Source organism: Lemur catta, chromosome 5, assembly GCF_020740605.2.
Source record: "Lemur catta isolate mLemCat1 chromosome 5, mLemCat1.pri, whole genome shotgun sequence".
NCBI lineage: Eukaryota > Metazoa > Chordata > Mammalia > Primates > Lemuridae > Lemur > Lemur catta.
Window position 1 is genome coordinate 30229477 of NC_059132.1, and position 71136 is coordinate 30300612.

The 71136-nt window shown below is 54.2% G+C and overlaps 1 protein-coding gene across 1 annotated transcript; it reads right to left on the reverse strand.

Annotated features, from left to right (window-relative positions):
• Positions 1-1148: 1148 nt before the first annotated feature.
• On the reverse strand, positions 1149-43751 carry NDST1 (N-deacetylase and N-sulfotransferase 1). The gene is given in 16 exon segments (XM_045551379.1): positions 1149-6351; positions 7265-7367; positions 9400-9509; positions 10175-10345; positions 12509-12683; positions 14773-14896; positions 16071-16167; positions 17121-17303; positions 17810-17938; positions 19763-19915; positions 19917-19949; positions 20655-20809; positions 21927-22014; positions 25634-26128; positions 32437-33333; positions 43569-43751. Coding segments are annotated over 15 exon segments (2649 nt in total). The 5' UTR covers positions 32950-33333; positions 43569-43751; the 3' UTR covers positions 1149-6231.
• Positions 43752-71136: the final 27385 nt, after the last annotated feature.

The following is a 71136-nucleotide window of genomic DNA, read 5'->3' on the forward strand; positions in this document are numbered from 1 at the left end:
TTTTAAAATTCAAAACCCTCGGATGCAGTCGGACCCCTCAGCTGGCACAGGTGTCCCTTCTGTATCACACCTTCTAGATCCCTTCCTGCTAATGCAGCGTCCAGCCGTGTTCGTCCTGCTGGTGGTCACGTGACCTGCACAGCGCTTCCAGCTGACAAACTCCAAAGAGGTCTCTGCAGGCACCACCCTTGTGCCACTGGGGTTGGCATTTTGGTATGTTCACTGTGACCACTCAGTCCACTCTCCTGGGTCCTGGGAACCAGGACCACCCAGCTGTGCCCCCAGCGGCCCCTTCTCTGCCAGTCAAGCTGTCTGTGCACATTTCTGTGGACCTTCTCAGGCTCACACTTGGTGGCCTGATCCGGTGTTCCCAGATTTTATTGAGCGTAAGGGAGTCTCTTAAAATACACAGTGCTGTGTCCTACTCCCAGGGCTTCTCAGTGAGTACATTTGGGGAGTGCCTGGGAATGTGCATCCTTGAAAGCCTCCGGAGGGATGCTGGGGGAGCAGATCCTGACACGTGCACTGAGAGTCATTTGTTGTGCCCAAGGTTTTCTTGGACAGTGGGACTTTCTGCATTAATTAGAACCCATAGGAACCATCGATCTGAGCCTGGGTTTCCCAAAGCAGGCTGCCTCACCTGCCGGGGAGCTTGTTTAAAATGCAGATGCTTGGGCCCTACCCCACATCTGCTAGAGTTGAATCCCTGGAAGTGGGCCTGGGAATCTGCATTTTGGGCAAGTTCTCCAGGTGAGGTCACTGAATCCAACTCCCTCCACACCCCTAAAAGATGAGGAAAACTGAGGATCAGAAAGTAAAAGTAACCTGCCCCCCATCCCAATGTACATTAGTGGCAGAAATGGTGCTTGCCCTGACTCCCCTCAGTCCAGTGCTCCGTCCCTAGCACTTCTGAACAATCCAGCTGCCCTGGGATATGTCTCTGCTATATCTGGAAAAGCTTCAATTTGTAACCCAGTGAAAATGATCTGATTTGACCAAGTCACTGTGTGTGTGTGTATGTGTGTGTGCACGCACGTGGGGGATTGGGGGGTACAGGTTTTGGCCATGCATGCAAACACTCCTCTCTCCACCCTCCCCTGCAGGCCTTGCAAAAAAGGTCAGACAGACAGACAGACAGGACCAATGTGTACAAACAGAACCCCACTTTATTAGCAGTTAGTTCGAGATTGTACATTAATGGAGGAAGGTTCCCACCTTTAACACAACCCAAAACGGCTGGTTCGAGAGCCCTCACAGGCGAGCTGGGTAGCACCCCCTCTCCACCCCTTTGCCCACCCCCCACAAGGGAAGGAAACCTCTGCCTGCTCCCCTAGCGTGCCCCCCACCCTCTCCAGTCAGCCCTCTCCTCTCCCCAGGAAATGACATGAATTTCATGCACAAATTACAAAAGGAGCCCTCTTGCTGATAATAAAAGCTAGCACAGTCATAGAAAACCCGCTTCTCCCTCATTAGGGCCAGAAAGAGGAAGAAGAGCAGGTGGGATGAACTTAGGACAAAACACTGCCAGAGTCTCCCCCAAGCCCTTGGCATTGACCCCACATAAAGCCAATGCCTGTCCCTCGGGGGAACTAACAATCTCTGGCCGTCTGAGCCAGTGAGAGTATCGGCTCAGAGATGGCAAACCAGGGACCCAGCATTGTCTTGAGGGCCTGGGGTGGGGGGCAGGTCTGGGCCCCCATCCTCATTTCAACTAGGGCAGAGCTGCTTGCTTCCTTCCTGCACGTGTGAAAACCCCAGCTGCAGCTGTACCCCACCTGCTCATTCCACAGATGGGGAGCAGAGGCTCTGGGAGGAAGATGGCCAGGCTGCTACTAAATGCACCCAGCGGGGAGAGCTCACAGCTCCTGCCTCCCGCCTAGTGCTCTCCTCACACCGCGACTGGGGGAGGCCCTTCCCTGGTGCACCCCAGAGGCCCAGCTCTGCTCCAGTGCACAGACCACAGGCCTCCGGGAAGTGAGAACACTGGGACCATAAAACAGAGAGAGACAGAGAGAGATGCTGTGTTGGTGCCCTGTGGCCCATCCCCAGGGTCAAAGGGGGCAGCAGAGGCACTCTCAAGCCAGAGACATCTCCTTCCCAGCAGGTCCCAAGGCTGCCTGGCCCAGCCTCCTTCCAGAGAGCCCTCCATCCCTCCCTCCCAGACCCAGCCTGAAGCTGCCTTCTCCAGGGAGCCTCCCTGGCCCTCCCCTGGGCTCCTGGAGCTCTGACTGGCTCCTCTGCTGCTTTGGCACTTGGTACAGGTGACAGTGGAGGCGCATCTTAGGCAGGAGCGAAGCTGTCAAGTCAGCGCAAAAGGCAAAAACCCATGTAGCCTGAATTACCCTTGAAAACACAGGGGACAGAGGAAGTGGTCATATGACACTATGAGGGAACAATCCCACAAATCTGGAATGGGGGACTTCAACAGGACAGCAGGCCTGCTGGTCTCAAAAACGATGTCATTTAAAAACTCAATATGGGCAGAGGGAAGACTTTTCACCATTCAAGGAGATTTAAAAACCACAGGTAGAAAATTGCAATGTCTGCACCTTGACTGGAGCCTGATTCCAAAACCAGGTAAAAGCTATTTGGGGGACAATCGGGGACAATTGAATATAGACTGGAGAGCAGTTATTGTTAGGAAGTGACTTGTTGTCTTGACTGCGATGGTGGGCCAATATGTGGGAAAACGCCTAACTCTTAGGAGATGCAGGCTGAAGCATTTAGGGGTAAAGTCCCACGACCTTTGCAACATACTTTTAAACTAGGCCAGAAAAAAATATATATATGTACAGAATGAGAGAGAAACAAATGTGACAAAATGTTAATAATTTTAAATCTAGATGCTGGGTAGCCGGAGTTGATAGTAAAATGTCTGGTAAAACACTTTTGTACTCGCTCTTCCCATTAACGAGCCTGTGGGCACAACTTGTGTTGGGACCACCAACCTCTGCGGGCCAGTCCAGCCATCCAGCTTCCTTAGCTGGGCCCAGAAGCACCGACTGCTTGTATACAGGGGCTCGGAAAAGGCCCATCTTTAAGCTTCACATTCGTCCTCTGAGTGGCAAGATACTCACATCATGGAAGGTTCTAGAACCCAACAACTGAGGCGGCTGTAAGTGACACCTCCCACCTGCACCCTCCCAAGGCAAAGGCTTGTGGAGGGGGCTGCAGAGTGGATGGTGCAGTGATCTGCACAAGTTAAGCCAGTTCTCTAATTTTTTGGCCAATGCTTACAGTGAATTAGTGGACATTGAAGACCGCCCACACTGCCCCACTCACCTCTGGTCTTCTCTTCCCGGGAGGGGGCGTCTGTGTGCCCAGTAGCTGAGAGCCCCCAGGGCAGCTTATCCGCCCCCCACCCAATACCTGCAGGTCCCGGCTGTGTCTGGGCCTCGTGGGTCCTCAAGAAAGATATGTTAGTGGGAAGGGAAGTAGCAGCAGCAGTGCCCTAGACAGACGGATTTGGGACACGTGGCAAGTCCGGTCCCCAGGCTCCCTGAAGGGCCTGGGCACAAATATCTCCTCTGCTCTCGCAGGATCCCAAACCTGCCCGCTCCTTCCTGAGGCCAGAGCACAGGGAAGAGCAGCTGCCTGCCAAGGAGGGCCAGCCAGACTCTGCATTCCAAGCTCCAAGAGAAGGAAGTAGCCCCCGGGCCCAGAGGGTGGATTTCAAAATGTGGGAGCCACAAGGTCTTCACGGATCACAGAGCCCGATCCCCTCGCTGACAGGTAAGAAGTAAAGCTGTTAAGTCAGCGCAAAAGGCAAAACCCGCGCAGCCTGAACTACCCAGGGTTTGAACTACGGAAGTCGCCGCCCCTCTCCGGGAGTCTGGCTCCACGGTGCGGGCAAGAGTGTACAAGTAGATGTGCCACGCCGTCTTCGGACACCCGCTCCTCGTCCCTGCTGGGCCAACAACGCCCAGGGCTCCCAGGCTTGCAGGCCCCACTGAGAAGCGTGAGGGGACGCTGCTCTCTACACAATGAAACCACAGCGGCTGGTCCCCTGAGTGTCCAACTTTCTTCTCCAGCCCCATGGAGAACTCGAGAAAAGGGCATCGGTTCAGAACGCACCGACCGGGGCGCATGGGCTGGGGCAGGACCTCCAGGCCGGGAGAAGACGGCAACGCACATGCACACCTGGGGGTGGGGAGGCTCGAAGGCACCCTGGCTGGGAAGGAGTGGTTTGTCCCCATTTTCTGGAATGACCACGGTTGTGACTGAGGGAGGGACAGGAACCCGGCACAGAGCAGGGTCCCCAGAAGGGCTCAGAGGCAGTGTGGCATTGGAAGGAGAGCACTAGACTCGGAATCAGGGGCCTTGGGTTCAAGGCTCGGCCCTGCTCCCAGCCAGCTCCGTTTCACCCGCCAAGCAGGCCAGCTCCCCTTGCCGGGCCCGCGTCATACCCGTCGAAGGGCCCTTCCAGCCCAAGATGCTAGAGTCTTCTGAGCAAGACAGGCTCTCCAGAAAGCACTTCCCGGGTGTCAATTCAAAGCTGAACCGGCAGTTGGAGGGGGCCGGGGCTAGAGAAGCACCCCAGCCTCAGTCACTTCACATTGTTAAGGGGGGAGAGGAGCAGACCCCGATCAGAAATCAGCCCAGAAATCCCACTGTCTACAGGGGCCGGGAGGCGGTGCTGTGGGTGCCGGCGGGCACCCCAACGCCCAGAGCAGCTCCCAGCCTAGCACCATGTGAGGGAGAGGGGACGGGCCAGCTTCGGCCCCAGCTCTCCCACCCCAGCCCTGGCTGTTTCCTTTGGCCAAAATTTCCCCAGAGTCACCGGGCTTCAGGAAGCCAGATTTCCTGGAGAGAGCAGGTCTCACCACCTCTGCTCACCCAGGGTGGCCCCAGGACAGCCGCGGCACTGGGGGGAGCAAAGAGAGATCTCTCCGAGAGCACCTTCGCTCTGTCTCCTCGAGGCCCAGACACAGACAGACACGCCCTCCCTCCCTTCCACCTCATTCTCTGGCACTAAGATAGGACACCCCCTGAGACTGGGGCTTACCACCATTTTGTACGACTGAATTAAAAACAAACCCAACCAAAAAAAATATAATATATATATATACACATTATATATATATATATATATATATATATATATATATAAAAAACACAGTGCGACCCCAGCACCCAGGGTATAAACTCTGGCACCAAGAAAAAAAAAAAACAAAATATTAAAATACTTTAGCTTCTTAGTATTTGGGAGGTTAAGGGGGTCTCTGGAAACCCTCAGCCACAGGAAGCTGGGGCAGAGCAGCGGCCGGCGTCTCACCAGCTCTGCCCGCGTCTGCCAGGAGCCGAGGCTGGGGGTGTGGGGGCGCGTCTGTACAGGGGAACACGCATCCTGGCAGACTCCTGCACCGCCTCGGTCTTTTGCCACAGGAAATACCACGCACGTCATGCCCCAGGGTGAAGCAGGGGTCCAGCTGAGGCCTGGGTCTCTGGGCCCAAATGGCACGCCAGTGCCCCGGGGCCCTGCAGGAGGCCTTGGGGACTGGGTGGATACTGTAGGAACCAGACAGTCTTTCCCCAAAACGGGAAGGTGAGATGCGAAGGTGCGAACCGGACGAGGAGGTTCATAGTTCTCTCGAGGTGGCCACCCTCACATCCAGCCCAGGGACTGACTCTGGGTACCCAGCCGACCCCTTTGAAGAGCCTGGCTCGAAACAAGTCAGGGAAGCGTCCAGTCTCTCTCCCTGGTTTGGCAAAAGGACCGGCTGGGCGCTTCTCCCTTATTGTCAGAGGACAGGGAAAATATGGCAGCTAATACTGAGGGGACGCCCTGCGGGAGCAGGGAGTGACGGGATGAAGGAGAGGGGAGGGTTGGGAGAACACAGTGAGGAACAGAAAAGAGAGTTTGTGGACTCCCCTACCAGGCAGTGGCCGTCCACCAACAGGAAGTGGCCATCCACCAACAGGAAGTGGCCATCCACCAACAGGAAGTGGCCGTCCACCAACAGGCAGTGGCCTCCCCAGGAAAGGCTGTGAACAGAATGGACCTCCGGTGGCTGGGAGGTCCTGTGGGCCACAGACCCAGCAGTGGGTGCTCTGAGGCGCTTGTGGACCTGCCTGGGCTCTTCTCCCGGCCCCACGTGGGCTGCAGCAGAGTATTGCTCCTAAGTGCTTGGCCGGCCCGGCCCGCTCCCCACTCCGCAGGTCAGTCTGGCTCAGCGTGCGGCGGGACGTCCCTGCCATCACAAACATTCAGTCTGGCTGTGGTGGCCACGGCTACCTGGTGTTCTGGAGGTCCTCCCGCAGCCAGGTGGGCAGTGTCTGGCCCATCTTGTACAGCAGCTTGGAAAGCTCGATGTTATGGTCCCGGTAATAGTCCTTCAGGAAGGCTCGGGACTGTAACGGGAAGGAAAGCTCAGATCGCGGTGACGTGCTGACTCAAGAGTGACCCCCTCTTCAAAACCACCACTCTGCTGGCACCATCCCATACACCTCTTAATTATTCCCAATTGTCTTCTAAATGGTAGCTTCCAACAGAAAACTCCTGTGTAGCAGGAGCACCAAAATATAGCCCACAAGGTCAAAATTCTTGTGACAGGGAGAAAAGAGAGAGAATTAATCAAAACCAGAGGCAAACAGGAAAAGGGAAACACCACAAGATTCAGTCTGTGACCTTGCCCCTTGTTTCTGCACATGCTGTTCTGTCCTCAAGAATGGCCTATCCTCCCATTCCATGGTCCTAATCCTATGGGCTGAACCCCATCCTTCCAGGGCCAACTCCGGAGACTGCCACCCCTCCTCTGAGAAGCCTTCTTTACCTCGCCCAGCTGCAAGTGACATCCCCTTGCTCTCAATTCCCAGAGCACTCGTGTGCCCCTCTTACTGCTCGAAGCACTCTCTGCCTTGTATTCTATTGTACTCAGTGGCACGTGTGACTCCTCTCCTAGACTAGGAGTTCCCTGAAGGCAGAGACCATGTCTGACATCCTCACGACCCCCTTCTATGATCAGCCCACTGCGCTCCAGCCTGGGAGGCAGAGTGAGACCCCACTGACTCAAACTGTACAAAAGCAGTACATGTAACCAAAATATGTGTACCACCGTAATGTTCTGAAATTAAAAAAAAAAAAAACCCCACAGCACTCAGCCCTTAGTAGAAGATAATAAATACTTGTTTGACTAACTCAGTTCTGACCCATGTCCCGGCCCATATTTCCTCCTCTTAAGGATACTGTCCAAGAAAAGGCTCCTCCCATTCAGAGACCCCTCCCATGCATGCAGCTGCCACGGGCAGTATGTCCACCACTTACATCCAAGTCCATCTCTGGGTATTTCCGGCCCTTGCTTTTGCCCAGACACTTGGTTTTTCCTCCTTCGAGCAGTTGGCACCAAAATCCTTTCTTTGGATCAAACCTGCGGGGCGGGGGGAAGCCTCTGGATGAGAGCTGGCCCAGCCCATCCTCTTCCCACCTTATGGCAATGCTCACGCACCCCAGGAATGGCAGAGCCCAGCTCAGGGAATCTACTCCCCTGCGCACACGCTTGAACCCGTGCTGATCGGGTGGGCTCCTATTTGCCGTCTGTCAGCCCACACTCTTCCCTGGGCAACACCAAACACGCCTGCCCTTCTTCCCAGCAAAGGGCATCTCACATACTCTGAGCCTTCTCTGGGCTGTGCAGCCTTCTCTGACAGGAAATGAACACTTTCCTATCCTTCATTGTTCTGGGAAATCTTTTCCGAGCATTCTCTAATTCAGTGGTATGTAACTTTTTTTTTTTTTTTTTTTTTTACCCAAGAAGCCTTCTTTACCCCTCCCAGCTTCAAGTGACAACAGGGAAGAAAAAAGCTCAGTAAAGATTCTTTTGCTTTTTAATAAACTGCATCTTTATCAAGAAATGCAATATCTGTCTTTTTTTTATTTTTATTTTTTTATTTTTCTGGAGACAGAGTCTCATTCTGTACCCTGGGCTAGAGTGCCGTAGCATCAGCCTAGCTCACAGCAACCTCAAACTCCTGGGCTTAAGCGATCCTACTGCCTCAGCCTCCCGAGTAGCTGGGACTACAGGCGTGTGCCACCACACCAGGCTAATTTTTTTATTTTTAGTAGAGACAGTCTTGCTCTGGCTCAGACTAGTCTCGAACTCCTGAGCTCAAGTGATCCTCCTGCCTCAGCCTCCCAGAGTGCTAGGATTACAGGCGTGAGCCACTGCGCCCGGCCAAGAAATACAGTATCAGCAGCTGCACTTAAGCACGCCTATCACTTGAGAGTTTCGTTTTTTGGAGTAACTTTCAGAAATGACAGGGCAAGACTGCCTTCTGTATCCAACATCATGCTCCCTCCAAAGGCATTTTGGGGATATGAGATCTGAAGCTGTCATGGAGGGGAGGCATATTGGTATCAGAATCCAGCCCAGGTCAGGAGGCATTAGGACACTCCTGAGCATGAGGACATCAGGAAAACAGAATTCACAATCTGGCAGGTGAAAGAGAGGGACTTCTGAATGGGTCACAGGATAGGCATAGATGATGATGACGATGACGATGACAATGACAAAGACAATAGCAGCCACCATTTATTGAGCCCTTAGGACATGCCAGGCACGGAGCTAAGAGCTTCACATGCATGCTTTCATTCAATTCAGTGACCCTCCGGAGATAAGAATTATCATCTTATCCTCAACTTACTTACAGATGATGACAGCGAAGCTGGAAAGGCTAAGGAAATGGACCTGGGACCCTAACGCAGGCGTCCCTGACACCACAGCCCACGCCCTTGGCAGGTGCCCCTTTCTGCCTCAAGGGGCAGGGCTGATTTCCCTCCCTTTTCCACCTTCACCTTCCACGACAGTGAGAAAGGAAGGCTCTCACTGCAAGGCTTTCCCAAGAATGGAGTCAGGGATGGTGACTCCATTCCTCCTTCTCTTGAGGCCCCTCATCCAGCCTGACTTGTGACAGTTCTGGAAGGCAGCGTCTCCTGGCCCTGAGCCCCTGCAGTGCAGACGGGCGCTTATGCATCATGGGAGGGCATTTTCAGTGCACTTGTACCAGGTTCTGAGTGAAGGAGATTATCAGCCACAACAATTACATGTGTAGTTTTCTTTTCCTGAAATTGTATTTTAAGTCAAAATCTAATGCTAAGAATGCCTGTGGGAATTGGGGCTGCTCACTGCTGGTCTAACTTATTTAGATAAAACACTCTAAAAACGTTCAGCCCAGACTGAAGAGAACACCCCAGGATGGGCTGAATAGAGTAGGACAGATTAATTACTTGCTTTTGTCTTAAGTTGATACCTTTATTAGTATGACTTCAGTCATATTAATAAAATTTCATACTTGCTGACTAACGAACCTGTGTCTTTCCCATAATTACTCAAGCCTTTGGCTTTCTGGCCCAGGTGACTGATCAAGGAAATTGCCCTGCTGAAAGGCCAAGACAACACTCACGCCAAAGTTTTGTGGTAGTCAATGGTGTTGGTCACCCCAAGAAACTTCTGCACCGTGTCCATCACTTTGGCAGGTTCTGTTCGCAGCAGTTTGCCATCCAAGACCAGAATCTGGGAAGAAGGAAAGAGAGAAAGGTGATCTGGACCTGCTTCCACTCTAGCGGCAAACAGGGACAGCAGGCATGGCAGCAGGCACGGGCCTGCTTACAAACTTGGGACCCTGCCCTCTCTAGAATCTGGTTCTTCCTCTGCAGTTGGATAACAGGTATCTCCGAGCCTCAGTCCTCTGTGGTCTAACTCCCTGCCAGCTTCCCCTGCCCGATGTCATCCTCTCTTAGAATTTAAGCTACAACCAAAACCCTGCCTGGCCCTCATAGCCATGCATCTCTCTTCCAGCCTCTCTCCGAGCTTCCGACCCACGTGTCTCCTGCTCAGATGCTCCAAGTGTTTCCCTAAAAGGCCTCCTGTGATCTAGCCCCTGCCTGCCCCTCCAACCAGGTTCTCCTTCCCAGCCTCTTCGCTCCCAGCTGCCTACCCCAGGGATTTCTGGTCCCCTTAGGGCTCCAGAGCCTATGGTGATGGGACATGGGCTTGGGGAGTTCTCACGTAACAACCTGGGGATAAACAGGGCTAAAACCTTTTTAGAGACCCAAAGGTCTAACTCTCCAGTGAGGGCGTTTGTGGCCCCGGGACTGGTGAGAGAGGCCCTGGGCTTTCTGCTAGCTAAGCAAGCCAGCACTGTGATTGCCTCCCAAGGGTCAGGGACAGGCAGCTACCTGGTTGGCGTGAAAGGCGCTGAGCCAGCGCTCGATGTGGGTGGCGTACCAGCCGGGGACCAAGCAGCGGTTCTGGAGGGTGCGCAGCTTTGATGACGCATCTGGGCCAGCCGTGATCACCTCATGGAAGGTGTACTTCAGGGCCACTGGGTCATCATGGGCTCGCTGGTGCTGCAGGCAAGGGGAGAAGGTCGGCATGTCACAGGGAAGGCACAAAGGAAGTGGCCTTTGTGGGATACCATGAGGTGGACAGATCCTGGGCTGGAACCAGGAGCTCTGGGTTCAAATCCTGGCTCTGCCTCTCTGCCGTCCGGCCTCAGGGAAGCCACTGGGCCCAGAGGCCCCGTTTCCCCATCTCTGCAAGACGGGAGTTGGACTAAACCAGGGCTTATAACAAAGATCGGTCATTTGTACCCCATCTCTGTCTTTCCTGCCACATCCACAAACCACTTGTATGTGCCAATGTCAACATAATTCTCTTTATACTGACTCACTTTTCTTTTTCACAAAAATTTATTTCAAAAGAAAACTCAATATCACCTCCATAAACAGAAAACTAGGCTCAGTTATCACATATAGAACACAACCATCCATAAATGCAGAAAAACAAAGCATTGTTCTCAAACTCCAGCCAGATACAAATGTCTGCTACAGCCCCGGAACCCAAAGCTTATACTCTCTTTATTGAAAACAGAGCTTAGCAGTGTTAGAAAGGACAAAAGAGCCACTTGAACCAAACTGAGCATTTTTCCTTTCTGAAATCAGAAGGATTGGGAAAGAACTGTAAACAGGAAGCTGCTAAATCTGAACCACCTAAACTAATGCCACGGATCATGAGAATCTGCAGAATTCTTGAAGTCCAGAGTTGGGGCAAGACCCTCACCAGGAAAACTCCTCCACCAAGGATCCCACACAGCCCAGGGCAGCGGCAATAATGGTGCACAGCAGCCTCCTCTTCATTCTGACCTCCTTCTGAGACAGCCCACCACCATCCTTCCAGCATCTTCCTAGACCCTCCTGGTGGGAACTAGTCTCTTCTCCTTATCTCCCTCACCCCTCTCGACTGTGTACAGAAGAAAGAATAGGGTCTTAGATTTAGAAGACCTGGATTCACCATGCCACTGCGTGAAACTTGCTGAATGCTGGTTTTCTCATCTGCAAGGGGACACACAAACCCCTCCAGCAGATAGCTCTCAGCTCATCGCCAGGAGGTGGGGCACATGGCATGGCAGAAGAGAGAAATGCCCTGTGAGTGTTTCTGAGGTTTTTTTTCCCCTAAAGAAAAGGCCCACAGGAAAGGGCTCAGGGCATAAACAGAAGCCCTGGGGTGTAAGAGGGAGCGAGGGCTTCCCCATCAGGCTCCAGGAGTGACAGGAGGGGGAGAGAGTCCTGTGGGACCAGGAGCAAAGAGCTTCTGCACCTGCCTCCTGCCAGCACTGCAGGGGACACGGTGACGCCCCAGACAGGAGCAGCCACTGAAGGACCCAAGTGAGAGGCCCAAAATGGGGCAGGAAGCTACCAGAAGTGGCCCAGCCTGAAGGGGCCTTCCTAACCAGGACAGTGGGCACCTCCCAGGTGACCGTGGGCTAAAGCCCAGGTGCCCCCAACGCCAGGAAGATGCCCAGTCTGCTGGGTTGATGAGGATGGTCAGGACTTTGGCCTTGGACAACAGGGCGGCTGCCTGCTAGGGCGCCACTTCTGAATCAAAGTGCTCAGCAGTGTGGCATAGTCCCAGGAAGACTGACAGCCAGGGGAGGGACTTGCTCCCACCCCTACAAAAGGCCTCAAAGTGTTCCTTTAAGCCCAGGGGGCTGGCACTCAGAATAAATTAATTCAGGTCATAGAAGTTAAAGAAAGTTCCGCTTCTTACGTGTCTCAAGCAGGGAGTAGGAGTCATACCTCTAGCATGTACCGCAGTCCAGGTAACCGCCTTACCTGAGCAGGGGTTTGCACCCTCCACTGAGATGGCAGGTCCTGTGTCTCGTCCCCCGAGCTCCCACCCTACCCCACCCCAGCGTGCAGCAAGGAAGCCGCAGTCGGCACGAGCCCAGACCACTGTTCACCTAGTCTACGCTTCAAGGTTCACCCAGGCCCCACCTCTTGCCGGTGCCAGAATCAGGGCAGGACCACACGTGAAGCTTGGCTTTGCCATCAATTTCTGCCTGTGTCCTCGACCAGGGGATTCTGTTCTTACCCACCACCACATTCCAGGTACCTCACGCACAGCCCGCATACAGTAGGTGCTTAATAAGTATTTATTGAGTGAATGAGTATCTGATTGTCAGACCGAGCCCCGCACCCCCCACTTAGAGAGACCACCCCAGCCCCGCTCACCTGGTACCAGGAATAGGCCCGGTCTGCTGGGTTGATGAGGATGGTCAGGACCTTGGCCTTGGGCAAAAGGGCTGCTGCCCGCCGGGGCGCCACTTCTGAATCAAAGTAGTTGGCGCTTTTCTCAAAGTAGAAGTCAGAGGTGGTGTTGGAAGGGATAGGGAAGAACTCCATGTACCTGCAGGAAGCCCAGAGAGCGGGGCTCACAGGCAAGACTCATGAGGAAGGGGCCTGGGGAAGGCAGCACGAGAGCGTGAGGGTCGCTGCGGGTAGAGCTTCCCCAGAACGCAAGCGGGGCACACGGCTCCCAATCCAACAAGGGCTCACTCTGGCGGGATTCTAGAGGGGAATGGCCACTGGGCAGTCTCCCTGTTCCAAATTCATTGCTTTGCAGGGGACGCTGTGGGGTCTGGAGGGTCTGAAGGCTCATAGGTGTGCCACAGGCTGCAGGGCACGGGGAGGGGGGTTGTCATTCAGTCCCAAACCCCGGGATCCTGCCGGCCGCCCTGCTATGCTCCTGCAGCTACGTGCACAGGGCTCTAACTCTCTCTGCCTCCAGGGGGCGCGCTGGGGCTCAGAGCGGCTCTGTGGCTGGCTGACCAGGCGGGCCAGTGCTGGGAGGAGGGAGGCCCCCTTCTCCCTCCAGAGGGCGGGGTTTCTTTCCTGACCTGGGATGGCACTTTCTAGGCTGTCACTGAGGACCAGGAGACAAGAGGGGGTCACCTACTGCCACCCACATCCCCTTCCCCAGCCTGTGGTGAGTGAGCACAGCTTTCCAGACTAAGGCTCATACCCCACCTGGCGTGATGGGTGGGGTATGGCATTAGTACCCTCTGGATTAAAGACCATCTGAAAACAAAAATACTCTAGACCCTCCTGAGGGCACCTGTTTATGCAAAATTGGAGTACAACTCCAGGGGGTTTGTGGGAAGCAAAGACCACCCTATTTAAGGTTGTAGGATCCCTCCTGTATCCCGGGAAACAGGGTTTCCCCAGGGTGGCCCCAGGGACCCCCTTTATCAGAGTCACCTGGGGGCTTGTTAGGTTCCCATGCCCCCTCTAGAACCTACCTACAAAATCAAAACCTCAGGAATGGGGCCAAGGAATCGCACTCTCTCTCATCTTTCTGAATTGTCTTTGTACATCCACAACCTTTTGCTTGGAATATCTAAATTGAGAAAACTCCAAAAACAGAAGCTTTGTTTCCTAAGTTTGTAGCAAAGCCATTTGGCAGCAAAACCTGACGTGTTAATATCTTACTTAGTGTCAATATGCACACACTTTGCTACAGACATGGTAAGGTACTTGCCAGTGGGTGCTGCCCCAGGCGCTGCTGAACATGTTGCTAAATACATGGTTTCATACCACACCACCTCTCTAAAATCTGGAAAATGTTGACTTCCAATAACACACCTGGGCACAAAGGGTTTTAGATAAGAGATTGTGGACATGTTAGAGATACAGATGGATGGATGGATGGATGGACGGATGGATGGATACATAGATAGATACACAGGCAGACAGACAGATGGATGGAAAGACAGATAAAAGAGAAGTACACACGGAAAAAAAATAGAACAAATAGAAGGCCCACAATCTCTCCACCCAGGTAACCCACTAACATAGAATAAATAAATAATGGTAAGATACGCACAAGATTTAAAAAGGCAAACAGTAGAGAAAAGATGCAAGCTGAAAAACTGGAGAGGAAACACTGGCCCCCACACCCTTCAGGTAACCTCTGCTGACAGGTTCTGGTGGGAAGCCACCATTTTCACCACCTCCCTAGGTGACACCTTAAGGCTGGCAAGCTGCCTCTGAGGGACCCACCAGGACACCTGCTCCACCACCAGCCACATGCAGGCTACATGCAATGGGAAGGGCCAGCTCACACGATGGGAAGGGTCAGACATTTGTACTTTAGGCCCTGCTCTGTCCCCAGCAGACCCGGGGACCTTGGGCAAGTCCCTCTCCTCCCCTAGGACTCAGGATGTTTCTATGCAAAAAAGGGAGGAGTGGACTCAGACTTCAGCAGTCTCTGGCCCAGGTGACAAGGCAAAGGTGCAAAGGGCTTCCTCCTCAAGCGTCCTGTCTGTGACAACATTCTCATGCCATGACTCAGGGTCACCGTGCTTTGTCCCTGTTTACAGGAACTTTAGCTGCGTGTGAGTAAGCACCAGCTGCTTCCTGCCGCGGCCACAGCCGGCCCCCTGGGAAGGCTCCATGATGGCCTTCCCATCCTGCTATGGACAGAAAGGCCCACTCACCAGTCGATGCCTTTGTGATAGTTGTGGCCGTTAAAAAACTGGATCTCCTCAAAGGTCTCTGAGCTGGGGTAGTTGCTGCTTAGGTCCGGGTGCATGCCCAGGAACAGGTAGAGAGCTGTGGTGCCTATGGGGAGGGGAGGCGGCTGAGACCCAGAGCCCAGCTCCCAACGAAAAGAAAGCATCTGGGTCTGGGCCTAGCTCTCCATTGTCCACTGGAAGATCCTGGGAAAGTCTCTTTCCTTCTCTGGGTCTTAGTTTCATCATCGGTATAACGAAGGAACTATACTAAATCCAGGATGGCAAACACATAGCATGCATGTGGACACCCTAACTCCTGTACGCACTGCAGACATCACTAATCCATCACAGCATTCTTCATCACTAAACAAAGACTTGGCCTCCGAATCCTTCTCACCACTGTACTCCACAGCCATGCCCAACTGATTGCTGTCTCCCCAGAATCCCTGAACTAGATGCTTTCTGGTGGTCCTTTCCAGCTCCGAACCTCTGTCCTCTCTGGCACTTGGGAGGAACTCATGACCCTCCAGTTCTGCTAATGTAAAATTCTTAAAGACCTAAGAAATCTAGCTCCAATGTCTCCTATTTTGGGTGCCCCACCCCCACCCCATGCTCCCTACCCTAGCTCCTCCTTGGGGAGTTCATTCATTCCCTGTGATGTGAATCTACGGTTTATATGTTATAATGAGAGGGCCCAGAAGAGAAAGAGGCTATAGAGTTTGGCAATTAAAAGTATAAGCTTTGGGGTCACAGAGACCAGGGTTCAAGACCTGGAACTGCCATTACCTAATTAAATGTGTTAAGGGAAGTCACTTAACTTCTCTGAGCCTCGAGTTTCTTGGCTATAAAATGGGAGCACCCATTTGTGCCTTGCAGGGTTGTGTGGATGGCAAATGCTTGGCCAAATACTTCTTCCTGCACCTCTGGCAGACATGACTAGTTGATCATAGTACTCTTTGCACTGAACTGCTTTTGCCTGGCCCTGCTTAAACTTGCAGAGCAGCTGACCTGGGCTTCTCTGCCTAGACTCAGAGACTCCCAGGAGGACACAGGGAAAGCTCCCCAAGGCTGCAATTCAGGAAAAATAGGAGAGTTCCATGCCCACCCTCTACCCCCTTCCCACCTCCATACTGAAAGGCAATTCACCCCAACTTCACTCCTACTTCCTGGGAAAGAGGGAGCAGATTACTGGGGAGTGGGCAAGGGTGAGGTGCTCTCCAGCATTCTGTGGCTGAGACAGCAGGCAGTGGGGGAAGTTGGGCCAAGAACAAGAGACCTACCTGTTTTCTGGGGGCCGATGATGAGGAGCTTCGGGAAGCGGTCACAAGTCTTCTCTTTGGACCAGATGTCTTTGTGGCGTTTGTCCTCACAGGGATCCTAAAACAACAGTGGAAGGGAAGTGAGGGTGCCCAAGAACCCAGTGGATGGACTCCCACTGCACACAGATATGTGGCTTCGACAGCCCTGACTGGCATATTACCTACATGTGTCCTTGTCACAGCCCCACCTCCAGACACGGAGTGGCTGACGTGTCCCCCAAAGAACCTGGAAAATAGGAACTCACGAGCACTTGTTGAATTTAACTGAACAAGCTGCGTCTGACCAGGAGTCTGCAAACTTTTCCTATAGAGCTTAGTAAATCTTTTAGTAAAAGTTTAGTAAATATTTTAGGCTTTGGCTACTATCCAGTGTCTATTGCAACAACCCAGCTTTGCTATTATACCATGAAAGCAGCCACAGACAGTACATACAACAAGGAGTGTGGCTGTGTTCCAATAAACTTTTATTTACAAAAACAGACCACAGCCTGGATTTAGCCCGGAAGTCATGGTTTGTGGACCCCTGGTCTGAACTGTGAGACCAATTCCAGCTTCTGGTTCCAGTTTTTAACAGTCCCTAGGTGCAGACTTTCCCAAGAACTATCTCCAAACCCTCCCATCAGTCCCCTTCCCAGTAGCTCAGAGCCTGCTGGAGTTAGAAGGGGACATAGTGATTATCAAAGAGTCTAACTGAGGCAGGGCAATCGCTTTCTACATGTCACCTATATTGTGTTCACTTGGTTTTTGAACAGTTTTTCCCAAGGCTGTGCATGAGTGTGCATGCATGTGGGTCTGTGTGGGGAGGTGTGTACATGTATATACATGTACACATATGTTTGCATGGGAGCAAGTGCACCCACACTGGTGAGCAAATGTGCACCTGAGTTTACATTCAAGAGAGAGTTGGGGGGGGGGGGGGGCCGAGCCTTGAGCCCGTGCCTGGATCACATGCCTGTGAGCAGTGGGCATTCCACCCCTGCAGCAAGGTGCCCAGGCTGCCCGGCCCCCCACCTGCCAGAGCGGGTCCTTCTCCTCGGAGAAGATCTGGAAGTACTTCTGGGCCAGCTGCACCGGGGGCAGCGTCTGCAGCCGGAGGTTGGTCCAGGAGTGCAGGAAGCGCACCAGGTGCTTGAAGGTGTACAGGCCCAGGCGGTCGTTCCCGTAGTTGGACAGGTGTGTCATGAAGATGCTGATCTGCTCCAGGGGAGGCGAGGAGGGAGGCAGGGGCTGGTCAGCATCTGAGCCACCCTCACCCCACCTCTGACCCTTCTGACCCTACCTCAGCATGCAGGGCTGCCCAATGACCAGGGCAAGGTACCCTGGGGCCACCAACAAACTCGCTCTATGACCTTGGACTGGACATAGCCAGGTGTGAACCCAGAAATGGGACGTGGACCTGATGTGGGAGCTATTTGTGTTTTGTTTTGTAAATCAGGGGAGGGGCGGGGGGGCAGGAAAGGGAACATGCACAAAAATGCTAACACTTCTGTATTAAAGTTAAACAAGCAAGCTCTGAATCTTTAGCCAAGGTCATACAGCAGGGGCAGGACATGGCCAGGGCTCAGGGGAGAGCAGGTCTCCCAACTGCCAGTCCCTCCCTCGCGCCTCTCCGCCCTTTCCCGGCTCCGGAAAGCCTGCGTCGGACGCAGACGGGCTGTCCAGCTGCCCCCGCACCACCAGCCACGCTGTGGAGCACTCACAGGATTGAGGAGCACGGTGAGGAAGAGTTCGCCCCCATTGATGATCTTGTCCAGCTCGCTGGAGCCGCCAGGGTACTCGTTGTAGAAGATGGTGTGTGTGAAGAGGCCGCAGGTCTGCCTCGGGAGGACCTGGGGATGGGGTGGGCACGAGGAGCTATGCGTCTCCGGGCATGGGCGGTGGCGGGAGGACGCTTCCTCAGGAGAAGGGCCAGGGTGTCTCCTCAGAAGGGCGGCCTCCACGTGGCCACCCAGCCCCCAAAGACCCTCCGCAGCCTTCGCTCGACATTCCCCCGAGTGAGCCACAGGCCCTCGCTGCTTTACCAACTTCACTGCTATTCTCTGCACAAAATGAGCAGGCCCAAAAGTAACCGAGTGGGGATGTTTCTGGAAAGTTGGACCATTCGTGGCAAGGATCCCTGGTCCTCTCTAAAGCAGTTCCTGGGTGCACCCTACAAGCCCCCTCACAGCATTGGAACCTCGCTGGTGGCCTTGTGGTCACGCTCTGGCTTAGCGTTTGTTGTCTGTCTTCCCTCAGGAAACTGTGGGCTCCAAGGGAGCAGGGAACACGCCTGCCTTGTCACCAACTCATCCCCGGAGCTCACATGAGTACCGAGGAGGACAGTGGCTGGGTGGGTGGGTGCATGAAGGCACAAACCTGGCCTTCCCACAGCTGCCCACCCGACCGGGGACAACTCACCCTCCCTGCGCCTCAGGCTAAAATCCTTACAGTCATGCTCAACTCCCCTCTCCCCCCCACACCCTATCTCCCAGGCCTCGAACACACTGGCTCTAACCGTTCCAAGTCCAGAATGTGACCATGCACCAGCACTGTGCCCCGGGTCCAACTGCAGTGCTTCCCAACCGGTCCCCTGCTTCAACCCTCATCCCCCAACGGTCTCTGCTCCACACAACAGCCAGAGGATAGAAGTTCTTTTAAAAGACCAGTCAGACCATGCTCCATCCAAAACCTTCCCATCTCAGACTAAAAGGTGAAGTCCATCCGCTGGCTGGCCTTACGTGGCCCTAACAATCTGGCACATCACCCGTCTGTCCTCAGCTACCCACCTGCCCTCACTTGCTGCCCACCAGCCGTACTGACCTCCTAAGTGGCCCTCAAACACACCCAGGACAACCTGCCTCAGGGCCTTTGCACTTGCTGTTTTCACTGCCTTGAACGCTCTTCCTTATATAGCAGCATGGCTTATTCCCACAAAGGCCCTCCTAACCACTTCATTTAAAATAGCTTCTCCTGGTTGAGTGCAGATGCTCATCCCTGTAATCCCAGCACTTTGGGAGGCCAAGGTGGGAGGATCGCTTGAGGACAGGAGTTCGAGGCTGCAGTGGGCTGTGATTACACCACTTTTCTCCAACCTAGGTGACAGAGCGAGATCCTGCTTCTAAAAAACACAAAACAGCCCCTCTGCTCTCCCCTCTTCTCTCCTCCCACACTCCTTATCTCCCTTCCCTGCTGACCTCTCTCCACAGCACTTATCACCATCTGACCGCACCTTACACATGCATGAGCACACTCTCTCCTGCCCTAGCACATCAGGTCTGCAAGAGCAGGAACTTTTCTCAGTTTTGTGTACTTCTGTGTCCCCAGTGCCCAGCAAATGGACCTATGCATGGTAACAGCTCAAGAAGCATCTTTAAATGAGCGAACAAATGATTGCAGCAGAGCCCTGTGCCACGTCCTCATCAGAAACCCCTTTCAAGCATGCCCACTCCTTGATTCTCTGTCACAGAAGCTTAGAAGGAGCTCATGGAAGGGGCCGGACTGGCAGCCCACCTTCCCCGGGGGAGAGAGCCACAGATGCCAGAGCAAGCGGCAGAAACTCGTCTGCAGCCCCTAAGCCACACTTCCCAGGATGGCACGGGGGCACACACACACATGCACCCGACAGGCTGTGCCCACCGCCCTCCCACCTCCCGTGCTGCCAGGGGCCCACTTACCATGATGCCGTTGTGGATGAAGCCGCGGCGGTAGCGGGCTGGCTTCAGGTGGGGGTACTCCTCCGTGCTGGTCACGCGGATGCCCCACACCTGCTTCCAGGCCTCATACAGCTGCACGTGCACGGGGTACACGCCCGAGTGGTGCGGCGCCACCCGCGTAGCCCATGTCCGTGGGAATGCCGTGCTCCTGGGGAGAGGACGACCAGGGCAGGATGAGCCTGGGGGTCCTTCCCCTTGGGCCTTCTTCCCGCTTATAGAACGGGAGAGAGAAATCAGAGGCCAGAGGGCAGGGCAGTGGTCCAAGCCCTCACGGTACAGACGAGGAACCTGAGGCCCAGGAGGGAGGGGGAAGTGCCCAGAATCTCAGAGCGAGTGACTGGCAGAGCTGGGACGGGAACCCAGGTCTCCTGCCTCCTGGTCCCCGCACGTGGCCTCCAGCGCAGAGGACTCAAGCACCCTGTAGCAAGGATAAAGGACGGGGCCTTTTCCTGCCTCTTCTCGCCTCCACTCAGCTGGGGGGCCCAGGCCAGCCTACCTGGCACCCAGGGCTCAGTCCCTCCTCATGGAGCACCTCCTCCAGCTTTCCGGAGCCTCCTGCCCTAGTAAGAGCTTGGGCTCAGGAAACAAACAGGCCCGGGCTTAAGTCCTGGCTGGACCTCTCAGAACTGGTGTGACCCCGCTGAGCCTCAGTTTCTGCTCTGTAAAGTGGGGCTATTCTCTGGAGGCTCAGAGGAGACAATGGCTACAAATGCAGCTCGCCCTGGGCCCTGGCACAGAGATGTTAGCAAAAAGCCGTCAGAGCAAACTGCAAAGGCAGTGAGAGGCCGGCAGTCCAGACCCCCAGCCCAGCCCCTGGCCCGCCCGACTCTGCCCCGTAGGGAATCTTACTCACGACAGCGAACTTCTTGTTCAGGGCCATCTGCTCGGCCAGCACAGACTGGTTGTGGAAAAGGTGGGGCTGCATGTGGCTCCACATGTGGGGGAACCACCAGAACTCCTTCACGTACGACAGCAGCAGGTCGTCCCCGGCGTCCTCGGCATCAGTACCTGCAGCCCGGCACAGGCAGCTCAGCCCGGCCACTGGCCGTGAGGCCCCCCAACCTGGGCCTGTGCCCGGGAAGGGGAGCACATGGCCGCGGCCACCGAGGAGCTGCCTGGAGTGACAGCTCTGAGCCACAGCACAGGAGCAGACAGAGCCCCAGTCCAGAGCCCTGAATTCTAGTCTAAAGCATGCCCTTGACTCAGTGAGGGACCTTGGCCAAGACCCTCTCCTCTCTGGGCCCTTGGCCCCCATGTGCAACATGAGGTTCAGAGTCGATGCTCTCGAGGGTTTCTCCCACCTCTGATATCCCTGCTCTGATCTTATTCCAACAACCCGACCTGGGCCATCTGTCTTCTACCTACTGATCTGCAGCAGCTCTCTGTATACATACAGGATGCTTGGCCCTCTGCCTCATTTGTATTACCACAACCCCCTCTGATGTGCTGAGGGTTACGAATATAAAAATGCAGACAGACCACCAGTGCAGAATCACTCCTATTTGCACTTCTCCCCCCTCTGAATTGCTGACTGATACAGTTTTGCTGGAATTCAGGAGAGGCTGTCCTCACTGTGGGCTGAGCAGCAGAAACGGCCACTGCAGATGACCAGCCCGGGGGCTGCTCCCTCTTGCACAGTCCCTGAAGGCAGCAGGTGAGGAAGCTGAGAGCCCGAAAGAGGAAGTAAGTCGTGAACCACACAACCCACAGCCCTCAACCTCAACCCTGAGGCTCTACAGTAAATTCAGGACATTTGCCATCCTGGGGTGGGTAGAAGTACAAGGCATTTTCACTTTCTATGCTCTGTATTTCTGTAATGTTCTTAAAATTCAGCCAGTTTCTTTTATAAGAAGAAGGAATACAAATAATTTTAAAAGGTGGGGGGTGAGGAAGAGACAAGAGGGAGAAGGTGCCCCATGCAGGACAGCACAGCCTGGAAGGCCAGGGAGGGACGAGCGGAAACCCCTGTTGCTGCTGCTGCTGCAGCTATCCTCGGATGGCCTCTGCCTGGGGCTGTGACTGCTCTTGAGGGCTGCTGGCTCCGGAGGCCCATGTGCTACCCTTGTGGCACAGTGCTTTGAGGAACCCGTGGGAGTTGCTTTAGGGCATGGGCAGGCCCACTTACCTGTGTGGAAGAATTTCCCTGAGTAGCCCAGGTTGAAGGTGAAGTTTGGGATGTGTGTGCGTAGCTCATTCTGGGTGTCAAACAGGGCCTAGGGTAGGCAAAGGAGAAAGGAGGGAGTGAAGGGAGGCCAGGAGCTCCCTGCTGCTCCCACCCAGGGCCCCAGAAGCACCCTGCTGCTCCAGGGCCAGCTACAAAGTTTGCAGGGCCCAGTGAAAAATGAAACTATGGGACCGTTGTCCACAGAGGATGAAGAATGTCAAGACGGCAACAGCAGAGCATTAGCCCATGCACGGGCCCTTCTGAGCACAGGGCTGCGTGACCGACAGGTTGCACCCCCACAAAGCCAGCCCAGTGCCGCCTCCTGCACCGGGCCTCCGGCCAGAGGAGACCTGCACCCCAGCCTGGCTCTGCTCTGGGTCCTTGAAAAAGCTTCGTAACTTCTCTAGGCCTCGGTTTCCTCAAGTATAAAATAAGGATGATAATATCTCCCTCATGGGGCTCTCGGGAGAATCAAGTGAGATACTGCGTGTAAAACGGCTAACGTTTGGTAAATGATGAAAAATGGTGGCCACTGCCACATCTGTGGTCACTGCCACGGTGAGCCTGTGTCTTCACCTGTCCAGGGTGAAGGATTTCTCCTCGGTGGTGGAATGCGAGGCTGAAGTCAAAGGCTCGTGACCTTTCCAAGGCTGTACTGCGTACCCAGCAAGGCAATGCTCCCAGGCACGGCACACCCAGCACTTTGCAAGTCAATGAAGGGATGTCGACACTTGTGAAACAAATGGACAATTGTACTCTGGGGTTAGGGCTCCGTGATTCACAAAGCTGCTAAGAAACCCCTAAGAGCCTGCTATTAGGATACTCTGCACACTGAAAGTCCCCGCCGTGCACTGCCTAGGGGACGTGCACGCTCCAGCTGTGTGGCCTGGAGCAAGTGACGTGGCCTCCCGAGCCCAGTGCTCTGCTCTACAAGATGGGATTCACAACAATACCGACCTCACAGGGCTGTCATGAGGACCAGCAAAGCGCAGAGAGGGCCGAGCACGGGGCCTGGCAGCCACCGAGCCCTGAATAAGCGGCTGCTGTTGGTACTATTCAAATCGCGCTGCACAGCCAGGATGGTACAAGCTAATGAGGCGACATTTATGTCTCTGAAAGAAGGCTCAGTTGTAGTCTGCGCTTGGGATTAAAGAGGAAAACACTCTGCCCTTTCTGACTCACGAGGATGTTTAAGGCAAACGAGACCCTGGCTGGAGAAGCACTTTGCAGTCTGAACTGAGCTGGGTGCACGGAAGAGGGCGCCTCTGTTTGTATTTTTTCTATTTGTATTCTATTTTTCTATTTATAGTTTCTATTCCTATTCTTCCTTAGAAATGGCTCCAAACTGCTATCATTCCTCACATTTTAAAAACGGGGAAAATCAGAAACCAAAGAGGGCAATCCAGGGTTCACGGGGGGCACAGTAAGCCCCGCAGCCTGATTTCATCGTGGGGTCAACCCAGGACCACAGTCTCACCTGGACTCCCCCTAGACAGGTAGCAAGGACCTGGGCTCTAGCAGGAGAGAACAAGCTTGGGCTACCAGAAGAAAATCCTAAGTAGAAAACAGAGCAATCTACTTTGCCAGAGGTAGGTCGCGGCATTGCATGAAGACAGAGTTTGGAAGGCTAAAATTTTCTTTAAACAGGGGAGCCCTTGGGGGAATGAAATTTCAGGAGGAAATACGATTCGTGAAAGCAGACCAGGGCAACACCGCCCTGTCCAGCTGAGGCAGGTGCCTGGAGGGCTGAGCCTGGCCCCCTAATCACCCCTCCTCACCCCTACCCTAGCTATCCAGGCACCTCTGGGAAACCCCTGGGGCACAAGGGGAGACTGAGAACCTCCTATGCACCCTAGCATGTTACAGCTGAGGCTCAGAAACGGAAAGGGACTTGCCCAAGTCACCTAGTCAATCAGGGTCAAATTGGGACTTGACGCAAATTAGGTCTTGACTCCCCAGACAGTGTCTGCTCCCCAACACCATCCTCTCTGCTCTTCTGCTCCGGAGGACTGGGGAAGGGCAGAGTGTTCATTCCTCACCAAGGCAGGGGACGAACCCCACCAGGACCTTCCTTCCAGGCCAACCCCTACCAGTGATCTTAGGTGGACGGAGAACACAGCACCCTGAATCACTCAGGGAGAAAAGCATGCCTCTTGGAAGTCTCTTTGTAAAGCCTCCTACTAACATCAAAGCGAAGCCTTAGTGTGGTGCTAATATGTTTCTAACACTTGCTAATCTCCCATAAGAGAGAACAGGCTGTCGGCAGGCTGCAGAGTCTCTCTAGCATTTAATCCCCCTGTTTTGTTTTCATTGGATTTATTGTTAGGGTGGCCCTCTATTTATGGCAACCGATCCTGAGTTCCCATTTACACTAGGATGCCAGCTCCTCTGCGAATAACTTTAAGTAAAATAGTGAGTAGATGGAAACTGTTATTTTAAAGATTGCTTAATGGTCTTAATTTGGAGGCTTCTCTTTCACAGTGATAGTTTACATGTCTGTAAAATTTTGTGGTTTACAAAGTGCTTTTACATATAGTTTTGTTTGGTAAACACTTTTTGAATGAGACACGTGCATTCCACTATCTATATATACCTCAGTTAAAATATGCTTTATGTATGATTCAAGCTCTCATTCTTGTTTTAAGAGTTTTATAGAAGCTCTGACATTAACATAAACTTTTTTTTTTTTTGAGATAGAGTCTCACTCTGTTGCCCAGGCTAGAGTGCTATGGTGTCAGCCTAGCTCACAGCAACCTCAAACTCCTGGGCTCAAGCAATCCTTCTGCCTCAGCCTCCCGAGTAGCTGGGACTACAGGCATACGCCACCATGCCCAGCTAATTTTTTCTATATATTTTTAGTTGTCTGGTTAATTTCTTTCTACTTTTTGGTAGAGACAGGGTCTCACTCTTACTCAGGCTGGTCTCGAACTCCTGACCTTGAGTGATCCTCCTGCCTCAGCCTCCCAGAGTGCTAGGGTTACAGGCGTGAGCCACCAAACCTGGCCTTTTTTTTTTTTTTTTTTTTTAGAGATAGTATCTCTCTGTCTCCCAGGCTGCAGTGCAGCAGTGCAATCATAGCTCACTGTAACCTGAAACTCCTGGGCTTGGGCTTGAAGGATCCTTCTGTCTTGGTCTCCCCAGTAGCTGGGATTACCACTGGCTAATTTTTTTTTATAACTTTTTGTAGAGACAGGGTCTCACTATGTTGCCCAAGCTGGTCTAGAACTCCTGGCCTCAAGCAATCCTCCCACACCACTGGGAGGATCACTCCCAAAGTGCTGGGATTACAAGCATGAGCCACTGTGCCCAACCATAAACATTTTTAAGAGTTAAAAACCGCATTTAAATTAAAAGGTGAAATTTAATTTTAAATAACACTGCACAGCTCCCATCTTTGTGTTTCAGTGATTGGGTCTCTTCTTCCGTAGATACTGAACTCTGCACCCCAGGTGCAAAATTCCTCTATATTCAATACTTAAATAAAATTTTAAATACCACCTAAGACAATTAACAAAAAACAACTGGCCAGGGTAGGCAGCGGGAGTGGGACTGTACTTTAAATAACTAAGAGCACAGGGGGGCTACAGACCAGGCAGAGTCCTGACGGCTACACGAAGGTTTCACATTCGTAAGGCCCTGCCTCGCCCGCTCTGCCACCCCGGCCTTACCTTCACATCCTCCACCTTCATGCGCGTGCCTTCTTTGCCCACAAAGATGTCGTCGATGTCTACCAGGATGTAGCGGTCCAAAGGCAACGAGAGGCGCTTCCCGGTGAGGAAGGCCACAGCGTCGACAAAGACGAGCTTGTGCAGCCAGAAGTTGAGGTTGTTGCCAAACAGCACGCGCTGGATGCCGTCATGGAGGCCCAGGTCCTGGACCACGGTGGCGTGCAGCGCGGCGTGCAGGCCGGCATCGGCGCCCAGGTGCGGGATGGACTCGGACGAGCGTGTCTTGGCCAGCAGCACCGGCTCGTAGGTCGAGTGGTTCGACTGGAACACGGTCCAGTCCTCGCCGGGCAGCACGCCCTTCTCCACCTCGCTGGGCCGTGTCACATAGAGCAGCGGGGACTTGGGGTTGATGCTGCAGTCCTTCAGGCCCAGGTTCGAATGCAGGAACAAGGGAAAGCCCTTGAGCTGCGCGCTCAGCAGGCTGTTCTCATTGGCCTGCAACCAGGGTGGGTGGCAGGAGTAGGGAGGGGGAAAAGCCATCAGATCCAGAACCCCAAGGGACCCAGAATCTCACAGGTAGACCACTAACAGCGACATCAACAATAATCACCAACATTCATGGAGGGCTCGCCATATCCCTGGCCCTGTGCTCCGCCCTCCCACAGTAATATACTGGCGAACACGTATGACTCACTTACCAAAGCCTGGCACTGGGTTCCGTGCACTTTGCATGCAGGAATGCTGTCAATCCTCCCAGTGACTCCATGATGGAGGTGCTGCTGTCATACCCATTTTACAGATGAGGAGACTGAGGCCTGGAGAGGCTAAATCACAGAGGAAAGCCTAGCAGTTGAGAGCATGGACGCTGCCAGACTGCCTGGCTTTTGGACAAGTTATGTCACCTCTCTGTGCCTCAGTTTCCTCTGCTGTAAGATGTGGCTAAGAACAGTAAATACCTCTAGGGTGGTGGAGGATGATCAGTATTAGTGCTGGCAAAGTGCTCAGAACGGGGCCCATGGCATGATCAATCGCTCATTCAGTCTTCACATGGGCCTGGTTATTCTGCCTCACAGTGAGGAAACTGAGGCTTGGAGGGAGCTCTGCCCTCAGGAGCACAGGGGTCAGCAGGAGCCATGACTCACAGACAGGAGGCCTGGCCCTGGTGCCTCATACCTGACCACCAGGCTCAGCTGCCTGGGGCTGCCCTGCTGGCTTTGGCCACATAACCCTTTCTTCAGGAGAAATCTTACATGGATGCCAACGTATTAATAGAATATCAAAGAGGAGGTGTCTGCTGGGGGCTGGGGGAGCCCCACAGTATCCCAAATTCCCCATATCTCCCTAAAGCCCCTGAGGCCACCCCCTCACAGGAGTCCAGCTCCCATGCCCACCCAGTCACTGCTGGCCATGGTGAGGTCTCTGCCTCCCTACTCCTCCCAGGGCCTGCTGCTGCCCAGCTTCCTGGGGATCTGCAGACAGTGCCCACAGCCCCCCATCTCCTCTTCCCTGGGCTCACAGCCCGTTCCCTCATGCCCTTCCTCACCCTCCCGGCCTGCTGCCTCCGGATATGGTACAATTTGTCCTTGTTCCATTCTGTCATCTTGGCCTAGCAAACTCCTGCTCATCCTTCAAAACCCAATGCATGTGCCCTCTTCTCTGCACTGGACTCCCTGGGACCACTTTCTTTCTTTCTTTCTTCTTTCTTTCTTTCATTTTATTTTTTTATTTCAGAATATTACGGGGGTACAAGCATTTAGGTTACATATATTGCCTTTGCACCGCCTGAGTACAAGCGTGCCCCTCCCCCAGACAGTGCCCACTGCACCCATTAGCTGTGAATACACCCATCCCCTCCTCCCTCCCCCACCTGCCAGACACCCGATCCTGGGACCACTTTAAAGCCTCAGCTGCAGCACTTCTCACCTCAGCTGCTGCACTTTCAGGGTCTCTCTCCGACCAGCCTGCAACCCCTTGAGGGCAGGGACTATGTTGTTTCCACCTTTGGACCCCTGGTGCCCAGCATAGGCCTGGTACCCAGTGGGAGCACAAAGTTTGATGAGTAACTGGACTCTTTAAAAGAATGAAAGAGGAACAGACAGCTGACAGGAACCTGGCACATGAAAGCTGTTCAATACAGGTTTCATCTGTTCATTCCACAATTATTGACTGGGCGAGACACTGTATTAAGTGCCATTGATACAGTGAGAAAAAACAGGCATGGCCCCTGCCCTCATAAACCTTAAAGACAACCAGGGAAGAGAAGCATCCATGAAAAATCACAGGAATAAACACAGAACTGCAGCGTAGCGCACGCTGGACAGAGGAGCTGCATAGCTATAGAAGAAGAGGTTGCTGGGCACAGTCCATTGGCTCAGGAGGCAACTGACTGTACCTGAGACTTTTAAGCTAACAGTTTAAAGAACAAGTAAGCACCAACTAGGGGAAAGGTAGGGACCAAGTTCCAAGAACAGCAAGTGCAAAGGCCCTGAGGTAGGAAAGGCCTCAGCATGATCAAGGAATAGCAAGAAGCCAGCAGAGTGGGGCAGAAAGGTCAGCTGGGGCCAGACCTGCAGGACCTTGGAAGCTTGAAGTGGCAGCAGGAAGCCATCAAAGACTTCATCAAGGTGTTTTGAAGCCTGGTGTGACAGGTTCCAATTTGCATTTTTACAAGATCCACGTGGGGTGGGGCAAAGCAAGCGTGAACAAAGGGCACAAAATGAGTTTGGAGAGGGAGACAGGGTCATGTGCAGGGCCCTATGGAGGGCTACTCAGGGGAGCACTGTACGAGGGCAGGCAGCACTGTAGGAGGGTAAAATCTCAGCTGAGCCTTGTGCCCAGGTGCAGAGTTGCACCTGTCCAGAAAGGTGCCTTTTACTAATCTCCAAGTGGAAGTGCTTTTTTCTGACCCCCAGAAAGGCTCTGCAGGGCCCTGACCTTGTAAACTGCAATAAGGAGCCTGCACATCATTCTTCAAGCACAGAAGTACCTGCCAGCTCCCCACCCTGTCCTGAGCCAGCCTCGGGGTGAGGCCCAGTGCACAGCCCAACACTCAGAGGCTACCTCCAGGCGTCCCATGACCCCAAGCCAGCACTGGCCAAGTACAGGAACTGCTCAGGCTATGTGGGGGCAAAAGCAGTGGGGGCCAGAGACATTTCAGGCCCTGCCTATCACCTGCTGAGGCCTGGGATGCCACACTGGACCACGGGTGCTGGGGGATCCCATTTCAAAGTCCCAACGCTGAGCTGACTGCCAGGGGCTGGCAGCCCAGCCAGCTGCCCGGCCACCGAGGAAGGGAGAAAGCCAAGTCACTGATGGCCCAGCCCAGCCGTGGAAGGGAGTAGGGAGCCTTGGCATGGCAGAGGCCGGCCCCCACAGCAGGCCTCACCCCAGGAGGAGCAGGGACATGCTCAGAGTGGAAGTCCCTCCCGTTCCTCACCACTGAGGACCCACTCAGGAGATACCAAGTCTTCCAGTGGGGTCGCCCAGGCAGAGGAAGGAAGAGCCCTGATCCGGGAATGGGGAGGTAGCGGTCTCACCTAGCACAGACTGAACTGCTAACCAGCTGGATGCCCTTGGGGACCCCGCATCTCCTCTCTGGGCCTCAGGCTGCCCATCGGTCAGTTTGCTCTCATACTGGGTTAGAAGCAACAAGCTTGATTATGAAATCCTAGCTCTATGACCTACTACAGACTGAGCGTCCCTAATCTGAAAATTCAAAATGCTCCCAAATCCAAAATCTGAGCACCAATATGATACTCAAAGGTCATGCTCAAAGAAAATGCTGATTAGAGCATTTCAAATTTCAACATTTTCAGATTAGAGATGCTCAACCAGTAAGTAGAATGTAAATATTCCAAAATCCGAAACACTTCTGGTCCCAAATATTTCGGATAAGGGGTACTCAATCTGTAGGTAAGTCACTCTGGAAAAGCCATTTAACTTTTTGAGCCTCAGGTCCTTACTGAAAATGAGGTGCCTACTTCATGGGGTAATTGTGAGAATTAAACACGTTAGTGCCTGGAAACAGCAACGAGCTCAGTGTCCAGCATGCAGTAAGTGCTCAAGGAAAGAGGCCAGGTAGCCTTTCCCAGACCTCTGCCAGGTGTGCTCGGCCCCAGGGCACCTGCAGTTGCAAGGCTGAGGTGTGACAGGGCCAAGAATTGGGGTTCCAGGTAAGGATGACCTAATTCCCACCCTCTAGGACCTCACAGGGTCACATATTCGTCAGGGCCCCAAGACAGCCAAGGTGCTACCACTGCTGCGTTTGCTGACCTTGGAGATGACAAAGCATGACGGCTGCTCTCAACTGGCTCCAGGAACCAGGCACTGGGCTTAGTGCTTCCCGCCTGCTGTCTTGTTTTATCTTCAATACAGCCCAGTGAGGCAAGGGTTGTAATTGGCCCCGTTTACAGATGGGTTGAGTGTCCTGCCCAAAGTCACTCTACTTCTAAGTGACAGGAAGATTGGAACCTTTCTGGACTTTTGAGCCCCTACTCTCGCATTGCCCTGGGAACCCAGCGCCGGGGGAACTGGCAAATGAGAGTCTCAGATTCCTGAGTCCACAAACATTCCCCATCTGCAAGCCCCACACAGGGTGCCAAGGCTGGTCTTGCAAAGAGCCAAAAGAAGCACCTTGACCACCAGGGGGCATGCACTCGAACGGAAAAGCACAGGCCGCTGCTCCAAACCAGGGAGGGGTCTCGTCTTATGCAATAGGGTAGGAAGAGCACGAAGTCCTGCAATTGCCACTGACCCCACAGCGAGACTCTGAGCGAGTCCCTGCCCATCCTGGGCCTCCTGTTCACCTTCTAGAGCAAGAAACTGGGGCTAAATAGGGCCCAAGCCTCATTGTACCACCTGCCCGAGGACCGCAGCCCTCGGCCTGGTCCCAGAGACTGCGGGAGCACCGTGCACTGCGTGTACCCTCTGACGCAACTTCCCCTAAGTAAACGGTACGTGAGGCTCCTGGACTCATCACACAGTGAGGAAGGCTAAGGCCTGAGAGCCAGACTGCCTGAGTTCAAATCCTAGATCTGTACTTATTAGAGATGTGGGCTTGGGCACATTCCTTAACCTCTCTTAAATCAGGATGCCAGCCACCTGCCACGCAGGACAGTTCATTGGTGCGAAGGGAGTTAATGCACGTAAAGCACGTAGATGGCGCACGGCACTGAATGGACACTCAATAAATGTTGGCCATCCTGACAAGAGCCAGGCCTGGGGCTCTGAACCAAACTTAATGAAGTTCATGGCAGCAGAGAGTACAGAGTCCAGGAGAAAAGAGAAAAACAGACAACGGCGACAGTCCAACTTGATGCCACTACAAAGCCATAAACCAGGCCAGCGTCCCCTGAGGGTGCTCTGTGAAAGAAAGGGTTTTGTAATCAAGCCCGTTGGGGAACAAATCTCAACGGGCTGCTCTACTGCGGGACTTCGAAGGGCCTTCGCTCTTGGCTCACGGTGCCTTTTTAGTGGCAGGGCTTCCTTCTGTGTTACTGCGCAAAAGAATATGTGGTGAGAAACCCTCCACTACACCAGCCCCCTCCCAGCACCGAGCACAGGCCCATGCAGAGGGCTGGGAAGGTTCAGCAGGACTGGGCACCCCGCAGCGGGCATGGGCACCCCTACCCATCTCCTGCTCCCCCTTTCCTCACTCACGCCAAGCGAGAGGCTGCTTTAGGACCTGTGCACTTCCTGCTTCTTCTGCCTGGAAGGCTCTTGGCACAGGGAGCCACACGGCTCCTCCCCGCTCTTCTTTCAGGTCACTCATCAAAGACGACTTCCCTGACTGTTCTATCAAAAATAGCGTCGAGCTCCCACACCCATTACCCTCTGTGCCCTTTCCCTGCTTTGTTTCCTTTTGTATTAATCACCACCTGCCACAGCCTAGGTTTACTTGTTCACTGCCTGTCACCCACCCCACTCCCACTGCACTGCAATGCCAGCTCCATGAGAGCAGGGGATCTGTCCATTCCGATCACCCCTGTGTCCCCAGTGCCTAGCATAGGACCGGGAACACTGAAAGCGCTCAGCAAATACTTTCAGAATATAGGCACAAATGCCCTCCAGAGCACACGACTGGAGTCCCAGTCAGCACCTGATTTCATCCTGCAGATCACAGTTCTCCAACCACAGCCTCTGGGTGCCCCACCTACTGTTCACAACCTCCCCTCCCCAAGGACAGAGTCTCTCCATGACACCCTTCAGCAAGGACCCCAGAGCAGCTCCCCACCTGCCCAGTGGGATTTCTCTCCTCTTTCTCCCAGTGCAAAATGGCTCTGGGTCAGGAGGTGCATAAACTCCACACCCTGCTGCAGCCAAGAAGAACGAGCATGGGATGGATAGCCCACACTGTCTACGTCTGGGTTCAAATCTCAGCTTCCCCACTCACAGGCTGCATAGCCTCAGATTAGTAACCCAAACCCCCCTGAGCACTCGTTTGCTCATCTGCAACATGGGGACAGAAGCCCCTCTTGGGGAGAACTGCCATGCAGCTTTGGGGTACCTAGCAGAGCATGCCCCTCCTATCTTGCACCCACCCCCGGGGCCTACTTTAGGCAAGTGCCTGTTGCGTGCTGGACCCCAGGTATGGCAGGTGGTCCCCTACCGTGCTCCCCTAATACTTATAAAGCACTCACTGTGCGCTCCGGGTGCTTTGCACGTACGTACCCGTTTACCTTTCCCAACCACCCTGGGAGGTGCCTGCTGCAATTACACCCACTTCACAGACGAGAAGTCTGGCACTCACTCACGAGTGTGGCGATGGGGCTCTGAACAGTTCGGGGACGCTGCCCCCTGCGTACCTTGAAGAAGCCAATGATGCCCACGCCGTAGGCCACACAGTACTTGTCCAGCAGCTCCCGGTTCCAGGCGTCCAGGTTGACATACTTGAGAATATTCTCATAGATGATGAGGGCGAAGCGGCCACGGCCCTTGTCTGTGAGCGTGGGCATGTCCCCCTTGCCCGGCGCGATCTCCGTGCGGTACTTGAAGCGGCTGGACTCCAGGATGGCCACCACCTCCTGGCCCAGCTGCGAGTAGAGGCTCTCCACAAACACCAGCACCAACGGGTCCGTGCGGGAAGGGGTGGCTGCCTGCACAGGCTTGAGCGGCAGCAGGCGACTGGGGGCCACGGGAGGCAGGTCCCCACAGTCGGGCTCAGAGGCATCCGCCGAGGGCTCCAGGCCCCGCTTCCAGCCATATAGGTAGTAGGCCGAGATGAAAACGCTGAACAGACAGAAGACGAACAGCAGGAAAAGGACAGCCTGCGGGGACACGTGCCGACACAACCTCCGGAGGCACGCCAGGGCAGGCATCCTGGCCCCCGAGACCTTGGCCACCGGAGGCCTGGCCTGCCCTGGCCACCCCAAGGCCCCACACAGGGGACACGAGAGTCGTCCACTGACCAAGAAATTCACAGAGACTTCGGAAGCGAGGCCCTCGGTGGGCAGTGGGAGTGGAGGATCCGGGCCCCTGGCCCTTCCCCCCAGCCAGGGGCGCAGTCCGCAGGCTGGTCACGCTCCTTCCTTCCTCTGCGCCCCTTTATGTCACCATGGCAAACCCCCTGGTGGTCCTGTGCAGAGCAGAAGTGCCCCAGGGCGTCAGGGCCTCCTGGGGGGTCTGGGCAGTGGGCCAGAGGACCCTGGGCAGGCCTGGGGATGTCGCATGACACTCACTCCGTGGGGCCCACGGGGCTGAGGCTGTGGAGAGAACACGAGAGTCAGAGCGTGGGCTTCGGGGATCAGCTGACTGAGGACACACAGGACCTAACCCAGGTGGGCCCAAGGTCAAGTAGTGCTGCCCAAACTGGTTGCGTGACGTGGGACAAGCTCTTTAATTGCTCTGAGCCTCAGTTTCCCTATTTGTGAAATGTGGCAAGCAAATAGTACCCATTCTCACAAGAGATTGGATATTTAACAATGGATATAAACAATGTTTATAAATGACTTAGAGCAGTAGCTAGCACCTGGCATCTACAAATGGTAGTTGCTATTATCAGAGTCCAAGGCTGGGCCAAGAAAAATCCAGAAGCGGGAAGGACAAAGAAAGACAATGAATACTTGCAAGGCCTGAGAGCTACAGGTGGAATTCTAAATACTACCAAACACCACGTCCTCACCATCTTCCTTCACTTCCTCATCCATTGCTCACCCTGAATGGGCCCAGCAGCCCCATCTGACAGATGAAAAGACTGAGTCTTTGGCAGAAGCAGCCAAGCCAGGACTCATAGCCAGGATTCGTGCCCTGGCTGTGCGAGGGAGGAGTCATTGCACCTCTCGAGCACCAGCGAGCTCCTCTGTAAGATCACCACCCCTGCAGCACCGACTGTGGCCGAGGGCTAACTGTATAAACGTGTCTGAGGAGCTTCATACAAGAAACACTCAGAAATGGCAGCTGACATATTTGTCCCTAACGCAACCAGGCACTTGTCATCCTCGAGCTCTGGGCCCACAGGTGCACACGGCAGCCCAGGACAGCAAGTGACCAAACACCCTGTCCGAGGATCCCCAGCTTGCCATGGGATGGGTGGGGAAGCTTCCCCTGCATTGGGCCTTCTTCCACCCCGGCAGCCAGAACTCTGGGTTCCAGCCTGCCCCCCTCAGCCTGAACCCACAACCCAGGCCAGGCCACCTGCACTCATCTCACCGGAAGGAGCTGATGAAGACCCACATACACCGCACAAAGGCCCTAACTCCCTCACTCCAAACAACAAGCCCAAGCACAGCCCTCCGGTCTCCCTTAAACATGAGTCAAAGCCACAGGGAATGAGGTTTCCCAGCAATCCAAGCACCTTTCTGTCAGCTGCAGCTGCTGAAAGCCGGCAGGAAAGCTCCCCAGGACCAGAAGGGAAGGTGAGAGAGCCTGCCCTGCGGCAGCCGGGGTGGAATGCAAGGCTCAGGCCCGGCCTTGGGGGTAAAGATCTTTGGACTTCTCCCCGTCCCCAAGACTGTACGGTGTCTTGGCTTGGTGTGCTTGGCGTGGGCACAGCATGCCCCAGACCCCACAGCTGTGCTTCTAGGGATTCATCCTAGAGGTACTTACTGCAGAAGTGTGTAAAGATTTCCCCACAAGAATACTAATCCCAGTGCTATTTATAATAGCAAATGCCTGACAATAGGGGAATGTCTTTAGAAATTATAATGCAAGCCTGTGATGGAATCTTAGGCAGCCATTTACAATATGTCGAAGAAGTACATTCACTGACACAGATATATAATTACCATATATATTGTTAAAGCGGAAAACATTCATAAAACAGTTTGTACGTATGGTCATATTTTTATTAAACATTTTTGTGCATAGGCTAGAAACTGGTGCGAAATACAAAAAAGCACTAACAGTGATTATCTCTGGGTGATTTCCATTTTCCACTTTTTGCCTGATAAATGAGGAGATGGCTGGGACAGCAGGTCTGGTCCCGGCTCTGCTATGAGGCACCGTGTGACCTCAAGCATACCCTATCGTCGCTTCCTGCCTTTTAGAGGGGGGTTGGGGCAGATGATTTCTGGGGGCTCTTCCACCACTGATATTCTACATTTCAGTCACCGCTATGTGCCGACACCCTGAGGAAGCAGAGGTAGCCAAAAAAACAATTATCTACAGTGCAGCAGGACAGACGATGAGTGTCACAGTGGGGACAGGGAAAGGTGTTTGGGAGAACTGAGGGGTACTTAACCCCTCTGGAGGGGGTATGGGGGACTAGGAAGGCTTCCTGGAGGAAGTGGCACCTGAGCTGACCAGAACAAGAAGTAAGGGCTGGCCAGGGGTAGGAAGAGGGAATGGCACATGCCCAGCTTGGAGATAAGGCAGCACTTTCCGGGGACTCCCTGCAATCATAGCTGAGAACAGTGCAAGAAGGTGCAGGTGTCCTGGGCAGATCCAGGAAGCCTGGGGTGACTGGTCCTGCTTATGCCCAAGGTGCACCATGTTCCATTTGCCACTGATATGGCAGCCTGTCGCCATAGCCGAGCCCCACCGCTCGACCTGGAGCCAGGACAGAAGCACAGTGGTGGGAGGTAGGCATGCCCTGATGGTGTCCTGCCCACGCTGGCCACCAAACCCCACTCCCCGCAGGCCTGAGCGCTGCAGTGGGTGGCCCTCCCGCTATCACAGTAACAGCCTATCGGCACGTTAATGATGCAGTCCACTGAGGCCCAGGCATCTGGGGGTCATGGACCCCTGTGGGAGTCTGACAAGATTTTTCAGAAATAAAAAATATGCACATTTAAAAAAGACGCACATGGTTGCCAGAGGTTGGGGGTTGGGGAGATGAATCAGTGAAGCAAAGAGCACTTTTTTGGCAGTGCAAGGGCTCTGTCTGATGCTACAGCGGTGGACACATGCTATTCTACATTTGCCCAAGCCCATAGGACGTACGGCACCAGGAGTGAACCCTAACGTAAACTGCACTCTGGGCGATAATGGCATCGTGTCAATGTAGGTTCAACAGCTGTCACAGATGTGCCACTCTGGTGGGGGGCAGGAGCATACGGGAAATCTCTGTACCTTCTTCTCAGTTATGCTGCAAACCTAAAACTGCTCCAAAAAATAAAGCCTTCTTCTCACAGTAGTGAAGGACGGCATGTAAAAAATACAATCGTGCGTGCACACACACACACACACACACAGACATACTGGAAAAAGCAACAATTTCAACATGTTCAGAGCCCCCCTCAAGCCCATCCATGGAACTAAAGTCCTAGATTAACAGAGGCCACGAGATACATGTGCAAAATGGAGCTCAGGGCTCCATCTTTCAAACCCAAGCTCCACCACCTCGTAGCTGTGTGATCTTGGGCCAGTTATTTAACTTCTTAGTGCCTCAGTTTCCTCCTATGTAAAACAGGAAAATTTTACATATTTCTCAAGGTTGTGAAAATTAAATGAGCTGATACATAAAATGCTCAGAACCATGGCTGGCACACAGCTGCTATTATCATGTGCCCTTGTTGCTTATTTAACATACTCACAAAGCACTTCCCCTCTCACTCATCCCTAAGTCTGCAGCCCTGTGAGTCAGGCAGGGGGAGCATGCTGGCTCCTGCCACAGAGGAAGGGAAAGGCCTGGGGCAGGTGAGCCTGCTCCTTACACGGAGGGACCCGGGCGGCCCAAGACTGCCTCCTCCCCTCACTGCATGCCTGAAAAGAAGCTTCCCCTTTGGAGGCCGGGGCCTTCCCCAGGAGCTAGATGGATGGATCCACAATTTGGAGCCAGGAGGCTTAGGATAAGGCTGTGGCAAAACTCAGGCCACACAGAGTGCAAAGTAGCCCCTGTCCCCAGAGTAGGTGGAGGGAAAGCCAGTTGCTTTGTAAGCAAAGTGCTGACCACCCAGCTTGCCAGCAAAGGGGGGGCCTCCAGCACAGCCCCCCTGCAACCCACCCCAGGCCTGTCGCCAGCGATTCCAGGCCCTCCCCACCCGCCTGCACTCCAGAGCCCCTGTGGCTCAGGAGTAAAGAACTGGGGGGCTTCTAATCCCCCTGGAGCCACCAAGGCCTCAAGGACAGCTGGGGCTGGGGCCTCAACGCCCCCCACCACCCTGGCCTGCTGGGCCTTGCTGACATCTCCACCCCTGGACTCCAGCCTCTCCCAGCCAGTCACCAATATCGGTCAAACGTCTGGGCCTTTGCTGATGAAGTTCCCATTGCCTGGAATGCCTCCGCCAACCCCCTGGGATACTTACTCATCCTTCAAGATCCCGGTTCCAAAGTCATCACCCTCTGAAGTCATCTCCAACCCCCACCCCCGCTCCTACCCCCAGTCCCATTCCTCAGGCTCCCGCCCCATCCCCACCCCACAGTGCAGGACCCTGGGGCCAAAACAAAACGCAGATGTTGATGTGTTCTTTGGCTTACGGGGCATTTTTCTTTAATTTGGAATTTGTTATTAACATTTTAAAATTAGGAGATTTTATGTAGAAATCAGAACACGTAACTCCTCTTTCAAGAGGGTATGTTCCGGTGACGCCGGGCACATCCTCACCAGAGTGCTCGCCTCACACGGGCTGTGCGTCCTCCAGTTGGCACAATCACCGTCCCCTCTCTACAGCCTCACAGCCAGCCTCCCCCCTTGCCTGGCTTCCTGCCCAGCCCTTGGGTGCACCTGAGCGTGTGGTCTGTGTGCAGTAAACCTGGGGCGTTTCTACACACGGCTCTGCCTCCTGCTGCCCGTGGAGCAGGACTGACACCTCTCCGTGGGGGGCCCTGCCCGGCACCTGGCACACAGAAGCCCTCAGCAAGGAAGTGTCCTTTCTTCCCCCTCCCCCGATGCCTGGGTGCCACTCAAGGGCAGGGACCAAGTCCGATGCATCGTGGAGCTCCCACTCTTCCCAGGACCACGTCCATACTGTGGATACGAATGAATGAGCAGCTTTAGTATTTACAAAGAGAGGAAGCCTCCAAGGTGAAGTGACTTAAGTGACTTGCCACAGTCACATGGAAACTGCTCTTTTTTTTTTTTTTTTGAGACAGAGTTTCACTCCATTGCCCGGGCTAGATGCCACGGCGTCAGCCTAGCTCACAGCAACCTCAAACTCCTGGGCTCAAGCAATCCTCCTGCCTCAGCCTCCTGAGTAGCTGGGACTACAGGCATGCACCACCACAATCAGCTAATTTTTTTTTATTTTTAGTAGAGATGGGGTCTCCCTCTTACTCAGCGATCCTGACCTCAAGCAATCCTCCTGCCTAAGTCTCCCAGACTGCTAGGATTACAAGTGTGAAACACCACGCCCGGCCTGAAACCACTAAATCTTGACTCAAACAGGTTTCCTTCCTGACTTTGCCTTTGGTCTTTTAGTCCTCCATTAAACTCAGGGGTTTCTATAATAAAATAATAATAACACCATTATAATTATCATCATTATTAATACTGCTACCACTGTTAGCCTGGCACTGTGCTAAACATTTTCATACCTCATCTCATTTAATCATTACAATTAATCCTGTCATTATCCACATATACAGTTGAGGAAAATGAGGCTCGGAGATGTTAAGTCATTTACCCAAAATCACAGAGTGGCAGGGCTGAAATTTGAACCCACAGCCCATGAGGAGGAGATAATTCCAGAGCCTGTGGGGGAACCCTGGCTGGGGGTAGGCAGGAGAATGAGGGGGAACCTCAGCCACCCAGAACCCCAGCCCTCAGCCAGGCTCCCACTGCACTCTTCCAGCCCTAGTCCCAGCTTTCCCTGCCAAGGTGCTGAGGATAATGAATGAGATGCTCTGGTTGTCATGGAGACGCCATGGCAATGCTGTACTTTCAGGAAATAACCACGGTAACCGTGGCCACTGCTCTGGAGTTGAAAGTCACTCCCCATTCCACCTCCCCACCCAAAAATGCTCTGGTTCCCCACAGTCCTCCCCAGGATTCACAAGAAAAAGGGGGCTGAAGTGCAAGGACCGTCTTACAGAGGAAGCTGTCCAGAGACTGGGACCAGGAAAGGGGTCTAGCTTGGGCCCTGGACAAATGGGTGGGCTCCAGGAATGAGACTAAGAGTTCCCTAGGAGCAGAGACTGAGCCAGCTGTGCCCAACTCACATGTACTAGGTGCCTACTGTGTGCCAGCAGACCTCCTGGAAAGGGCTGTGCGCATCACGCTAGCGCACCCTAGCGGTGGCAGCTGGCATCACCGTTAAGGACTCTGACTGGAGCCAGCCTGCCTGGACTTGAATCTTGGCTCCATTATTTACTAGTGCTATGACCTTGGAGTAAATCTGTCAACCTCTCTGAGCCTCAGTTTGCCTAACTGTAAAACAGGGTTTATACTACTGAACTATCTCACAGGGCTGCTGCCAAGACAAAGAGAAATGATGTGTATAAAACACTGAGTTCAGTGCCTGGCTAATGAAATGATTATCCATTAACAGATGTGGAAACTGAGGCTCAAGAAGGAACTAATCCAAACTACATATCAAATTAACAGTGGGTGGACAAAGAGAGAAGAAGGGAGGTCAGGCTGAAGCCAGAGGGGAAGAGCAAGAGAATGGGCTCCAGGAAGAAATGAAAGGTTTGAGATCACACTGGGAGTTGGGAACAAGCAAATGATCCGCTCCCTGTTCTTTATTCTGCATTTATTGAGCACCACTAGGTACCAAGCACAGAAGTAGGCACTGAAAATGCAGTGGCCAACAAGACCTTCCCGCAATGCTTTCTAGAGGTCTTTGGGCTCCAGGGGTTTAGGTCTCTGGAGTGATGCTGCTGCGGGGTGAATGGGCAAGGTCCCCACAGCCCCAAATGCTCACCCAGCTCACATTTTATTTCCAGCCTGGGTCCTTCCTGACCACGCCCCCTGCAGGCCACCCTCCTCCAATACACATACCACCAACACACAACTGAATTCACAGGCAAACTCACAGGGTAGCGACATGCTTAAATGGTGTTATCACAGGCATGGGGACAATATGCACAGGGGGTAGGGGGGTGGCTGAGAGGAGGCCAGCGCAGGAAGAGCCCTGCAAGCAGGTTCAAAAGTATGTGAATGGGCACCCGGCTCAGGCGGGGACTCTGAGCAGGGACTCAGCAGGAGAGGAGGCGGTGGTGGCTGCAGGACCAGGCACTGGTAGCCACATACACACCCAGGGCCACTCCCCACAGCTGACCCAGCCCCTCCCAGCCTGTCACACCCCCAGCACAGTCACACCACCCCCCAACCCAGGCACACCCACAGCTGCCCAGCTCCACCAGCCACCCTGCCACAGCCTGCCCCACCCACCCACCGCGTCCAGCGCTGCAAGGAAAATCCTCCACATTTGCTTCCCAGCTGTGCGGGAGTTTCTCCAGTGCAATTGCACCCCTGGGAGGCCAGACCAGAAGCAAATCCCTTCCTCTGCTGGAATTCACTGCACGCCCCCTCCCCCACCACTCCTGCAGTGCCGCCTGGCTGGGTGCCAAGCTGCCGCCTGTCAGTCACCCCACCCCAGTCCAGGGCCACCACACCAAGGGAGGGGCTGTGGGAAGTCTGGCTCAGAGTCACAGGGCCACAGAGAGCACAGTCCACCTTGCAGTAAGCACACGGGGACACGGGGGCCCAGACAGGGGGAAGGGCTTCCCTGCCCTTGCACTGGCCAGGCCGGCCCTACTCCCACCTACTGTGGTCCATTTTCTTGTCCATTAAAACCCTGTCCCTCCTTCAAGGCCAGCCCCAGCAGGGAGTTGGGCTCTGCTGGCTGTGTATGTCAGAAGTCCTAGCTGAGCTCTCCTGCTCTGCATCCCACCATTCAGTGCCAGGTGTCAGCTGCTGTCATGACAACAACCAGAATGCTGGTCTCCAACTTCACCGAAAGTTTTCCAAGGAACAAGTGGTCTCCTGCCCACAGTAGGTGCTCGAGAGCAACGCACCCTTGCCAATGACATTCCGCTTTGTGAATCCGCTCCGAGGCAGCTCCAAGCTAAATGCATTACTAATATTAACTTCCACTTACGAGACACACTAGGACTGTGTTACACACTACTATTTCACCCTTAACACAACACCATGACCTATATTCCCATTTCACAGATGAGGAATTGAGGCCCAGAGAGGGCCGGCAACTTGCAGCAGCCCACAGGGCTAATGGGTAGGCGAATGGCAACTTCAGCACAAAGCCAGAGCCTGGCTGTCCCTCTGTCAGCTCCATAGCCCCTCTGTGCTCACCCGAGACAGCTGACACTGGGGTGCCCCGCACACCCCATTCTCTGCTCCCTTTGAATAGTTCTCTTTCTGTTTTTGTTTTCATCCATGCTATGTGCATTTTAACATCACAAGCAGCCTCTAATAGCTCCTTCTTGGAAGCAGCCCCATATATCACCCATCGATCAACAAGCGGAGCATAGAGCTCAGGTTCCCTCCCTGGTTCTCAACTGCGGAGCTGGTTCTGGGTCCCCTGGCAGGGAAGGCCCAGCAGAAAACCTCGGCAACTTAGACCTCACTTGTTGAGAATTTGTCTTTCTTCCAACAGGGCTTCAGTTGAGAGTTTACCTTTGTACCAGCTCTGAAGAAAAAGTTTACCCAGCAAACAAACTAGACAGCCTCAGGGGGAGGGGGCTGCGTGGAGACAAGGCAGGCCAGGACCAGCGTCCTCCAGGCCCAAGGACAAGCTCCCCAGTCCCATCGAGCTCCTCGCACTGACCAAGGCTGTAGGGACCATGGCAGGAGATGCCATTCAGTGGCCCAGGGAGCCTCCCAAGACAGGGCTCCTCTTCCGCCCAGATGCCAAATCTGCCTACAGCAGAGTCAAATCCATCCCAAACTATTTTTCTTAGGCTCAGATCAAAATCAAAAGAAAGAAAACATTTCGCTACAGATACCATAACCTCCCTCGCAGACACGAGCCAACACTGACCGAGCTCCTGCTAACTCAGGGGACTATCCTAGAAGCTTTCCCTGCTTCACCACACTCAACCCTCCCCGCCCCACCGCCCAGAGGTGGTGTCGCTGGCATGTGCACTTTACAGACAAGGAAATGGAAGATCAGAGAAGGCAAGTAACTGACTCAACGTCACACAGCTGGGCAGAACTGGGGCTAGGACGCCCCTTCCAGCCCTCAGAGCCCCTGTTTATAACCCCTACACAGCCCTGTTGCCCAGCATCCCACACCCTCCCTAAGCCGTTCTGCCATCCAGGAGAGAGGTGGCTTCCTGCAGGTGACCAGCCCGGGGGCTGCTGACCCAGCTTCTCTAGCAATGGCAAGTTTCAGCTGCCTGGGAAAGCCTGCCCTGACAGTGTGGGACACCAGGGGCCCCCCAGAAAGGCAGTTCCTCAGCCAGAGAGACCCCACCACCGGTCCCATATAAGAAAAGGGGGCTACACCCTGCCCCAGGGAGAAGTCTCACACTAAGGAAGAAGAAAGAGGCAGGAGTGAGGGCCAGAAGCAGAAAACCTCAGCTAGCAGGCACAGCACAAAGGACAATGGTGACCAGCGTGCCTCATGGGCTGGGTACGTGCCAGGTACTACCCCAAGCTCTCCCCAGTCCTTACTCTGTTTATGTGTCATTTATTCCTAATGAAGTAAAAATAATTGCATCACACTCTGAGCTTCTCCCCTGTCTGCCTCCCCTGAGGAGGAGCTGGGAAGCGCCGGTCACCACCAGCCCAATCCCACCGCACGCCCAACTCCAGGCCGCAGACGCCCCCGAGAGACCCCAAGGAGCAGGCAGACTCAGGGGCCTCCATCTCATGGATGCAGAAGCCAAAATCCATGTAAGCCTGGAATCCACATCAGCCTCCCAGCCCCTCCCCAGGCTCTGAACACTCGGGGGACGAGAGGGAAGTGTCCCCTCTGAGTGAACCCCCCCCATCACTCCCTGTGGGCAAGACCCTTCCCTCTCTGTTTCCTCAACTGCACAACGAGGGGTGTGGACTAGAGCGAAGTGTGTGACCCTCTGGGGCTACAGAACCCCTTGGGAATCCAGTGGCAACTGGTAGCAGACTCTCTCCCCAGACACACAGATTCAGAGCGGTTGGGATCAGCCCCACCAAAAGCCAAGTTAAGAACATGGAAACTCTCTAGGGGCACCACTGGATTCGACAGGCCACAGGTCCCAGGGTCCAGAATGTCTGAGCGCCCCGGGACCTCCCCATTCCAGCTTCCCCTGTGGCCCTGAAGTGAATCTTTAACTCCTGGGACTGCTGGCATCAGGTGGCTTTGCGGACTTGCCCAGCTCTCGGAGAAGCTGCAAGAGAAGCAGAGCCCTTGCTCCCCGTCCCGCAGCCGCTTCCTCCTCCTCCATCAGGAACCGGCCAGGTCAGCTGTGGCCTCTCCTTGGGGCAGCCCAGGGGCTGGGACGCTGGAGGAGCCCCCCTCTGACCCTGGGCGCAGACAGGACCCAGCGCCCCCGGGTAGGCACGTGCACACACACACAGCGCTCACATATGCACTCAGACCTGGAAGGACTGGACAGGGCAGGGCACCGGGGACAATGGTCAGAGGGACAGGAACCAGGGAGAGAAGACCAGACCTACCGGAGCTCAGGCGGCGGCTGCGTGGCTCCTCTTCCCTTCACTGCGTCCTCTCCTCTCGATGACTGCACCTAATCCCAGAGCCAGGACAAATGGCATTACTGTCGGCCCAGTCCCCTCCCCAGGAGGGAGGGAAGAAAGGAGGGAGGGAGGGAGGTAGCCCTAGGGCACCCTGAGCCACCAACCACGTTCCCAGAAACCTCCAGCCTCCCCCATCGCCACCTCCCTTGTCAGGGCGGCCGGCCCCTGCAGCCTACCTCCTTGATCTCAGAAAGGGGATGCGCCCCCCACAATTTTGTCCCATGCCCAGGGATCCCCATAGCAGGCAGGGACCCTGAGTTGAGGGGCCCTCCCTGGAAGAGGAGAAGCATGTCCCTGACCTCATGCCAGTGGGTGGTCTGGTCCCTCTCAAGACAGGTGGAAGCCAGAACAAAAGGAGCCCTTGCAGGCAGTAAGGGTAACTGGGTTCTGGTTCCTGCTCTCTCTCCCTGACTTCCTCTGCGACCTCAGGCAAGGCCCTGCCTCCTCCAGACTTCAGTCTCCCCCCACCACCCACCCCCCTGAGAAAAAGAGCTGTCCTGATGTGCCCAGCTGATACGATGCTGGCTTTTGCCTGCAGAGGAGGAAGAAAAGTGAGGGACAAAGGTGTGGAGGGTGTGAGAATCCGTGCCAGAGTGTCAAAAATGCTAGAGCTGAACAGGGCCTTGCAAAGCCAAGGCCCAGAGAGGAGAAGCAGCCTGGCTGTGGTCGCACAGTAAGCTGGCAAAGGGCCAGGCCAGCTGGGTTTGCTTCTTGACGTCTGTGTTCACTTAAACGTGAAACACTTCAAAGTGTCCACCTGAAAAGGCATTTGCCTTCTTAGAGGACTCCAGAGAAGCACAAGGCAATTTGCTAATGGTAGAATTTCAGGGCCCAAGAGCTGCAGTAGGAAAAAAAAAAAAAAAGTGGTGTGTTTTAAGTGTGTGGGGTTGAGGGATGGAGACCGGGCTGGCTCCACCTTGTGTCACACCATAAGGGTGGCCAAGGGTCCCACCAGCCCCCAGGGAAACCCTAGGAGCCCCTTCCAGGGATTCGCAGCTTTGGCCACCTCTTGAGAAGTGACCTGAGGCCCAGCAGACAGGCCCAGCAGTGGTGACAGGGAGACTTGCCCAGGTGGACACTCCAAGGCCAGCGCACGACGGAAATTATCAAAGCCCTGGGGAAACCGAAAAGCCTTCAGAACCGTGGCCAGAGAGAAGGCAGTCAGGTGGGCTGCGGATGACATAGGGGAAGGGAAAAGCTTTGAGGTCTTTGGAGCCGCAGAAGCCCCCTAATTTCCTGGAGGCCTGGCGGGCATGACAAGGGGCCTGCTGAGACCAAGGGGCTTCACTGAGGCCCACATGAAAGCAGCCTGTCCCTCCAGACCTGCTGGGGCTTGTCACTAGCACAAGAGCCTGCTGCCAACATGCCTCGGGTGTGAGGGGCTCCACACAGTGACGCGGAGGCGCAGCTGGCAGACAGAGACGCGGGAGCTGGGGTAGGTGTGCAGGGGCCTGGCTTTCTCTAGAACACACACAGCTAGAGAGCAGGGACGCGGCAAAAAGCGCCCGGTGACCTACTTCACCCAGCCTCCTTTTAAAGGGCCTCACAGGCCTCAGTGAGACTCCAGAAGGTGCCTCACAGGGGTCCCGAACAGTTCACAGGGTCAGGAGACCACAGTTCAAGTCCTAGATGAAGCACTAACCCGGGCCTGGGCTCAGGCGCCTCCTGAGACTCTGCACCTAGATGCCCCACATGCCTCTCCCTATTCCCAGCCTCACACCAACTGCCTGTGACTTCAGGCAAACACTGCACCTTTCTGGGCCTTGCTTTGTTCACATAAAATGGAATCACAACACTGGGCTTGGTGGCCCACACCTGTAATCCCAGCTCCTCGGGAGGCTGAGGCAGGAGGATCGCTTTAGCCCAGGAGTTCAAGTCCAGCCTAGGCAACATAGCAAGACTCCATCCCTAAAAAAGTAAAATTTGGCTGGGCACAGTGGCTCACGCCTGTAATCCTAGCACTCTGGGAGGCCGAGGCAGGAGAATCCCTTGAGGTCAGGAGTTTGAGACCAGCCTGAGCAAAAGTGAGACCCTGTCTCTACTAAAAATAGAAAAATTAGCCAGGCATGGTGGTGTACGCATGTAGTTCCAGCTACTCAGGAAGCTGAGGCAGGAGGATCGCTTGACCACAGGAATTTGAGGTTGCTGTGAGTTAGGCTGACGCCATGGCACTCCAGCCTAGGCGACAGACTGAGACTCTCAAAAACAAACAAACAACAACAAAAAAAAATAGTGATCTCAAAAATAACTAACTAAATAAATAAAAATTTAAAGAATTTATTTCCATTTTTATTCTTTTTAGAGACAGGGTCTTGCTCTGTCACTCAGACTGAAGTGCAGTGGAGCATGTACAGCTCACTGCAGCCTCGAACTCCTGGGCTCAAGTGTTCCTCCTGCCTCAGCCTCCCAAAGTGCTGGGATTATCAGTGTGAGCCACAGCACCTTTTACTTCTGGCCAGGTGCCATGGTTCACACCTATAATCCCAGCGCTTTGAGAGGCCAAGGCGACAGGATCACTTTAGCTGAGGTAAGAGGATCACTTGAGGTCAGGAGTTCAAAACCAGCCTGGGTGACATAGCAAGACTCTGTCTCTACAAAAAAAATAAGAAAAAAATTGGCCGGGCATGGTGGTGTGCACCTGTAGTCCCAGTTACTCAGGAGGCTGAGATGGGAGGATCGATTGAGCCCAGGAGTCTGAGGCTACAGTGAGCTATGATCATGCTCCATCTCAAAAAAATAAATAAATACAATAAAAAATTAATTAATTTAAAAAATGGAATTGTACCAGATGATCCCATGGACTCTCCTAACCGGGTGATTCTGTAGGGAGCGTAACTGACCTCTGCAGCAAACCCCCAGAAACAGGTGCAACAGCCCCAGCTCCCTGCTGTGGATAAACCCACCGGTCACCATGTTCCAAGCAGAATGCACATTACACAACTACCCTACACCACCACGTGCCGGGCCCTTTGCTAAATGCTTGGCCTCCACTTCTTCAGGGCCTCAATTCACAAATGTGGAAACTGAGGTTCACAGAGGTTATGCAACCTGCTCAAGCTCGCAGTTGGGAAGTGCTTAGCTGAGATTCGAACCAGCGTCTGTCTGGCTCTTAATCCCCACATTCCACAGCATCAGCCACAAATAACCCAAAACCTACCGGGGCCAGGAAAATGCCATCGGCTCTTTGCACCTCCCACATTTTCCAGCATATAATGCCGAGGCTAATGTGCAGGCAGGCTGGTGGCCAGGCAGGGATGGGGACATCCGCGTGGGCACTGAGCATTCCGCAGACTCACCAGCCTCCAGCCTGGCCATTTGTCCACCGCTGTGGTTACAGTGCCCTCACGGCCATCAGCACACCACAACCACCGCTGGGTCATTTTTAAATCATTGCACAGATGCAAAGCTTTTTCACAGGCGTTGCTTTGGTGTCACATGACAATTTAGAAAAGTATAGAGGGGATTTCTTCCTCCTTTCTCAGAAGAGGAAAGGGGGCTTCCTAGAAGATAAATGACTTCCCAAGAAGCACACAAGCAGGCAATGTCTGAGATGAACTTGGGGCCCACATCCTCTGCCTCCCTGCCCAGGGCTGCGTCTGCGCCTCCATGCTCTCAACTTTCCAGGTCAACCAGCACTGGATGGGCCTTTGGGACAACAATGACCATTTTTGAGAGTTTACTCAGTGCCAGGTATTGTACTCAGCACTTCACATATTATCTCATTTAACCATCTCGACATCCTCGTAAATTAAGCACTGCCCTGTTTTCATTTCACAGACTAGAGACACAGGGGCTCAGAAATGTCAGGTATCGTGTCCAGGGTCACCGCAGCAGAAGCGGCAGGGCTGGCATTCAAACCAAGTTTAGTGTGCCCCAGAGCCTGGGGCCTAAACCCCTGTGCTGTGCAGCTCTGGCTGGGAGACTGTCACAGGCAGTTCCTGGAGGGGACAGGAGGCAGACACATCAAACAGCGTATGTGCCTGGCAGGTTATGGCATGCTTATGATAATAGAAGGACAAACAAACCTCTAAGGGAGCCCACAAGAGGGAAGGTGTTACAAACGTCTGGGCAGAAGGCCAGGAGTCTCAGCAAGGGACCTGGGAACAGAGGGAGGTGACAGATATGGGGCAGACGGCCTTTTGAGACCTTGGTCAAGTGTCTTGCTCTCTCTGGACCTCAATTTATCCAGTTGTTAAGAAAAGTCCCTGGAATATCTCCGAAACCCACTCCATCCCTAAAGACCTCTTGGACCCTGGGAAAACAACAGGCAATGCCTGGTGACGGCCTGGCTATGAGCCCTGGGGACTCCGAAATGTCCTTGGCCGTCCTGGAACAGCTCAACTGCTTGGAAACAGGCTTGGAGAAGCACAGGGCTTGGCCGGCATGCCTGGGCTCCAGTGAAGTGTGGGTCCTGAGAGGGCCACATTCCACCCATTGTCAACCTCTCCATGGCTCCACTGGAGCAAGCACCACCCAGCCTGGACCCAGCCCAGGAACCGAGGTCACACCAAGTGCCCAGGGGAATGCCACTCCAGGCCCTGCCCTGCCCCGCCCCGCCAGCCCTGTCCAGAGCCCTACATGCAACTTAAGTCCACTCGGTGTCACCCACCCCCCACCAAGCCCTCACTCCCAATTCCCTAAAGGCCGGCCACTGGGATGTAGAGACAAGGAGTCCTATAGGAGACCTTAAGGAAAATGACCAGCCCCATTCCCGAGGGACCTATGCAAGACAGAGGCTGCCCATGCCAAGGCAATGAGGACCTCGGCTGGGGAAGGGGAGACCGTCCGTTACAGCAGCCCTCAGCTCTCGTCTGGAAGGCAGAGGGGCTCAAGGACTTGCTGAAAGAACTCAGCCCAGGTCTCCACGCTCACCGCTGCCCCATCAAACCACATGCCTAATATGCTCCTGTGCAACGACCTGCCACCCACTGGGCAAGGCCCCCTAACCCGACCGACTACCCGGGTCACTGTGACAGCCTCTGTTAACTGGGCGTGCTATGCGCCCAAGACCTTTGCTAAGTGCGTTATGGACATTTTCTCATTTAACCCTCACAGTAACCCTGTGAAGCAGCTACTATAATTGTCTCATTTTTACAGATGAGAAATTGAGGCTCAGGGAGGTTACATCACTTGCCCAGAGTCTCACAGCCAACCAGCAGAGCGAGGATTCGCACCCACACTTGCCTGACTCCAAAAGCCTCCTCAAATGCTCCCTGTCACCCTTTGAACCCTGGAGCCGGCCCAAGAATTCTATGCACAGGAGGGGAAACTAAGGCACAGAGCTCTCTCTGTTGGCAGCAGAGCCAGGATAAGGCCTGAGGCCTCCAGCCTCCCTTCCATTCCTTCCGCCCCGGAAGGAACTCCCGCCCACAAGACATGCCAGGCAGCAGGGCTGGGACGGGACCTCCACCGTGACAACGGGGACTCAGAATCTTCCTTCTCTGTCCAGAAGGAAGAGGAAGCAGGGGGAGGTCTGCAGAGAGGGACAAGGACGTAAAGGGACCAGGACACATTGGCTCTTACAGAACAGACTCCCAGCATTGGGGAGGAGCCTCCGGGCGCCCCCCACACACCCCTGCAGGAATAGCCCTGGCAGCAACAGGAAGAAGCAGGACCCCAGACCCATGTGCCCCCAACCACCAGCGTAGGTCCCAACCTAACACAGCTGACACAAAATCTCAATTTCTCTCCCCAGACCTGCCTGCCCTGCAGCCTTCCCTGTCTCAGTAAATAGCAACACTGTCCTCAGGCCAGAAACCTTCTCCTCACACCCCATATCTAATCCATCAGCAAATCCTATCAGCTCATCCTGCAAAATAAATCCAGAACCCGACCCTGGGTTGCCTCCCCCACCTTCCCTGCCCCTGACCAGCCTGTCCTCTCTCGTGGCGTGACTGCAGCAGCCTCCTGGCTGGCTGTCCAATGCCCACCCTTGCCACCCTCTGCACGGTGGCCCCACACACAGTCTCTCTCAATGTATGTCGGAACACGTCAGTCCTCAGACCCAAGCCCTCCAACAGCCTCCCTATCACTCGGACTTAAAAAACAAAGTCCTCTCGGTGGGCCAAAGGCCTACCCCATCTGCCGCCGCCAGCCCTTGGGCCCCATTTCTGACCATGGTGACTTGCTCCTTCCAGCCACCCCAGCCTCCTGGCCATTCCTCACCGCCCCCTCGCCCTCCTGCTGCAAAGCCTCTGCAGGCTGCGCCCTCCGCCTAGAAAGCTCTTCCCAGATCCCCCGGCTCCCCGCCTCCCCGCCTCCCACCTGGAGTCTGCGGCCCCTCACCAGGGACCTTCCCTGACCACCCGACGTGGCAGGGCCACTCCCTCAAATCATACTCTCTACCCTCGATCCAGCTTTATTTTTCTTCCACACCCGTCTCAGCACCTGAGGAACAGACACATCTGTGGGTTTGCTGGTCCCCTCCCACCACTAGAATGTCAGCCCCACGCCCAACAGGGACACGCTCCCCACCGTGTCCTAGCACCTACAGAAGGGCCGGGACCAAACTGGTGTTTAATAAAGACCGCTGAATGAGGGACTATGTCCTCCCTCGTCGGAACACACCTTTGGCCTCCGGAGATGAGGGTTACCTGGGGCTGATGGGATACTCCACCTGGGCCTGCTGAAACCGGAGGGTTTCACGTGACCAGCTCTCAGCCAAGTCCCCAGTCCTGTGCTGGGACAAATACTGTTGGGACCAATGGACAGGACTTTACAATTGTCCCTGTCTGGTGCCTTAGCCCATCCTTTTGGCCACTGGGGGAGAACTCCTGGGTGCTGACACCTGGGCCACCAGAGGGAACATGAACTGGGCTGCCACCGCCCTCCCTGACAGCCCACCAGTGTGGCCGGGGCCTGGCATCTGCCCATGGCGGCCTGCCCCGTGCTCCCAGCAAGAGGACGCAGAGGAGGGAGGCCGTGCCACGCCTGCCCTTCTCCTGAGGTCAGCAGGGGGCCCGTCAGAAGGAAGCTTTGTTCTTAGAATAAAGAGCATGAAGCCCAGTGCCAGGCGGAAGCGGGCACAGAGGCAGCTGGCCCATCAGAGACAGTTTAAGGAAAAACAGAAAAGAGATGGAGGGTGTTTGAGTGGTAATTTGCACACCCAACTGGTTTCATGCCTCCAGGGTGACTGTGACCATGGTTCACTTTTCCAGGCTCTAACCAGGTGGTCACAGACAATCAGACTGTCCACAGCTGGCCGTGTGGAGGGAGGTGGGCCCAGAGGAGCATGGCCTGGCCTGGAGTCAGAAGACCTGGGGTCCTAGCACGACTTTCCACATGCTCATGTGTGACCTCAGGAGACTCTCCTCCCTCTATGTACCTCAGTTTACCCGGCTATAAAAAGCTTGTTCAGGCCCACCCTTGACGTCTCAGCCTACCAGCCACAGGACCGCACAGCAGGGGAGCCCCTCAGCCTGTAGCCAGGTCACTGAGCCACCCAGGCCAGGCCTCCCCTGTGGGCCTGATACTGGGGCACAGCCCCTGCCCACTTCGACCTGCCCTGTCCCCTGGATCAGAGCACTCCTCTCCCAAGCTGTTACCCACTGTGAATGTGAAACCCCCCTGGGCCTGGCCGGGTGGGGGCCAGGACTGGGAGCACTCACCTCCCCCAGATATTGGCACCTGCCCTGATCCCCTCTGTTATCCTCTCCAAGGATGGCTCACAAGGCCCTCAGCCCAACAACCAGGAGGAGCCCAGCATGTTAGCACGGAGGGCGAAAGGAAGCCCAGAGAGAGAAAGGGGCATGTTGATGTCACCCAGCACAACGTCATCCAGGTCGTCCTGACCAGCTCTGGGCTCTGTGCACTAAGACAGGGTCCTCAAGGCATGGTCTACTGCCCCCCACTGATTCTAAATCTTCTGGGGAGTGGGAGGCTATACCCTAGACTGAAGGAATGGGAGGCAGGGAGGGGGGAACGGGACAGAGACCTGCACGTGTTTGTTGCAAGCTTCCCAGGCTTTTCTTGTACCCAGAACCATTCCAACCTCTCAGCTAAGATCTCTAGGAGGAGCATCTCAGCAGGCCTTGAGGGACAGTTAAGATTTCAATTAAAAGAGCCAAACAAACCTTGAATGGTCAGACAGCTAGACAAAGGAGCTGACAGACAAGGTAGCATACTCCAGGAGGAGAAGCAGCTGAAAAAGGCCCGGGGACAGGAAGCCCAGACCAGCGAACATCTGAACTGATTCGCACACCCCCGGACACACAGGTCTGGACCTGACAGTCTCTGAAGGCTGCCGAGCCCAGTCCTCCCCCTCCCCAAACTCCTCCAAGCCCCCTGTGAGAGTGAAACCTGGGGACAGCTGCAGGTGAAATGCTCCTCTCCTGTTACACTGCAGTGTGGGGACAACAACTTTCAGGCACTGTTTATCCGCAGCTTAAGAAGCTGCCTGGGTCAGTGTTAAGCAGCCAGAGCTTATCTGCGGGGAGGGGAGGATGCCAGGGCCACAGGGCAGGCTGATCCAGAGGCCTCTAGTAAATGGAACCGTCACAGCTGGCAGGGACAGACCGCTGCCACGCCTTCCTTCACACAGGAAGCACTTATTATGCTCCTGCTCAGTATACAGCCCTGAGCCTACGTACAATGCTTCCAGGTACACATAAGTGAGTCAGCCTCCAGCCCCCACTGCCCTCAAAGAGCCCACAAAGGAAAACACAGAAGAGAAAGTAGTCCACACCTTAAGGACAGGGCTGCAAACTCAGATGCCGCTGGGGACCTGAAAGACCATGTAAGTGTACGAAGTGGCTGGCTGGGGATGGGGCAAAGTGGAGCTTAAGTGCCTCATCTCCAGCAGTGGCCACTGGAGAAGATAGGCTCAAGGTTTTCCTATCTTCTAATTTTTGAAGTAAAGCCAGAAGTCTGTATTTTTATGTAAAACCTCCCATTGGCAACCAGCTCGATATCTGGCATGGGCCAAACAAAATCTGCCCACAGGGCAGAAGTGGCCTGCCAGTTTGTGACCTCTGTTTTCTTAAAAGGATCAGAGAACACACTATGGAGCTCAGTAGAGGCCGGCTTCCCTGCAGCTGAGGCACCAAAGAGGGGTTCCTGGGAGAGGAGGGATTGGTGCTATGCTGCAAGCGGGGGTAGGGAGTGGGGTGTACCACCGCAACCACAGGGGCCATGGGCGGGAGCCTCCTGGCCCTACCACCTGGCAGACTAGACCAAGAGCCCAAGCTTTCTAGATGGCCTGCCTTTCCCCCAAAAAACAAGGCACAAAGGCATCAGCTCTGTTCTGTCCCCAGGTGGCGCAAGGAGGGACTGTCAGCCCAGCAAACCTCCGGACTAAATCGACTCAATCAATCGGAGGCAGAATAGCTGGGGTCCGATTTCATCCCTGGAGCTTGAGGAACGGGTCAGCTAACAACAGCTCCATGGGCAGGAGGGAGGGCAAGAGACAATGGAGGGACAAAGGAGGCTGAGAATCCTGCCTGGCCAGGCGGGCTGGTTACATAACTCTGCCTCAGGACAAAGCCAGGGAGGGCCTGGGCTAGGGAGTCCCAGAATGCAGAAAGGGTTCTCCTCTGTCCCCGTCCCCAGCCTATCCCTGCTCTCCCACCAACCTCGTCCTGCAGCTCCTGGAAAGCCCAAGGCAGAGTGCGGAGCCAGGGGTGGGGACTAAGACCCCACAATAAGGCATTTACAGGACCACACAGCAAATGAGTGGCAGAGCTAGAACTAACAACAACAGAAAGCTCTTACCAAGTGATTACTTTGTACCAGGCACTGAGATAAGTCCTTTACACACATTATCTTATCTAAAAGTCTAACTATAACCCCACGAGATAAACATTATTATTGCCATTTTACAGATGAGGACACTGAAGCACAGGCAGAGTAACTTACCCAAGGTAAGTAGAAGAGCTGGCTTAGAAGCCAACAGCAGGTCTCCAAGACCACACCCCAAACCTCGATGCCACACTGCCACCAGGCTACTTTGCACCTCACTGCCACAGTCTCTCAAGCCTGCAGCGCGTGCAGCCCCCTGTCAGCACTCGCAGGGACACCCCGTCTTCTGACAACCTCATGGAACCGGCAGACTCTTCCTTCAGAATAAGCAAGCACAGAAATGCCTACTAAATGTTGCACCTGACTTCAGGCCCACAGACTCCTGCACTGGTGGGAGAGAACAGGTCAAGATCGCGGGATACTCAAGAGACAGGAGGTGGTAGAGGGAAGACTCTCCCAGGCCCTCTGGGCCCCCTCATTTCTGCAAACTCGGAGCCCAAACCCACAGCAGCCTTCATCCACGGGCGTGGGCATGAATCGAGGCTCAGGGCCTAGTCATCCCTTCAGGGCTGGGAGAACAGAATGAATCACGACACACAATGGCCTGCGCCTCTGTACCCACTGGGTGTGACTCACAGCTCCCAGCTGCTCGGCAGACGACGCACAGCTGGGCCCGGCATCTGGATGGGGGTGGCATCACCAAGCGCATCATCTCAGCCTTTTCCCCACCGGTGGGCCCACCTTGCTGGAGACCAGACCCGGCCTTACCCCAACCCCAGCGGCAGCGTGCATTTCCAAAGGGGATGCCTCCGTAGCCCCTGCCCAGCCTGCACGCCAGCGGGGGCCCTGGGGGTGCTAAGTCAAGTTGAACAGTCCCTGGCAAGGCACGGGAAGACCCAAGCCCTCTGCTGCCTCACTGTGTAAGCTCAAACAGGCCCTTCTCACCTCGCAGCCTCCACTTCACCAACTATACAATGGGAGACTACCGAATCAAGTCCTTCCCAGCTCCAAAGCCCCAGTCTATAAACGGCCCCCGACAAAATGCACAAAGCTCTGGGATCCTGCTTTCAGGAAGTTACATAAACATCCTTCAGAGAAACAAAAGTCAAACCTAAAGCCTCTATTTTTTTTGTTTTTGTTTAAGGATATCAAGAAGCCCTTTTTATAGTCCAGCTTCCCCCATCCCACTTCCATTGTTCCAAATATCCTCTCAGGACCTAGAAAATACATTTGGTTTCCGCCTGGGGTCTGGGCTTCTTGGTGTTCTTCCTCTTGAAGCTGTCCCACCCCTTCTTGGCAGCCTTCGCCCAGCGCACCCCCATCTCTGCCCCCAGAATTGCTCTGGGCCACCCTGAGGCCACGGCTAAGCAGCCTGCCAAAGACGGGGTGGGGCAGAATAGTTTTTGAGAAACAAACCCTACCCTGGTCAGAACAGAGACCATTCTGGGTTCTGGTCTCACCGTAACTCTGACACTCTGTGGCCGTGGGCGTGTCCCTGCTCCTCTCTGGGCCTCGGTGCCCTAACTGGGAAATGAAGAGGTTCCTACATTGTGTCAGGGAGGCCCTTGGCCTCCTGCACAGTAGCTTGGGGACACTGAGGCAGGAAAGAACAGCAGAGTGGACTGCGGGCTCTGATCTTGAACCTCACACCCCCTTCTGCTAGAACCAAAGGAGATTCACTTTTCTGTCTCTGATTTGATCTCTTGCCCTAGCTATGGGACCTTGAACTCACCACTGAATCTCTTTTTTTTAGTTCTTTTACAGAGTCTCACTCTTTTCCCCGGGCTAGAGTGCCGTGTGGCATCAGCCTAGCTCACAGCAACCTCAAACTCCTGGGCTCAAGTGATCCTCCTGCCTCAGCTCCCCGAGTAGCTGGGACTACAGGCGCTCGCCACCATGCCTGGCTGATTTTTCTATTTTTAGTAGAGACGGGGTCTCGCTCTTGCTCAGGCTGGTCTCGAACTCCTGACCTCAAGCAATCCTCCTGCCTCGGCCTCCCAGAGTGCTAGGATTACAGGCGTGAGCCACCACGCCCGGCCTGAATCTCTTTGAGCCTCGGATGGCCCATCCACAAAACAGGAGAATAACAATGCCCGCAGTGGAGGCACCAACTTGGAGGCTGGAGCCCTAACCACCCCAAAACAATCCCATCAGCCCTCCCCCAAGCCTAATCCATTTGATAGACTATATGTTTGGGGACATCTCTAGAAAACCAACCTAAGTTGTGCCTGCTATACAAGCCCTCCATGACAATCCCCCTCTGCCCTTCCTCCAATGAGATCATGTTTCTAGGTACCCCTATAGAAGTCCTAGATTGACCTCCTTACAGCTCATAGCCTTGGTATTTCATCTATCAAATGGGGACAGTAACAGTGCCTACCTTATGGGATTGCTCTGGGGATTACTCCAGACAGGGTGGCAAGGAAGGGCCTAGTAAGCATTTACATGCTGTAAATAAATGTGAGCGGTGAGCATAACCTTCGTCATGAAAATTATTTAGATGCTTAAAACCGCTGGACTGGGGACAGCTAAGGCCCCTCCACCCTCTCAGACCACCCCTGGCCATTGTACTCGCACATGCATGCACGGGCACACACACACCCCAGCACACCATTCTCTCTAAGGCAGGGCCCTCACTCTCTGCCTGGCCCCATCCTGACCCCAGCCCCAGAACAGAGCTGGTGTGTTCCCAGAACCCATTCTTGCCACCCACAAAACTTCCTTCAGTTTTTAGGTCCCCAATCCTGCCTTCCTCAAGTTGCCCCAGCAACGTCTCCTGAAATCATGGTGGGGTTCTGTTGTTATCCATCACTGTGTCACAAGATTGTTTCCCTGGGGTTGTTACAAGACGGTGGCTCCTTGGAGATAGGGCAGAGAGAAACTGGGCTTTCCTCGGGGTCCCCCACATCTGCTGGGTGTCTGAATATGCTGAAGACAGGAGAGCCTAAGGAAAGAGGCATCAGGTTTGTTTTCTTTTATGCCCTAACCCAGCATTTCTCGAACTTTAGCAAGCATCAGAATCACCTGGAGGGCTTCTTAAAACAGACTGCTGAATCCCACCCTGTCAGAGTATCTGATTCAGTAGGTCCAGGATACAGTGAAGTTGCACTTCGACCAAGTTCCCAAGTAATGCTGATGCTACTGGTCCAGAACCCAACTTTTAGAAGCACTGAGTCAACCTGCAGGTGAAGCAGGTAGAGCTTCTGCGAACAGATGATGCTCAGACTCCTATCAAAGCAGGAGCAGGAGTTGCCCAGGGAGGGAACACAGGCAGAGGGCACAAAATGAGTGAAGGCCCTGCTATGACGACATTCATTTCTCCTCACCTGGCCTCTGCCTGGGCAGGTAGTATTTGCGAGGCCGGTGGTGTAAGCGAGAGGCGGCTGGTGCTAGGCAGTGACTACAGCAATCCTAACGCCACCCAGGACCTGCCCAGACAAGCCAATCTGTGGCCAGCCCGGGGAGGACGAGAATCCACACCCTCCCTTACAGAGCCAGACCTCAGGTCTGAACGAGGCCAGAATCCACACCACGTCTTAATCACGTGAGCTGCTGTTCCCACCTCCAGAAACAGCGCGATCACTCCCTCCAGACACAGCCCCTTCCACCCTGGCTTGCTCTGATTTTGTCTAAGTTTCCCCATTCCACTGAGTTGAAGTTAGTCTCCCCCGGCCCATCCACCCATTGGATTCACCTCCCAGTGCCTCACAGGGCAAGGCCACTTCCTCTGGCCAGAGCACCCCCTCAGAAAGCAGCAGACCCTGACTGCAATCCCTGAGTCTAAACTTCTCCAGGCGGATCCTCCCACCTCCCTGTGCCTTCGTTGCCACACTGCTAAACGGGGAGAATCAGCATGCCTATCTCCTACTGCTGTTGAGGGTTAAACGTGCTCCTTAGTCAATAATATCAACTACAACAATAATCATAACTAAGATGGATTGGGCTCATAGTTAAGCACCTTCCCTTCATTATCCTTTTACATCTTGTGAGATGACGACAATTATTATCCGCTTGTACAGATGAAGAACTAAACAGCTGGGCAGAGGTCACACAAGTAGGAAGTTGCCCAGCAGGGATATGAACCCAGACCATCTGGCTCCAGCTCCCAAGCTTTGCTCTGTCTGAATCTCCTAGTCACCTGCCCCAAGACTGAGCCCTGTCACCTCTCCCTGCCACCATCCTCTCTCCCTTCCCAGGGAACAGGGATGCTGGGTGGGAGGTCCCCCGAAACTCCGGCCCATGCAGTCTAGAGTATGGGTCCCGGAGTATGAGGGCAGTTCCAGGGCCACCAGCCCAAAGGGGCCTTCCAGCCAGCCCAACTTATCTGGTACATGCTTTAGACAGCCTTCAACATGGTCACCAGGAAGGAGACTGAGCCTGTGAAACTTCAGCACCTTAACCTTGATGACAGGAGGGAAGAGGAAAAACAGAGGTGTAACAAACAGAGGAAATCCCGTCGGGCTTCCTAGATGAGACCAGCAGCTCCTGCACGCCATGCAAATGGCCCTTTCTCTCCAGGCCTCAGTTTCCTCATCTGTTCAAGCCATCTCAGGTCACCAGGCAGAAAGTTCAGAAACAAATTCTGGGGATTCTTCTCTCATCTCTAAAAGGACAGATCACCTCCTAGCTATAAACAATATTCATAACCATTGTTATCTTTAAACAGCTTCTACTTACTGGGCTCTTAACTATGTCAAGCACTTATTTGCTCAACCTCCCTGCCAAAACAGAACTATCATTATCTCCACCGTGCCAATGAGGAAACCGACATTCAGAGAGATTTAGGTCATGTGCCCCAGATCACACAGCTAATGGTGGCAGAACTGGGATCTGAACCCAGGGCTTTTGACTCCACTCGGCAATGCTGCCCACCCCACTGGAAATGGGCCACATGTAGTCCCTGCCTCCAGGGCACGGAGCCTAGAAGACATGAGCTGTGTCTCTGTGTCTTTAAGGAACCACAGTTCAAAGCCAGGAGTGGAAGCGCTCCGTGGGAGGTCCAGATGACAGGTTTTGCACATGTGAAGGAGGGTGTGTGCAGTGCCAGCTCTGGGGAATTAGAAATGGCTGCATGGAAGAGGTGACCCTGGAACTGCGCACTGGCAGGGGAGGGTTTGGGGTGGGTGAGGGGAAGTGACTGGGGTGCAGCATCCCCGCCATGAGCAGAGATGGAGGAAGGAAGGGCCAGGGGCATAGCCAGGGAGGAGGAAAGAGGCAGGTCCTCCTTGAGGGGAGGGAGGGAATGGAAGATGGGGCACTGCAGTCACCTTGCCCTCAAATAAGCAAATGCTCACTCGCCATGCACATCTTCAAATCAGATTAATCCAAGCAATAAGGCAGGTAGGAATAAAAAGGGCCAGGAGGCAACTTAGCACAAACTCTCCTCCATCTAGATAAGAGCTCTGATGGCAGACTGGCTTTAGCCCTGAGGTCACATGGTCCAAGACCTCTGCCCTAGAAACATCCACTCCTTCCACTGAGCTACAAAGAGCTCCAAACCTCCAAGACAGAAGCCGGTGGGCAGAGTTTTGAAAGAGCCCCACAGGCGGAGAAAGCAGCTTTGCTGGTGACTCCCAGAGACCAGGAGACCCTCCTTTAACCTCCACTGCGGGGAAGGAGGGGAACAACCTTGCCATGGCACCCCCACCCCTGCCCTGCTCCTCACTTTCAAATTCACAGCCCATCAGCCCTTTCCCCAACCCCTACTGATTCAGCCTGATTCATGATTCAGCCTTATTTCCTCATAGTTGACAAAGAGAGACTGACCCCATTTCACAGACATGGAAATGCAAACAGAAGGTTCAAGTTCCCTGTGCAACCACAGTCCCCAGCAGCCCAGGCTCTGGCCACTGCCCCAGACATCCCCAAGGGGCCCCTCAAGGCCAGCTGGGCCGAGTGTATTCCAAAGGGCAAGGACTCTCCCAGGCAGAGCTCTGCACGCCAGGTGACATGAACTTCCCAAGATGCGCAGGAATGACAGTGTAAGAGCTATGAGAAAAGCAGGGGATGAAAGCAGGCCAGGCACCACCCAAAAGCTGAGATTCTCCGGTGAAAAGGGAACTGAGAACAGTCACCCAGGCCTGACCCTGCTGGTACATCCTCCTGCACGCGCTACAACCCTCCAGTCTCTTTGCATACCTTCAGCCTCCTCCCTAGCAGCTTACTCCCAGGTTAGCTTCCCTGGAGCTGTCACCCTTGTTGCTGTCTCCGCCCTTAGGAGCCCCACAGGACAGGACTAAAGCCCTCTGTCCGTAGAGAGCCTTTCAGGGATTTGAAAGCAGTCATACTGCCCCTTAAGTGTCCTTCCCCAAACCTCCTACCACTTGTGATGGCCCCAACCCCCAAGACAGTTACAAAGTCCTGCAACCTCCCCATTCTTGCCTCTCAATCCCATGGCTTGAGTCAAACTTTGGTCAGCTCTCTGCTGGACCGTGATAAGCAGCGTCTCTGGGCTGGTCTCAACCTGCCCGTCTTGCCACCATTTTTGGCTAAATGACTCCCAAGAGAAGCAACACAACAGGGCAGAAACAGTTCAGGCCTGGGTTCAAATTGCAGCTCTGTAAGTGATTCCACCCTCTGATCCTCCATTTCCCCATCTGAAAATGGGACAGGGGTTACCAGTGGCAGCAGCAGCAGCAGCAGCTACTTTGCAGGGTATTGTGAGATTTCAATGGAGTGTCTGTAAAGAGCCTGGCACAGTGCCTGACACAAGGCACAGTAACAGGCATCACGTCAACGAGCTACTTACAACCCTCTGTCCTCTCTATCAGCTACAGAATAAAATCCAAACTCCCGAGCAGGACACTGCAGGCTCCCCACGACCCAGTCTAATCTCTCAATGCCCCCCTCCCACCGCCTCCATCCTCGCAAACACTTCCTCTTCTAGGAAGCCGTGCTGACATTAACAACCAGAGAGCTTTTCCCTCCACTGACCTTCCAAAGCCCATTTATCACTGATCACGTCCTGCCTCTCCACCATCACTTGGGTCATTGTCTTCCCTCCCCCATCAGACCAGCAGCCTCTCCAGGCAGAATCCAGCAGCACCTCACCCCATTTCATGTCCCCTGTCACCCCTGGCCACAGACATTTTCCATACATATTTAACAAATTACCCCAACATTCCATTTCAAGTAAAGAATGTCCAAGTGCTCTAAACAGTCCAGATATTTCAAGCCATACCCCAAACCAAATTCCAAGCCAGTAGAAGTCGGCTCAGTCTCAAGAGATTTGCAGGCCTGGCTTTGGTCCCAAAGCCTGGAAGCGTGGCCAAAGCGTGGTCAAGTGGGTCCAAAATCCAGGGCAGAGAAAGCTTCGGGCTGCTGAGACCACAGCCCATTCCTAAGTTGTTGAGATGCAGAGTTCAAATCCTTGATTTCAAAATCTTGACCACATCCTCAACTTGTGATTGCAAAACTGTTCCTTGCATACCTCTCTGTGACAGGAGGCTCACTATCCATCTTCTCTTGCAGGCCTCTCTTCCTGCTCTGATCACAATGACAAGAAGAGTCCGACCACATGACAAGGAACAGCCCCATCCCTCAGGAACCCTCTCAGCCTTCCAGCCCCTCCACTCAATACTTGGCTTTTCTGAGTCCCCTCAATGTCCAGCTAAGTAGTGGAATTTCCACTCTTGTTCTTACAAGCCGATGGTGAACTGTCAGCCCAGGAAGGCCCCCTTTTCCCAGGGCCCAGGAAAAGCCTACAAACCCTGCAAATCCCAGACACAGTGCTGGAACAGCCCTCAGAGCAGGTAGGGCTATAGGCTATAATGCACAAACTCTCCTCCCCCAAGAACTTCTGTCATTATCTACTCCCACCCACCTCTCTCTTCCTTGGCCCTAGGTTTTAAGGTGTCATTAATTAAATAGCTGTACACCTGACTTCCGTGTGAAAAAATAATAATAATTAAATAGCAATTTGTTTTCCATTTTTAAAGTAATTACTTAAGGCCTCCAATCACAGCCTGATGAGTAGTCAAAAGATGTCACCCCCACCAAAAGGTTGGGCCGGCCCACGGTGTGAAAGCCAGCAGAAGTCTGGGCCACCCCATACATTCACACGTGGGGTACTTACCGAGGGCCTGCAGGGTGCCCGACACTGTGCAAGCTGGACTCAGGAACCTGTACACACGTGTTCTCTGTTAGGATTCTGCAATCCTGGCACTGCTCAAAGTCCAGCCTCCATTACTATCCTGAAGGACATCTGGGGCTGAGGCATCTAGACCCACCCATTAGTTAGCAATGAGGACCCTGCCAATGGCCAAGTCACATAAGAGCCCCCCTGGGGTATAAAGCCAAGGGGCTTTAGAGCTCTCATCTGCCCAAAGGCTCCACTTCTCAGCGCTACCTCTGCCCCCTGCTGATGTGAAAGTGACCTGGTCTGAATGGAAATGAAAGGTTCTGCCATCCCTGGGTGCTAGGGAGAGGCATGTTGACAAAGCCACCAGCTGTCCCCAGTCAGAGCCAGGAGACGGCTCCTCCCTGCACCACCCGCACTGGGAGAGCGTTCCTGCCACGGACCCAGCCAGCAACAGGACTTGGACCATCACGGAGCTCCAGGCCCAGGCTCACACTGACCTCCCCTCCTGCTCCAGCTGCCCACACTCACAAGAGCCAGGGCACAAGACCTCACCCAGAACAGGCACAGGGCAGAAGGGAGCATCACCTTGGGGTAAGGGTCATGGGGGAGAGGGGCAGATGTCCATAAAATTACAACTGAAAATGAAACCATGGCTAGGTCACAGCAAGTCCTTGCAGAGACCTGCAGCTGAGATACAGGCTGGAAGAGGGAGGTCAAACCCGAGCTCCACCACTTCCTACCATTGTGATCTTTACCATTCTGTGCCTCAGTTTCCCCTCTGTAAAATGTGATTAACAGTAATGTCCCAGCCTGAGCAAGAGTGAGACCCCGCCTCTATAAAAAATAGAAAAATTATCCAGGCATGGTGGCACTTGCCTGTGGTCCCAGCTACTCTGGGAGTTTAAGGCAGGATGATCTCTTGAGCCCAGGAGTTTGAGGTTGCAGTGAGCTATGATGATGCCACTGCACTCTAGCTGGGGTGACAGAACAAGACCCTGTCTCAAAAAAAAAAAAAAAAAATAGTGATGCCAGAGAATTAAGTGAGATAATGTATGTAAAGCCATTAATTAGCCCAGTGCCTGGCACATAGTAAACATGCAATAAATACCTGTTGAATACAAGCAAGCCACTATTTGCTGAGGTACCACAGACTAGTCTCATCTTCACTCTGGCAAATACTGTATTTTCCTCATTTTACAGGTGAAGAAACTGAGGCTAGGGGAAGGTAAGGAACCAGCTCAAGGTCACCCAGCTGGGAAGTGACAAACACTTGGGACTGTCTGAACCTCAGACCAGGGGACAATACAGTCCCAGGCCATTCTGAATGTTCTCCTGGGGCGGGAGGGGGACAACGGGGCGTGCAGGTGGGGCTCTCTCCCCTGAGCCTGGCTGGCACAGCTCCTGGCACGCAGAGGTGATCGAATCCGGGAAAGAGCCAGGTGGCCAGTCCCCAGATTTCTTGGCCGGTCCCAGAGCCCACCCGTCCCACCGGCGCCCCTTCCTCACCCCGGTCCCAGGGCGTTAAAGAGCAGCGTTTAAAGGGGGGACTCCTTGCTCTGGAGAACCTAGGGAGGAGGGGAGTTAGAGACCAGGCCGCTCAGAACCCGGAGAAAACCGGTCCGGCCGCCTTACCCTTCCGGAAGCCGGGACCCGGCCTCTAACCCCCTGCCACACTAGACAAAAGTTTCCCCTGTTCGGGAGCGGGGGAGGGGAGGGGGCATTCCTCGTGAGTGACATTATCCGTGACCTACAGCTGCCGCGCTGCCCTCGCCTGCACCCCGGCCCGCCCCCGGCCCCGCGCGGCCCCCCACCCTTTGTCCTCCCACCCCCGCGCGCGGGGCCCCGCAGGCTCCACCCGCCCGCCCGGCGCCCGCCCGTACCAAACTTGCGCCGGCGGCCGCTTGGGCCCCGCGCGGCCTGCACGCCCGGCTCGGGCCCCGCCGGCTCGGCGACAGGGGACTGGCAGGCCCCGGCCCTCCCGGCCTCTTACCTGCCGCGGCTGGGGCGTCACCCCGGGAAGGGGCGCTCCCGGCGAGGAGCGGGACGCCTGGGTCCCCCGGGCCGTGCGTGCGCCTCCGGGCTCTGGCCCCGGCCGGGGTTAACCCCTTCGCGGCCGCTCGCGCCGCTCCCACCCCCGCCCCGCGCCGCAGCCGCGGCCGCCCGCTCCGCCCCCCGCTCGCTCTCCTCCCCGCCCCTCCCTCCCGGCGCCCAGCCCCCAGTCCCGGCCCGGCGCTGCGCCGGGGCAGCCCGCTGCCTCCCCCACGTCCCGGGTGGGGGGGGTCTCCCTGAACACTAGAAGTTGGGGCGCGCCGTCTCGCCCCTCCGGCCTGCGGGGCACAGAGGGGCGTACCCGCGCGCCCAGGGCCCCCCAACCGGTCTCCCCTTACCCCTCGTGCCCGCGCCCACCTCCCCGAGTCGTGGCCGCTGGGAGCGGGGTTCGATCCCGTGATGGCGCGTGGGTGCGGGCCGGAGATGGGCTCCAGCGGCCGGGGCGGCCGGCGGGCGCGTGGCGAGCGCCCCGGGGCGTGGGCCGGGGAGGGACCGGGCGCTGCTATCGGGGCTGGATTTCTCGGCTTCCACCCTGATTCTCCCTCGGCTCTCCCGACCGATTCGGTGCTGCTCGGCGACCACGTGACGCGGGCTGCCTTTGACCCCAGTCTCCGAGCGGGTAGGGGGCGGGGGCCGGAGGGGGTGTCAGATGCAGGACCCACAAGGACCCTGGGCAGCTGCCGGGCGTCCCCGAGGCTGTGACCCCGGGGAAACAAAGCCTGGGGGAAGCCAACAAGTTATTCGGGGTCAGCAAAGAAACAGCGCTGGGGGTTGAGAGAAGCAGCTGAGAGAACGTGGGAGACAAAGACCCTCGCCCGCTGCGCCTCGTGGGGCCCGGGAAGCGCCCTGGCTGGGCCGGAGAGGACCTCCTGGCCCTGCCACCACTGGGATTGTGACAACCCTCCAAGGCCTCCTGGGACTGCCCCCTACCCCCAACCAGCTCTCTGCCAGAGTGACCCCTCCTGGGCAGACCCTCCCCACCGCACACACACCTTTGCCCTCACTCTCGAAAACCCATTTATTTCCTTTATTGTGATTATCTGGTTCATTTACTGGTTTCATTGTTTGCTAGAATGTCATCTCTCCCAACAAGTTGTTCCCAGCTGAATCCCCTAGCCTGGTACATAACAGGCAGATGAAGAGGTAGATGACCTTGTGCAAATCTCTTCTCCCACAAAGCCTGTTTCCCCATTCCTGTGTTATTCCAACCAGCCCAAGGGCCCTGCAAATTAGGCAAGATTACAGTGGTCGTCCCCATTAAACAGGTGGGAACAATGAGAGCCAGAGAGATGAGATGATTTGGGGGAGTCACACATAGCTGAGAGCCCTAGCTGGCACTCAGATGCAACTGCCTCCAGCCCAGGGCTTTCTGCCCCCCAGGAGCCAGCCTGTAAAAGGAGCAGACTGGGGTGTGAGTAGTGAATCCCTTAAGGACCTTGCCAATGATGCAGATCACCAGGCCCCTCCCCTGGAGACCCTGATTCTGTAGGTGTGGGGTAAAGTTGGGGCAAATTTGGAAAACAGGGCATTGATGAATTCCTAAAGACTTTCAGGGTCTCGAGATTATCCAACCATTGGAACAAAGCTCACAAAATATATCAGCAACCAGAGCAAAGAAAAAGAACATAGAGAAGCTAAGCTAGACACATGAAGGGCAGACTCATCCTGTTTCCTGCAAAGGGTGACCTCCTTGTGCTGGGGGAAAGGGGTTTTCTGTCAGCCTGCTCAGGTCTCAGAGGGGGAAAAATGTTGAGGCCTGAACAAGGGGACAGGCAGAAGAATGGGACCAGAATTCTGGCTCCCATAGGTGCCCACATGACACCTTTGGATGGGTTATAGTCAGATAAGACTGAACCTCATGGTGGTGGCCTCAAGCCCAAACTACAGGCCACATACAAAGATAGGCTTGTGACATCCTTAGTACATACTCCAGTCACCCCACCAGTTTGGCAGGGGCCCTCAGCATAGACCAGCAGATTCTCCTTGGTGATCTGTGTTCCTGTGGTTAGCAATCTAAAGTCCTTGGAGATGGTCTGGGTCTTGGACAGGTTAAACAAGTCAGTACCTAGAATCTTACTCAGGCTAATCTCTGCTTTAGAAGGTCCGTTCCATCTGCGTGAGGCCCTGTGAGCACCTTCTCTGTGCCAGGCACTGTGCTCCTGGCAAGGGAGATGCAGAGTTGAAAAAGACATGCTCTTGCACTCTCAAGAAATGTCCGTGCTTGTTTGGAGGTCACCTGCATGTCCCTCCTTGTGTCCAGAGGCTGGTGGAGCTGAGTGCTACCAGGGAGGTACAGGGCAATGCTACAGCTCTGAGGGAGGAAGAGGGGAGCAAATGCAGGGAGTTGGAGGGAAGGCAGCCTTTGAGCAGGATCGGGAAGAATGGGTGATGTTGGGGAGGAGAGATAGACATTCTCAGCATGGGAACAACCCGTGCAAGGGCCACGTGGGAAAGGCTCAGGAAAAGCAGAGTGTTGCATGGGGAGGTGGGGGAGGGAGGAGGTGGGAGGCAGGAAGGAAAGAATGAGCAAGAAAACTGGAGAGGAGGCTCAGGAGCAGATGAGGGGTGACCTTGTGTGTAATAAGGTCCATGGACTAGACCTCGTCCCGAGGGTCTGGTGCAGTGAGAAGGCTGTAAGCAAGTGAAGGAGATGACAAGAGTCACCTGCAGGAGCATGGAGGGGAGGGGAGGGGTTGGAAGCAAGGAGGTCAATCCCATCAGGGGGCCACCCTCCTGCCCCAGCTGAGCGAGGGCTGGTGGCTCACCAGTGGAGCTGCAGATCCAAAGCAGGCTCACCCTCAGCATTTGGGGACAGCCTGTGAGTTGGGGTAACTCCGTATCTCTGATAGTGTTTATTACCCAAGTCTTCAAAGTTGCTGTTCAGTGAACTGGGCCCAGAGCCTTCCAGCTCTCTGTCACCCGCCTGAAGAGCCTGTAAGGAGGTGAGGCTCAGGCCCCACCCAAGGAGTTGGCCACCATAGGTCTAGGTGAAGCTTAGGACCTACATTGCTAGCCACACGTCTGGGAGGTTCTGAGTAAGACCACCCTTGAGATGCCCTGCTCCTCCCTCCCCTCGGGAACTTCTTGCCCAGAGCCCCCCCACCCCGCCCCAGGTGGCCCCCACTGCCCACTTGACACCCCCCCTTGGCTGCCCCAAGGTCAGCTCCAAGTCAACAAGTCAAAACTGAACTCACCAACCTGCTTCTCCCCCTCCTCCTGTGTGTCCAGTCCAGAAATCTGACACTACCCCCCTGTCCCTACATCCCATCCATAAGCCAATCCCATTGGTCTGGCCTACAGTTTTTTTCTCTAATCCAACCCCTTTTCTTCCTCATCACTACCCTAGTCCAAGCCACTCTGCACCCTGAGTGTCTCTGCCCTGACCCGTGTTAACAGCATCTTCACTGCACTCTCTCCCTCCCTCTTTGCCTCTGATGCAACCTCATAGTTCCCAACTCCTACTGGAAACCAATGGTTTCGGCTGGGCGTGGTGGCTCACACCTGTAATCCTAGCACCCTGGGAGGCCGAGGCAGGTGGATTGCTCAAGGTCAGGAGTTCAAGACCAGCCTGAACAAGAGCGAGACCCCGTCTCTACTAAAAAAATAGAAAGAAATTATCTGGCCAACTAAAATATATATAGAAAAAATTAGCCAGGCATGGTGGCACATGCCTGTAGTCCCAGCTACTTGGGAGGCTGAGGCAGTAGGATAGCTGAGGCCCAGGAGTTTGAGGTTGCTGTGAGCTAGGCTGATGCCACGGCACTCACTCTAGCCTGGGGAACAAAGCGAGACTCTGTCTCAAAAAAAAAAAAAAACAATGGTTTCCCCGTGCTCTCAGGATAAGTTCTCTGCCTTGCTGTCCAGTCTCACGGCTTGTTTGTCCTAAATGGTATATGTCACCTTCCCCTGGGTTTGAGTCCTGGCTCTGCCACACATAAAACTATGTGACCTTGGGCCAGTTTTCTTTTGTTTTGGAGTCAAGGTCTCACCCTGTCACCCAGGTGTGCCAGTGCAGTGACGTGATCACAGCTCACTGTAACCTCTAACTTTCAGACTCAAGCAATCCTCTCACTTCAGCCTCCCAAATAGCTGGGCCTACAGGTGCATGCCACCATACCTGGCTCATTTTTTCTATTTTTCGGAAAGACAGGGTCTCACTCTTGCTCGGGCTCCTGACCTCAAGTGATCCTCCCACCTCGGCCTCCCAAATGCTAAGATTACAAGCATGAGCTACTGCCACCACCACCTAATCTTTAAATTTTTTGTAGAGTCGGGGTCTCACTAAGTTGCCCAGGCTGGTCTTAAGCTCCTGGGCTCAAGGGATCCTCCCACCTAGGCCTCTCAAAGTGCTGGAATTACAGGCGTGAGCCACCACGCCTAACCCAGACCAGTTTTTCAACCTTTCTGTGCTCAGTGTCCTCATCTGTAAAGTGTGGATAATGATAGCATGTACTTCCCAGGGCTACTGTGAGAATTAAATGAGTTAAATACGTAAAGCCTTTAGTGTGACATCTGTCTCCTGATAAGCACTATATAGTCATTCCTCCTGGGGGAGAGGGAGGATGGTTCCAGGACCTCCTGTGGATACCAAAATGAGTGGATGCCCAAGACCCTAAAAGAAATGGCATATTATTTGCATATAACCTGAGTATATCTGCCCATGTATACTTTAAATCATCTCTAGGTTACTTATAATACCTAATACAATGTAAATGTTATCTAAATAATTGCTATGCTATATTATTTAGGGAATAATGACCCCCCAAAAGTCTGTGCATATTTAGTACAGACACAACTTTTTTCCAAATATTTTCTATCCATGATTGGTTGAACCCACAGATGCAGAACATGTGGATACAGAGGGCTGACCTCATAAATGTTAGCTAAGTGATCCAGTAGGATCCTTTAGGTCTCAGGTTAAACTGCATTTCCTCCTGGGCTTTCCCGCAGCCCCTAATCCAGCCCAGGCCTCCTGGTATACACTTCATGGCCCTGTCTTCATCACACTCCTAGTTACATTCTCTCCCTCTAGAGTGTGAGCTCTGTGCGGGCAGGACTGTGTGTGTCTCATAGATTCACCACAAAACAGAGGACATTGTCTACCTAACAAAATGCCCATCCATGGTACTTCGTTCATTCATTCACTTGACATTTATCCTGGTTGGGGAGGCGAAGTGGGGGACACAGTAAAGAGGACGTGTAGCCCCTGAGCTCAGCCAGGCTGGGGAGACAGACTTGCAAATACACAGGAAGATACAATACAATGTAACCGTGTTGTTTTAATGGTCTGCAACAATTTTGTTTCCCAGGAGGCTAGGGTGGGTCTTTGGAACAATGAAAGTGAAAAGTTAACTGAAAACAAACACTGTTGCCTACTTTAGCCTGCAACATCAATTCCCAGCAGGGCTGTCCTTAGAGCAGGAAGAGTAGGTCCTGTCCCAAGGCCATTCAGGTCACCCCCTCTTTCTCTGCCTGGAGACCTCTTATTCAGCCTTCAAGGTCCCACTTCCATGGCACTTCCTCTGGGAAACCTTCCTGCTCCTACGAGAGGTCACTATGGCCCCCGTCGCAGCTCTACTGATTCCCTGGGAATATAGTGGGATTTGTCAAGGACAGTCCAAATTTCATGTCATTTGCTTCTTTAAAAAAATAAAAGGTGATTCAATGAATGTGTAACTACATGTGATTTCATGTTTGGACTTCAGTGGAGGCAGAAAATAGCCTCTGTCAGACCATGTGACCTAATTTGTGGTTTGGAGAACATGTCCACCATAATTATAGCATTGACCACATGGTGTAAGTTTCTCCTCTCTCTCTCTCTCTCTCTCTCTCACGCGTGCGCTCACACACACACACACACACACACACACACACACACTGTACTCTTCAAGGACAAAGGACTATTTGCTTCCTGGCAGACCTTGATATCTGTTAAACAAATGAGGGAGAAAACCTGTAAAATGGGCAGGTTACCCACGCCTGAGATGAACAATGGATATAAGATGTTCTGGAAACCAAAGACTGTCTGAGACAGGGGAAGGAGGCAATTCACAGCAATTACTTACTCACTCTGCTGCATGCCACCTGCTCTCTTCTGCTTGTCACTCAGCTCCCAGAGAGCATGCAGCTCAGAGAGGTGAAGCGATTTCCCTAAGGTCACACAGACAGGAGGCAAAAGAGGTTTCAAATCCAGGTCCACCCAACCAAGAGACTAAGTTCTTCTTGCCACCCTACCTCCTGGTGCCCTAGGGCCACCACTGCCCACCCCCAACCAGCCGAGACCACCTGGGCTCTGTGACTCTTTTCCTCACTTCCATGGGCTTCCCTCCCACCCTTTTCTTCTACACACCACTTTCACCAATGCTGCTGTTGTTTGAGGAACACTTCCAGCTGGTTCCCAAAGCTGTCTCATCTTGAGGACCAAGCTTTCTGTTTCAGACAGAGCCTAAGGATGCATGTCATGGCCAGACTGTCCTCCTCTCCCAGGGTTAACTAGCAAAATCCTCTCACAGGTAGTTCTTTTCCTGGATCTTTTGTTTGTTTGTTTGTTTAGAGACAAGATCTCACTCTGTCACCTGGGCTAGAGTACAGTGGCACCATGATCATAGCCCACAACATCCTCAAACTCCTGGGCTCAAGCAATCCTCCTGCCTCAGCCTCCTGAGTAGCTGGGACTACAGGCACAGGCCACCTAAATTGCTCGGCTAAATTTTTTTAATTTTTAATTTTTTGTAGAGATGGGGTCCCACTCTCTTGCCCAGGCTTGTCTTGAACTCCTGGATCCTCCCGCCTCAGCCTCCCAAAGTGCTAGGATTACAGGCAGGAGCCACCTCACCCAGCCACTTTTTCTGGTGTTTAGAAAGCATTTTCCCATTCTGTACACCAATTCCTGTGGCCCCATAGCAGCCCTGAGAGATAGACACAGTGGAGATTTTTTTCACTCCCATTTTACAGGAGAGAAAATGAAGGTTTGGCCAACATGCAGGAGATCCTCTCAGCCTGCAAAAGAGCCAAGCTGCAGCTAAACTGGGATCTTCAGTCCCTGGAGGTTTTAAACTTGACCAAGAGAACTGGGATGGAGGGTGAAAAAGATCTGCAAAACCCTCACACAGGAAAGATAATGGTTTCTGCAAACAAATGTAAATTGGTTAATTTCCCCCTTACCCTGTTCATTGCAGTGACAAAAGAAAAACATTCCGAAGCACAAGTGGTCCTTAAATGACCCTTATCAGCAGTAGGCTCAGAGTCCCCTGAGGGCAAGGCCAGGTGGAGGCGGAGGGCCCAGGCCAGGCCTGGGCAGCATAGTGCTCGGATCAGTGTGGTCAGGGCAGCAGGTACAAGGGCCATCCCAAAATGCTCTTTCCCACGCTGTTCCTCATCCACTCCTCCACCATCTGACTTCCTCATTCTACCATCTGACTCCCTCATTCTGCCAGTCTCTTCACTTTAGAGCTAACACTTTTAACGTCACTCAATTCAAAAGATTAGATTAACCAAAAAAGCAGGCAGGGTTCCGCCACATCAATCCCATCTGTCATTCTCGCTTCTCCTCACCACTGCTGCAAAGTAGGGGTGGGGCAGGCAGCATGAAAGAAACCGAGGCTGGGCCGGGCGCGGTGGCTCACG